This window comes from Enhydra lutris, unplaced genomic scaffold (assembly GCF_002288905.1).
Source record: "Enhydra lutris kenyoni isolate GAN:26980312 unplaced genomic scaffold, ASM228890v2 scaffoldscaffold13, whole genome shotgun sequence".
Taxonomy (NCBI): domain Eukaryota; kingdom Metazoa; phylum Chordata; class Mammalia; order Carnivora; family Mustelidae; genus Enhydra; species Enhydra lutris.
Window position 1 is genome coordinate 4,656,011 of NW_019154097.1, and position 72,089 is coordinate 4,728,099.

The following is a 72,089-nucleotide window of genomic DNA, read 5'->3' on the forward strand; positions in this document are numbered from 1 at the left end:
GGATGTCAGCTACTAGGACACCTGGGTCCCAGCCCTACCCTACCTCTCACTAACCCTCTGCTTGACTTTCCTTTCCCAGTGTGCCTCAGTTTCCCTGTTGGAAAGTTAACTACTGCTGCTCCTGAACACAGACCAGTCTGCAGTCCTGGTTGGATGTCCCCTCCCCACCAGGTGTGGGCAGTCTAAGAAACGGAGAGTTCTACTGGTGCCACAGGCCCTCCGCAGCAGGGGAGCTACAGTCCCACCCAATGAGTCGGGAGTTCTGTGTGGCCCGAATGGTGGCTTTCACTTGTTCTTTCATTCATGCATGCATTCATTTATTAAGTGCTGTCTGGACATTTTTCTGCTTCTAAGAATAAAACATGTTTATTGTAAAAATTTCAAACACAATGAAAATCTAAAATTGCTACAAGTATTTTCCTAGTACTGCCTCCTAAAGGAAACAATTGACTGTTCTGTTTATTATATGTACTTTTTTCCCTTCCTTCCTTCCTTCCTTCCTTCTTATTTCCTTCCCTCCTTTTTTTTTTTTTTGTAGCATGTAAACCTGTTTTATTTGAGCTATCTAGAAGTCCCTAGATTAAAACATCAGAGAGTTCCTTTCCACTACTTTCAACCCCGAATTCCACTCCCCTCTGCAGACAGTCACTGTTAATATTCTGGGTAGCTTGCTCTCCGAATGCTGTTCAGCACTGGCCGGTGGGAGGTCACTACTGCCTGTGCAGCCCGGCTCAGCCCCTCCTCACCCTGTGCCTCCCCGCTTCTCAGGGAGGTGGCGTGCCTTCTGTCCCCCAGAGTCCAGGGGCACAGGTGAGTCCTCCAGTCATCTCCTGAGTGATTCTCTCACACAGCTCCACCCACAGTGGGTGATGGAGGGTGGAGGAGATTTGGGCACTCCAAGAACTCCTGAGCCTGCTGGCCTTTTATAGGCGGGACAGAGGTGAGCAATAACACCCGCAAAGCTGGGTGCAGGACATCTTAGCATGTCCCATGTGTGTGGTCCAGACCTTCCCTCGGGTTGTAGGGGAACTAAGCATCTATTCTGTAGTCTCAGCCTTTGGGGGTCTCAGCTAAAACACTGACGGAGAGAATCCCACCTGAATGTCCAGTCACAGATGCCACCATTTATTTAACCAGTTTTCAGTGATGGACATTGGGCTGGTGTGTGTGTGTGTGTGTGCGTGTGTGTGTGTGTATGCACACACACAGTCTCAAGACCTACCTCAGGCAGGCTTTTAAATTAGCTGCTGAGGGGCACCTGGGTGACTCAGCTGGTTGAGCATCTGTTTTCAGCTCAGGCCATGATCCCAGGGTCATGGGATCAAGCCCTGCACTGGGCTCCTTGCTCAGCAGGGAGCCTGCTTCTCTCTCTGCCTGCCGCTCCCCCTCCTTGTGCTCTCTCTCCTTCTCTCTAACAAATAAATCTTTTAAAAAATTGTTCAGTAACAGAGAAACAATTAAATACATCTTGAAGCGCATACAGCGGACTATCACACCACTTCCAAAAATCACTTCTGCAAAGACTATTTCAGGAAGAGTAGGGGATACACGTGTTATATACAGTTTTGTCCCCTCCTTGTCACTTAGTTTGCTTGGTGGGTATGCAGCAAGATCCCAACTTTCTGTTAAAAAAAAATCCATCAGAAAAAGCAGTAAGTATGATCCAACAGACTAGTAATTGGGAGAGAAAGGAAGAAAGCCTAAACGAAGGTAATGAAGAAAAAAAAAAGAAACCAAGGGGCAGAACAGAGAGGTGGAAGTGTGACTTGGGGACTGATAGGAGAGAGGTGTGAGGAAGTGGCGGCATGGATGACAGCTGGCCTTGTTGGACTCCATCAGCAGCTCTGAGAGCACCAGAGGCTGAGAGGGGTTCGAGCAGGAAGATGAGGGCGGGTCTACACATGCTGAGTTCCGAGGTGCCAGAGAGTCTTAGGAGAGAGACAAATCTGGTAAATACTGGAGAACAGCTAAAACTAGATAATTGGCAGAGTCATCTTGGTGAGGTCCTTGGCTGAAAACTCCAGGGTTTGGGAAAAGATTTGAGTAATGGTCTATCATTCCAGATACTTGTACTGTTCCTATTGAAACACTGCACTGTTTTTATGGAGCTCTGAACCCCCGCAGACATTTGCCTGTTTCCATCTGTTATGATACTGTTTCACCAGTAATAGAAAAGCCAATTGAACAGGGGTTTTGCTAGCTCACATAGTCAGACAATAGATAAAAACAGTCCACTCATGGCATCAGGAGCCTGTTTCTTTCCAAATTCTCTTTTGCCTTCATGGGGTTGGCTTCAACCTGAGGCTAATTTCCCTCATGCCTATAGGATGACGGTCAGTAGCTAAGAGGGACATGTACCTCCTTCTTTACATCCAGAGGAACAGAGAGCATCTCTGAGCTAACATTTCAAGTAAGGGTCAGTTTCATGTGCACTGCTTGGACCAGGTGGCCTCTTGAAAACCCTGATTTGCCCAGGGACATGGAATATATTCACTGACTTTACCCAGCCAGGGCCTACTCTGAATCTAGGACCAAAGTCAGTTCCCTCCTCCAAGCATGGGCTGCATGGGGGAGGGATGGCTGGGAACTGTCAGAAAAGGAGTGAGAGAATGGACACCAGTAGGCGATGAGAAGTGTTCATCAGACAAAATGTCTAGACCTGCAAAGTCCGGAAGCGAATCCAAAGAAAGATGCTGTGTCTTGTTTTATTATTATTATTATTATTTTAAAGATTTTATTTATTTATTTGACAGAGAGAGATCACAAGTAGACGGAGAGGTAGGCAGAGAGAGAGAGAGAGAGAGAGAGAGGGAAGCAGGCTCCCCGCTGAGCAGAGAGCCCGATGCGGGGCTCGATCCCAAGACCCTGAGATCATGACCTGAGCCGAAGGCAGCGGCTTAACCCACTGAGCCACCCAGGTGCCCCTGTGTCTTGTTTTAGAAGCACTGAAAGCTCTAGTCCTCTTTTAGCGGGTGAAAGAACAGATTTTTCACATAGTAGCTGAATGACCCCAGAATCTTCCCTCCAAACCTTTAGGGGGCGCCTTTGGTTTCTTAGAGAAGAAGGAAACGGGAAAGGCCTGCCATGTGGGTGGCAATATCATTGGCACTTTCACTTGTGCTAAATTATTTAGTTCCGTTGATCCTGTGAAGAATCTTATGACCCTCAGTGGACAGATGAGGAAATGATGCCCAGAGAGGTTAAGCAACTGACCCGTGGCACACAGGGAATTAGTGGCACGTTCCCAGTAGGAGGATTCTCAGAGGACTGGAGTTGAGAAGGCGGACTCAGAACACAGGGAATTTGTTTAAGGGTCCAAGGTGTCTCCCAGAGGCAGAGCGTGGAGATGCAGGTGGGACGAGAATCAGGGATTGATTCCATCAGGATTCCCTTCTTTCATCTCTGCTCCTCTCTGGGTTTCTGCTTTGTTTCCTCTTCCTGCAGACAGACCTTTTCTGCTTCTACAAGATTTGAGGCAGAACAAGTGGCCACTGAAGACACTGTCCTTTTCTTTCTCCTTCAATTCCAAAATCCTGGAGACAGCACATCCATCGACACAGAGGGGGAGTGAGTTATAAAAATGGCTGTTCCGCTGGCCCCACTCCGGGTGGGTATCAAATAATAAGGTCACGACGAGTGGAGTGGATGACACTGAGGCAGTATGTTCTTTACAGATCAGCAACAGATAAGTGACCTCTGTGTGCTCAGTCAGGATCTCACAGCCACATGTAGGTCACCGGGAAACGCGTTGTGAGCCCACTTCCACTGGTTGCCCACTCTTCCTTCTCCCCAGGCGTGTTGTCCAACCCCCTGCAATTGTTTGTTGCACAATTCAGAGTGGCATTGAGAGCCCTTGACCTTCACGAAATTGTTCTTGGAACTTGGGCTTCCTGCCTCATTGCTATGCAATGAAATTCTGGTGCATTTCCTCCAGCAAATGCCTTTGGTTCTGGGTTGGGTTTGGGTAGTGGATTCCTAGGAAGAGTCACGACAAGCCATCCCACAGGGAACAAGCAAGGCCCTTTCTAGACAAATGTGGGACCCTGTGTAGGCAAGGAGCTGATGGCATTTGTGTTCTGTGCACAGGCTGGGGCTCATTCCTGATTGTGACCTCCTCGTCCATTTGGTGTGTGGGGTGCAGCTCTCACCCTCCCGGGTGACCTGAACCTGTCATTCAATACACAAATCCAGGAAGGGCAGTTCGCTATGGTTGGAAGAGTCACAGGCAGCCTCAGCGGCCTCTCTCTGGCACGTCTCAGCAAAGGAGTGTCTGTTTATTTTCCCCCATCCATAGTCATATGGAACCTGGCCCAGATCTGGAAGAAGGGGGAGTTGGCTCCCCAGCCAGCCCTGAGGAGACTTCCTTCTGAGGCCTCCTGAAGTCAGCCTTGTCTTAGCTGATAAAATTCAACGGGGCCCAATCTTCTCTCGGGAGCTCTAGACCTGGATATGTGTGTTCACCTCACAGGGTGTCTCATCTTTGACACACACTCTCCTCTCCTGTCCCCATTTTTGTCAAAACCTGCTCCTCCTGCAAGATTCATTTCTTGGGTAACTGTTTGCACCAGCTGCCTATTCACCATTCAAGCTGAGTCATTCTCCATTCCTCCACTCAAGAGATGTTTCTGGAACTACTATTCCATGCCTGACTTTGTGCTAGGCCCTAAAGGTAAAGATACCCAACAGTGCAGGCTCAAGATGCTCACAGGCCAGTGGGGAACCCACAAGAACAAGTGTCAGTAACACACCAGGTTGTGCCAGGAGGAGCGGGGGAGTGTCTCACCCAGCGCAATGGGATCAGGGAAGATTTCCTCGAAGACGTGATGCCTGCTTTGTCATGAGGAAAGAAGAGGGGAAGAAGCTGACTTCCAGGCAGAGGGTCTGCAGGAGAAAATATAAAGAAAGAGCACAGTGTGTCTGGGGAACCACGAGTTGGTTGGTGCCACCAGAGGTTGAAAGACAGTGGGAAAGGGGCCTTGAGCATTGAGAGTGGAACCACGATTAGGAGCAGACTTGGGAGCACTGTTGTTGGAGATAAGACTGGACTTTGTTCTGTAGGCGATGAAGAGCCACTGAAGGGTCTGGGACTTTGGGTGGGGGTAGGTGGTGAAGGGAGCCAGATTTTGAATGACTCACTTGGAGAGCTGTAGAGAGGTCTGAGTAAGAGGGTGGGTGGGAGAGAAGCAAGCCTGGAAGCAAGATCTTGAAAAGGCAGATGATGGAAACTGAACCACAGTTGTGGAGGAAGGGGAGACAAAGGGACAATTGATTAATTCCGAGAGGCCGGAGATGAGTGTCAAGACGACTTCCCTGATTCTGGCTGGGTATTTCACTGGCTGGTGGGGCAGCAACAGAAATAGAGAACACAGGAGGAGAAAAAAGCTTGGGGGAAATGTGAGGAGCTTGTATTTGGACACACTGAGATTGAGTGCCTGTGGGATACCCGGGAGGGGAGGCTCAGGAGGACATGTCCAGTAGGAAGCTGGGAAGGCAGGCAGAAGCTCCAGGGAGAAGCTGGGACTGCAGGGACGAAAAGTGCATCATGAGAACTGACAGACCCGTTGAATCAACAGGAGGACACCTCACTCCAATAAGAATATGCAGAATAGGAACACCAGAGGGTGAAGACACATCCTAGGGAGCTCTGACAGCAAAGGGGCAGGCCGAAGAAAAGAAACTCAGAGAGACAGAGGAGAAGAAATGCAGAGAAACAAGGAGGGCTGAGTGGGGAGACATCACAAAAGCCAAAGGCACAGAGCTCTGAGAAATGAGCAATGTCATACACCAGAGAGAAGTCCAGCAAGACTAAGACTGAAAGGTGTTCATTCAACTCGGCATTTAAGAAGCCACCGGTAAACCTGGGACTGGTGGGGGCAGACAGGTCTCGGCAGAGATAGTCACCCCCGTCCCATATGCTTACATGTGGAAGGAGCATGGGAGTTGAGTTCCTATCTATGAATTGATCTTGAACAATATAAAGGGAGCCTGATTTTAAATAAAATTGCATTTTAGAATATAACCCAAACCAACCAACCAACCATAGATTAAACAAAAAAAAAAAACAGTTAAAACTGTTAGAAATCCTACCTGGTACGAAACAAATGCAATGTTAAAGGAGCGAGTCTCTCAGCTGTCTTGATCCTGTACTATTCTGAGAAAACAGATTTTTTATGTATGCTTTCTGTAAATAAAAGCAACATTAAGGCACATTTTGGATATTTATAACCGCATCAATCTTGACCTGCACATTTAATCCAGCATTTATTAGGAACTTGGTTGTGTACAATAGTGCCCTCTGGTGTGGATGTCATGCATAAAAACTTATCTTTTATTAGCATGAAGGTAATATTCTCAAATTACTCCTGCTCTCACACATGGAGGGGTGGAGCTGTCTGACTTAGGTTTTAGCTTGTTTAGGTTTTATGGGATGCAATATGTGACACTGGAGTATCAATGTACCCGGTATGGCTCCTTCAAGATGGTTAAAAATTCATTTGCCCCTATGTGTTGGAGAGCTATACTTCTCTCAAAAGGGTCAGAGTGGGACCTACCGCTTATTGTTTAAAATAAAGTTTATAAAATTATACATATAGAGAACTCAACAAATCATAAAGCACAACAAATTTCTCAAAGTGAAGTACTTATGTCATTAAGCACAGATCAACAAACAGAATTACTGATAGCCTGGATGTACCCCCATATCATGGCCTCTCCATCTTCTGGTCTAACTGTAACCTCTAACGCCAAGGATAACCACTATCACGCTTTTTCATATAGCATAGGTCCACTTCGCTTGTTTTTGAACTTTCTGTAATTGGAATGTATATCTATATAGTTATGTATGTAATATATGCATATAGATATAATTGGAATAATTGGTATATATCCTTTTACATCTTATTCAATATATTTGATGAGATACATCATGTTGCTGTGCATAGTTTTCATTTTCTTTGCTGTATTAAAATACCATTATATCGGGGCACCTGGGTGGCTCAGTGGGTTAAAGCCTCTGCCTTCAGCTCAGGTCATAATCTCAGGGTCCTGGGATAGAGCCCCATATCGGGCTCTCTGCTCAAGCAGGGAGCCTGCTTCCCCCTTTCTCTCTGCCTGCCTCTCTGCCTACTTGTGATCTCTGTCAAATAAATAAAATCTGTAAAAAAAAAAAAAACATTATAAAACTCAACCATAATTCATCAATAATTGACAAAAATTTGGGTTGTTTCCAGTTTGGAGTGATGAAAGTTTGCTATGAATATTCTCATGCATGGATTTTCGTGCATGTGTTTATTTTAATATATTCAGACAATGATGCATCCATCACAATTTCGTAATATTTTCATTACTCCAAAAAAGAAACCCCACATTCTTTAGCTGTCACTCAGCTTCCCAACCCCTCAGCCCTAGTCAACCACTAATCCTATCATTATAGATTTGCCTTTGACATTTCACAAAAATGAATCGCACAATATGCGGCCTTTTGTCTGGCTTCTTTTAGTTACGATAGTATTCTCAAGATTTATTAGATTTTGATTCAGCAAAAAAACATCATGGATCAAACTGTACATATCGGACGAGACACAGGTTAGAGACCTGTTCCTATTTATTGATTCCCCTTTAAAAAAACACTGCTAATTTCTCACTTACCCAACGATACATATATAGTTAACTTTCACCGTTAACATATTTTCATGGATATGCTAGGGAGCCTCACTACTCTGAATCAATTTGTGAGAGCAACTGAGGTTTACTTCTGACTGTTGAAGATAAAATAATAGATCCCTCTAACATTTTCCGGGTCCAAAATATTTTAGTCATTGTTTTATGATAAATTCTGGAGTTTTGTGTTCATTTGTTGGAACAGATTCAAATAATTTCCCGAGATGGAACAAATCTGGTTTTTTCTAGGGTACCCATACAGCTGACCTCTATGCAGAGATGTGGGCCCTTCCATTCAGATGAACACAGAGAGACACCCAGGGGAGGAGATGTGAAGACCCACATGCAGACAGAAGCAGACACTGTGGAGTTACATACCTACAAGCCAAAGAACTCCAAGGAGAGACACAGATTGCCCCTTAGAACCTCCAGAGAAAACCAACCCTGCACTTGATGTTTGACTTCTGGCCTCCAGAACAGTGAGAGAATTTGTTCTAAGCCACCAAATTTGTTAACCTGTTTCAGCAGCCCTCGGAAACGGACACACTAGCTACCTGACTCCTGATTCTGACGCTGCCTGGCAGAAACTGCTGCTCCACAGAGGCTTGTGGGGCGCAGCCTTGGGGGCTGTGAACGCCCCTTAGGAAAGACCTCAATCTCTCATTTCGTGGGGAAGAGAAATTGAACTTTTTTTTTTTAAAGTAAGCTCTACACCCAATGAGGGGCTTGAACCCACTACCCTGAGATCAAGACTCACATGCTCTACCCACTGAGCCAAGCAGGTATCCCATCACTTTTTCCTTTCTGACCTGTCTCCCAAACTGAAGTCTAGTAGCTTGGATTAGAAAGATCGTTCAAATTTCTTTTTAGAATTTCTGGAATTAAGAGTTAATGCAATCTATTTTCCTCCTTACTAGTATCAAAACAAGGGCAGTCTATGCCTGAATCGCCAGATAGCATTACATTTTTTCTTGGGAACGCTGGCCTTATTTTGGTACAATGGTCAAGGTTATTTCCCTCTGATTTAGCTTAAGCCCAGTATTAACATTGTCCAAAAGCAGAAGGGGAGAAAAAGAACCACGTAGAACACATGGATACCACATGCCTGCTCCATCAATACAAACATCAGTCTTTACTAGGGTAAATTTATATAGTCAGAAGCTTTATCTTACCTTGTTTGTGGAACCCTTATTATAAGTGGTAACTACCAATAAGGTTGGATAATATAAAAATTATTCTTATCCAAACATGAAAGAACTGAGGTAATGGGAAGGGAGAGGCCATCATACTGCTAATCTCTTAAGCTTACTATTAAGGATGGACTGTGCGGGGGGGGGGGAAAGCAGCTTGTGAACATGTTTACTGGACACATTGATGGGTACTGGCAGATGCTGGGTATTGACTACAGGTCTTATTAAAACTCGCCACTACGGTTTCCATGTGTAGAGCAAGAATCAGATGTTTGAAGGGAAAGTGGTTTCCTTTTTACTTAACAATTCACTTCCCTTCATCTATAATGGGAAAACATCCATACTGATTCTACAGCACATTTTTGGACTTCAGACCATAAGGTGACCTTCAATTTCCCTGGCTCTCACTATGTTTATTTTTTTTTCTTCAGTTTTTCTTATTCCTGTATTTCCCACCTGTCATTTTGGGAGGCAGAGAGGGCCACATGAAAGACGTTCAGAGCATATGCACTGTAAGACAACATCAGTAGGAATCTACCCCATCATCTCAATGTGGGTTGGAAGTTTCCTACTCCCAGTTGTTCAGAATGCCCAATTCTCTGATCGGCAAATAATCTTTCAAATTGCCGTGAATCCTGAAAGTGCTAAGCAAATGTCCGATTAGTACTGAGAAGAAACTATTCGTGAATGTTATCAAGGCCCGCTATACATGATGGTTCACCACAACTAAGTCAGCTTCTTATAAACTTACTATTTAAGTACTGAATATAGCTAAAGTTACATTCAACTATACAGAGTCAAATACTGCTAACCACACTATAGTTTATAAAGGTATGCAATGGTAGAATGTTAAGTCTTGAAGGTATCAGGAGTAATGTTTCATTCTTTGGAAACCAGATAACCTGGCATTATCCCAGTCTAGACCTGTCCTGTTCAACGTAAAGGCCACCATCCACCGGTAACTACTTGAGCATTTCAGATGTGGATAGTCCAGACAGAGATGTGCTGTAAATCTGCACAATGGATTTCAAAGACTTGGTATGAGAAAACGTAAAACATCTCATTAATTTTTATACTAATCACATACTGAAATACTTTGGGTAGGTTTGGTAGAATATATAAAAAATATTTCAACTGTTTCCTTTTACTTTTTAATGTGGTAACTAAAAAAATCTTTAATTACAACTGTGGCTCATTATATTTCTGACAGCAGTCTGTAGTAGTTCAGTAATCTGTAACATATAAGAGACCTGAAACACTTAAGAGCAATGATCACAAACATTCACAAGAATTTTTTTCCTTTGGTACAAATCAGGTTTTGTGATCTATTAAGAAATAATGGTAGCCAGTGAGCTTTAACTGACACAACTGATAAATCCAAGGTTCAGTAGGTGACTTAAGAATTTAAGAAGAAAAAGATTTGTCAAAGGGGGGAATAAATGGGCAAAGATGAAGTCCTGGTAGGAGTCTACACTGCACATCTTATTTAAGGGTCTCTGCTGCTCACGGGAAATCTGATTCCAGAGGCTTTCTAGGACAGCTCTTTTCCACCTAGTGACTCAGAATCCAGGGCTGCCATGGCTTTTAAGTACTGCCACAGGGCCTGTGCTTCCTTAGAGGCCTTTCAAAGGTCTTTGGATTAGTGTAAAAAGTACTGACATATTTTGTTTCCTCAAACCAGGTCTTTGAAACCCAATGTATAAATGTACATCTCAATTTGGGCTGTCCACATTTCAAACGCTCACATAGCTGTGCAGGCCTCCACCTTACTGCGGTAGGGAGGCATGAGCGCCTGCATGGGTGTACACTGAGGGTAGCAAAGGCCTCTGCCATAAGACAGCACAAGCTTTGGGTTTCTGGAAGCATTCAAAGTCCAAAACAAGCATTCTTTCCAGTATGCTGGGAAAATGAGAGAAACAATCAGGACTTGGTCATTTCACTGGATACTTCTAATAGTTATGGTCTGGAGCGTCAGAGGGCAGCCTCTTCTCTCAGGCCCTGAGAGAGGGAAGAGGAGTGAAATCTATTCTTCAGCCTCCACTTTGTTTTGTTTCTAACTTTCCTTCTCAAGTAACATGGCTGGCATAGATATATTAAGTACATGTGTTTTATTCCTTTTTGGTCAAAGAAAAGGGATTACACACACATGTATGGAAAATAACAGAGGCTCTTCTTCCCCATTATGTTGACAGTAAGTTGGACCTAAGCTGTAGCTAATGGTGACCAATTTGCCCAGTTATCTATTGTTATCTTATTTCCTGCATCTTATGGTTAACACATATAGAAAGAAATCTTGTTACCTACTATGTGGCCCTACTGTCCAATAAGCCTATGCCACATGTGTAGCTATATTCAGCTATGTTGGCTTTTTTTTTTTAAGATTTTATTTATTTATTTGACAGACAGAGATCACAAGTAGGCAGAGAGGCAGACAGAGAGAGAGGAGGAAGCAGGCTCCCCGCTGAGCAGAGACCGATGTGGGGTTCCATCCCAGGACCCTGGGATCATGACTCGAGCCAAAGGCAGAGGCTTTAACCCACTGAGCCACCCAGGCGCCCCTATTTTGGCTTTTTTTTTTTTTAAAGATTTTATTTATTTATTTGACAGAGAGAGAGATCACAAGTAGACGGAGAGGCAGGCAGAGAGAGAGAGAGAGAGAGAGAGAGAGAGAGAGAGAGAGAGAGGGGGAAGCAGGCTCCCTGCTGAGCAGACAGCCCGATGTGGGACTCGATCCCAGGACCCTGAGATCATGACCTGAGCCGAAGGCAGCGGCTTAACCCACTGAGCCACCCAGGCGCCCCTATTTTGGCTTTTTAAAGAATAGAATTCTGTTCTGTATATTATAATGCTAATTGTTTTTGTGTTTCTAGGATGATTAAAAATACAGTAAAAATCTGTATTATAGCCTAAAAATTGAATATAGGTGCAAATAGCTCAACAGGTCCATCTTCCTGCAGGAATTCCCCTACAACCCTCCCTTCAAGCACATACAACCCTACCCCTTCCTTAACACAGTAACATGAAACGCAACAAAATGTTTTAGGTGTACATCATACATTTATTACCAACAACCCTCTCAACTCCAAAATTGGGCACAGGGATTAAAAATAAAAATTCATTGCACTACTTAGTAAAGCATTACTAGTAACTTTCATAAAAAATGTACAAACTTTGTTAAAAATTTATCAAGCCTTCAAATGATTTGGTTACAGATATTTATAATACATACATTTAAAACTATATGTTAACTGATACAATGGGATATGATTTGAGGAAATGACTCAGCAAATGATTCCAAAAACACCCCTGTAAGCTTTCATAATCTGAAACAAACAGCAAAATGAGGTAACCAAATGTACCACAGGGGGGAAACTAGCTTTCTAATGAAGGCCTAAAGATATCTGTGAAAAATATTCTCTTTGAGTTGGTAGATCTCATTCAAAATACTATAAGAGGCCCAATTTAAGAATCTTAATAAATCCCATTTCAGAGAGTGTATAAAATCTAAATATGCTTTGACATTTTCCAGATTTTGCTCAAAAAAATTCAGGACAGAAAATCCTAATGAGATCTGGATACCTGGAGGCCTTGACTTGTTTTTTGTTTTGTTCTATGGGGGTGGGGGGTGGGGGGGGCTGAAAAAATTCGAAGATGATAATTCATGCAAAACAACACAAAATGAAAACCCCACAGCAGAGTTAAGGTGGTAAAGCCAATACTGTTTTAGGATAAAAGAGGAAGAAGGCAACAAACCAACACCTGCCTGCTATCTGGTGCATCGCTCAAGGTGACAACAGCTGGGCACGAAGCAACTATTCTTTCTTTTGTTAGCCATGAAGCTGCTCACTGTGGCTAGTCTGAGCTGGTTCAGAACACATGCATATATGCTCCTAATACACACTAACCACTTAATAAGCAAATCTGTACACATCTCCAAGGGCCCCATGCAAAGAAAGACATTCCCAAAGAGAGATTGGTCACAAAAGTGCAACATTACTTCAGGATTTTACCAAAATAGACCCTGCTGCCTCCTAAATTGCCAACTGCCTCTCAAAAATTTGCTGGAAAAGGGATATTATGACAAGAATTCATCGTCAGAGGGAGGGACAAAAGAGCTACTACTTTTCCTAGTCATTAGTACAATGTGCCTTGTTAATTAGGTATCTATATAAATTAGAAAAAGTGCTTTACTTGCATGCTTCAATAAAATGAATACTGAGTGTAGTAGTGTTATGTTAGATCTGTACAGATATAAATTTTTTGCAGCTATATAAAAGAGTCTATGTATAAGATGGGCTTTTGCCATTTTAAACATGATTTTTTATACTTAAAAAAAATAAAGATCAAACTATACGTGATTTGTAATGTAGCTGATTATTACGCCAATAATTTTGGTCTTCAACACACTTTTTATTCATCAGGAACAGGTGGGGAATATCCTAATGATTGAAAAGTAACATGTGCACTTTAGCACTGTTGAGATGTATTTCTGATGCACTGACAAATACTGGGGCAAACAGAAAGTATGCAAAATCCTACTTGTCTGACTAGATAGAGGCAACAGTGTCTTGAAAAGGGCAAAATTGTGCTTCTGTGAGAACTGACTTTACTGAACTCTAAGCTGGGATGAGCTTATAGAGACTTCAGGGAAGGCAAGTAGCATGGCAGTAACAAGTAGTTAACACTGTCTGAGTAGAAAACGGACACAGAGCCAACTGAAAGCTGAGTGAGGCTGGCAGCAAGTCATCACAGTTCCGACTGGGATTAGGCAGCTTGCACTACTGCAAACAAAGCAATGACCTCAACTGCAGGAAGAGGCAGACAAGGCTGAAGACAATGAAAGAAGGAGGGAGGAACCAAAACACTGCTGGAAAAATGACTTTAAACAATCTAGATGATGTTCAATGGACCTATAAAAAAAAAAACCCCACACAGCTATGTATTATTTCAGATCAACTAAATGAAGGTCAATTCCTGTTTTACAGCATTATTTTTTATACAAAAATCAAATCTTCATTTATACTGCAAGTATTCTGGACCTGTTATATTAAATTTTTCTCATTCAAACAAAATTTTTAAAAAGCAATGAAACATCAAAGCACATCAGGTCTAAGAATTCGAGCTGTCACAGCACTTGATCCATCCTGGAAATGAGGGTTTCCATGAGAAGCACATTTACTGAGGGAAGAACCAGACAACTTTCAGAATTGGAGGTTGGCAGGTGAATCAGTACAAACAGAAACAGAATTTCTTAAAAGAATGTAGTTGCCTATGCGCGCTTAACAAAGAACATATCAAAAGTCAAGCTGAATTAGCTAACAGATTTTGTTCTGGTGGAAGTAAAGGAGGTGAGACAATGGGACCAGCGATATTCTTAGAAATATATTACTCAAAAATCTTCAGAATAGACTACAAACCTAAACATTTAAAAAAAAAAAAAAATCACAGGTACTTCCCGTAAGAAACTTACTGGAAATGTAAAGGAAAAAACAAGAAAGTATCAACATTCAAATCACTGATTGAAATGCTAATATTGCTAACTGATGATGTATGATATTGCACCTTCTTTTTGGAAACAGTAAGTTGGAGATTAAAAAAAAAATTTTTTTTTTCACAACAGAATCAAAAAATCAGGTTCATGGAGTGAGAAATCTGTTACACTTTTTTTCTTAAGTGACCCACTTGGGACCACCAACAAAGAGAAGGTGACAGCTGCCTGAAGCAAAGGAAGAAGGCTTTTCTCATTCCATTCACTGGGAGGGAAGGGATGGAGTATTCAATGCTTATCATTGATGCACCCTTAGCAATCAGTGTGCAACAGCAAACACAAGGGAAAAAACCAGTGTACAGTACTAGTGCTGTTTAAATAACACACCAGATTATACATTGCAGCATAATTAAAACTACACACACATTCTTGGTACATGCTGGTATATAGGATCTCATACACACGTTAGCTACCATGCCCTCACACAAGTAGTTGCGCACACTCTCTCACACACAGATACATTTATCAACAGTCATACGCTGCATTCATTTCCACTCACAGTTTCTGAAGGCTCTATATAAGGTAGATTGCTATATCATCTGGAGCTACCACTTTTTATAAAAGCACATGCTAAAAGATCACGTCCACTGTAATCTTGCAGCAACACTCGGAATGATCACACAAAAACCAGGGAATGTTAGTGCACACACAAAATTAAGCTAAAGAAAAAGTCTTTGGAGTTCCAATCACACGGTTAGTATAACAATCCCATAATTGTGAAGACTAATTGTAAGCTTTTATAGTTGATTAAGTCACACAGTGCAAAGAAGGGTCCATTGACCCTTTTGGTAAAGGGAGGGCTGGAAGCCACACAGATTAAGTTCAATGGATAGTCCGTATATACATGTGATGAGGAACACCCAAACTAAAATTGTGCTCTTAGGTTGGTCATTCTGAATCCCGATGCACTTCTGAAGCATCAGCTCGGCAGATTGGACAAGTACGATTTGCCTAAAACACAAAAGAGAAAATATGTCTGAACTGTGATTTTACAATGTAACATGTTAAACACAATGAGCTATTTTTATTTCCCATAGTTTTTACATTATTTATTCCTTTAAAAAGATACAAAGCAATCATTTCATCTCTTTAAAAAAAAATACACTACAGGGGCACCTGGGTGGCTCAGTGGGTTAAAGCCTCTGCCTTCGGCTCAGGTCATGATCTCAGGGTCCTGGGATCGAGCCCCGCATCGGGCTCTCTGCTCAGCAGGGAGCCTGCCTCTCTGCCTACTTGTGATCTCTGCCAAATAAATAAATAAAATCTTAAAAAAAAAAAAAAACACTACAGGGGTGCCTGGGTGGCTCAGCTGTTAAGCATCTGCCTTCAGCTCAGGTCATGATCCCAGAGTCCTGGGATCGAGCCCCACAGCAGGCTCCCTGCTCAGCAGGAAGCCTGCTTCTCCTTCTTCCACTCCCCCTGCTTGTGTTCCCTCTCTCGCTGTGTCTCTCTCTGTCAAATAAATAAATAAAATCTTAAAAAAAAAAAAACTACAAACTCAAAGACTTAGTAGTCGATGAATTATTGTTTTTAATTATGTCTGTTTCAACATATAGACAAAATTACCTATCACCAGTTCAGACAGACTTAGTAACTAGCTTAAAATGCCCTCTCAACACATGGCACCACTGTTCTTTGAGTTGCCAAAGCCACAAAACTAAATATCACCTGCTCTCTTTCTAAAACACTTTATTCATCCAATACTCCCGTCTGTACATTATAATAGCTCTCGAATCAGTTCTCTTCTTTTCATCCAATTGCCAGTATTCCTTCTCTGTCTAGCTCAGAACATCACCATTCCTTCTCAAAGTCTCTCAGAAATATCTCTCCTTTTCCATTCTCCAAATGGTGGTCAGTCATCTTCCTAAAATACAATCTCAGTCATAGGCTTCCACATCATTTCCAGGATCAAGTCCACACTCCTTCACACACATTGTGACTTCACAATAAGCCGGTCACTGGCCCTATCTTTGAATTATCTCTTCTCTCGCCACTCTTGAAATCAGCCATATACGATCTGCTATTTTCCTATCAATCTCCGTTCTACACCGCAGGGCCATGCACATATAATACTTTTTTTAAAAGTTAAGACTCTTTGCCTTCTGGATTCGGCTTGAGCTAAACTGGGCACCCTTACTCTGTGCTCATACAGAAGACTAATTCTGTTTTAATGCATCTGTCTTCCTCACCAAACTGTGACCTTATCTAAATCACTGGTCTTATCTCCTAATCAGAATACTCTTAAAAAAATAATAAAGTTGACCCTTTTAAAATTATTTTACTGCATCATATTTTTATTCTACCAGTACAAAATGCGGAATTTGTGTCCTTTGTGTCTGTAGGTTTTTCATACCTACAGAACAGAAAAATGATCAGGATTAAATATAAGCACTAGTGGGTGCGCCTGGGTGACTCAGTGGGTTGAGCCTCTGCCTTCGGCTCAGGTCATGATCTCAGGGTCCTGGGATCGAGCCCCCCATCAGGCTCTCTGCCTAGCAGGGAGCCTGCTTTCCCCCACCCCTGCCTGCCTCTCTGCCTACTTGTGATCTCTGTAAAATAATTAAATAAATTCTTTAAAAAATAGATAAATAAAATAAAATAAAAGCACTAGTGGTTCATTTCCCATGTAAATTTCTAACAAAGGAAGTCCCTTCTAAACTCTTAGAGGAAACTGGCCCAACAAGTTCAGAATTCATCCCTATATATACCACTAGAAAGGATATACTGATGATTAAAGACAAATAACCTATTTTTAAGGTTTGCACAATTACTCCCACATTGATGACTCTAGTTAATTTTTACTGGCCTTTTCTATTTGCAGACATCACTGAAAATTTTGTCTCCTTATCCATCCTCCACCAGAACAAGGGACTTACTTTACCTAAAATGTGGTCAACAAAAAAGAAAATTCAGTGTTATTCTCTTCACAGATGCCATCACTTTACCTTAAGCCATTTGTCGACACACTTGGCATGGAACTCGTGGTTACAGGGTAAAACTCTAAGTAGCTGCCTTGACTCAAAATCACACATGCATACTACACACCTAAAAAAAGCAAAAAAGATCACTTAACCATAAATCCAAGTGGTTTTCTATTTTGTTATGACTAATGAAACCTAGAAAAACCATTTATCATCTCACTTTTCAAACTGTCATTTAAATTTCAAGACAAAATAATTTATCAATATCCTGAAAAAATCATGTTATTAAGACATTTAGAATGTTTCACTTTATGGAGAGATCATCAAGAAAACTGGTTAAACATCCAAGCTTGTCTTAATACTGAAGACACTAATAATATTCAACAAATGGTATTGAAACAATCAGACATCCATATACAAAAGAATGAAGTTGGACCCCTACCTCACATGATATACAAAAATTAACTGAAAAGTAAACAAAGGCCTAAATTAAGAGCTGAAAATTATTAAACTGCTAGAAGAAAACATAGGGGTAAATCTTCATGACCTTGGAATAAGCAATGGTTTAGCAGAAACAACACCAAAGCATAAGAAACAAAAAAAGTAGATAAACCGAACATTTAAAAAAATTGTGCTTCAAAAGATAACCATCAAGAAAGTGCAAAGACAACTTACAAAATGGGAGGTATTTTTGAAAATCGTATCTTATAAGGGAACAACTTGTATGTATAACATATAAATAACCTCTACAACTCAATAATAAAAATACAACAATTTAAAAATGGACAAAGGATGTTAACAGACATTTCTCCAAAGAAAATACACAGGTGGCCAATAAGCATACTAAAATAGTCCAACATCGTTAGCCATATAGGAAATGGAGATAAACTTAATAAGATAAACCACCTCACTCCCACTAGGACAGCTAGAATCAAAACAGAATAGTAACAAGCACTGGAGAGGATATGGAGAAACTTTACATATTGCCGGTGGGAATGTAAAATTGTGTATCCACTTTGGAAAAAATTCTAAGTTCTCAAAAGGTTAAACAAAGACATCTGTCTCGCTCAGTCAGAAGAGCACGTGACTCTTGATCTCAGGGTTGTAAGTTTGAGTCCCATGTTCGGTGTAGAGACTATTTAAATAAATGAATAAATAAAAACTTTTTTAAAAAGGTTAAACAAAGCTACCATATGATCTATTAGATACCCAAGAGGAATGAAAACATATCCACAGAAAAATTCTGTACACAAATGTTCACAGCAGTATTATTAATACTAGTCAAAACATGAAAACAACCCAAAAGTCCCATCAACTGAGGAAGAGGATAAGCAATATTTGGTGTTATCCTTACGACAGACTATTATTTGGCCATAAAAAGGCATGAAGTACTGATACAAGCAAAATAATGGACCTTGAACACATTATGCTAAGTTAAAGAAGCCATACATAGAAGAGCATGTATTGTATGATCTCATTAATGTGAAATGTCCAGGACAGGCAGAGCTACAGAGATAAAAAAGTAAATTAGTGGGAAGCTATGCTGGAATAGATAGGATTGGGGAAAAATGGAAAGTGGCTGCTAGTAGGTAAGGGGTTTCTTTTTGGCGTGAAGAAATGGTGTACATTTGAATTTGAAGACTGCAAATTTGAAGGTCACAAAACTCTATGAATATATTAAAAACCACTGATTGCATATTTTGCATGTGAATTGTATCTCCATAAAGTTGTCCTTAAAGATACTATAATAAGGAGAATATTTATGTAAAAACCTCAACCTTTACATGTATAAGCTCTTCAATCTCATATAAAATATTTTGAAGTTAGAAACAGAAACCATAAAATTTCTAGGCAACCTAAAAATCTAGAACAGGACTGTCGAACACTGTTAGAAGATGTAGAACATTTCTGTCTCTAACAACAGACTCATTAGTGAGTGCAATAAAGAAACTTAACTTTTTATTTAATTTAAACAGCCTCACATGACTACTGGCTACCTTACAGAACAGGACAGGCCTGGAGTATGTAATAGAGACTATTTATCAAGTTATCTTTGACTCTCAAGCTTTTATTTTATAAAGGTAGAAAAGGAAATTTCCGAGTGATGTCAGAAATATGTACTTACAAAGTCTGTTCTGACTGGTGATTGTTAGGATTGAACCGGTAAGAAGGAAGCTGTTCAATATCTGCTTTAGTCAGTCCTCGAGGCTTAGCCTCTCCCAGTCGCTCTGCCAGGTTTAGTAGGGCCTAGAAAGGGAAATAGGAGCCAATTTTCATCTCTCTTTGAGCCACCCAGGCATCCCAAAATATTTTTCTTATGTTGGGATGGTATCACTGTTTTTTCCACTGATGGGTACATGATCTATTCAACAAGGAGCTGTCCCCTTCAGCAACATGACTTATGACTTAATTTTAGTATACAATACCTAAAGGATAACCAACTCCTTTGCACGAAACTGACATCATCAGTGTAGAAACAAAACCAGGAAATTATTACACAGCCCCTTTCTCTCTCTAGAAATCTGGAACTGGAGTCCAAAGGACAGTGCAGTGTGATTATATAAGATAGAAGGAAAATGACATAAGAGCATTTTGAAAACTACAGAAGAATATAGTATTTGGCCTGATCTCTTCCACGTGTGTTTAAAAACAAAAACAAAACAACAACAACAACAACACACCAAAGGTGCTTTAAGATTGTATGTGTATGTTTGTCTCTTCCCTGTCCCTAGGTTCTATTCACATTGTATAGAGACCAAGTAAAGCTGGGGTGAGAAAGGTTTAACTAGTATTAAAAAAAAAAAAAAAAAAAAAGTCACATTGTCACTTACAATCAACAATACAAAGTTGCCTTCCAACCCCTAAACTGCACCTCCCATTCGTAACCTCAAGTAATATTATTTTATATATTACATATAAAATTATATAAGTATGTAAAATATAAGCTACTTGACCTGCTATCTTCTTTTATTCTGCCTTCTTCATGAACTACTGCAATCTTTTTTGCAGAGCATCTTCTTTTGCAAGCCCCCTGTGCACACCCAACACTACCATAAACCATTTGGCGATCAAGTCCTGCTGATTCTAGTGTTAAGTCTCTCAAATTAAACCACATTTAAAAACTTTAAGAATAAAGAAAAAAGTCTCTCAAGATCTACTCTTTTATATTTGCAGTTCCCAAAGTTCAGAATTGCATGGTTCTGTAATTTGCCCAACCTATTTAGTTAGTTTTCCTCCCACTAATGTCTAACCATTCCCATCTATTCCTTTATGCTACTAGCAGTTTTGACTCTTAAAGGTAGAATCTGATGCCATCAGAACCAAAACATTTAGCAGCTCCTTCCTCCCAACAGTGAAAATTATGTCTCTAGCAGGGCACACATACTCAACAGCCAGCTGAGATTTTCAATCAAATCTCTATTTTCTCCTTTTCACTTAAGCCACCAACTGTATGTCATGCCTCAAGAATATCCAGCACTTCCCTACCTCAATCTCATGCAATGAAGCGGCTTTTTTTCCATTCTTTAGGAACCAGCTCAAACACTTGTGCTTCCAAAAAATCTTTTCACACCAAATCACAATTCACTGTTTCTCACTTACATTTTCTCAAAGGCATTTTATGTAACTCTAATATAGCACCAAGCCTATCTTATTATCATAGGTGTGTGGTACGTGTAGAAATATCCCAAGGATGCCGACCACTTTTTTGATATATTCATGTTGTGAAACATACAAAGGACTTATCAAATGCATGTTTAATTAGGTGAATGAGTAGAATACTTCTTATGCTAATAACTCTACCCAAACAAACTCAGTTTACCTACTAACCTCGTAATTTTCTACTTCTCCATCTTCCACGTCCAATTCAAAGCTGAAAGTTGGGCCCACTGCAGGTGGCACTGGAAGCATTGATCTGCAGTGAAAACAACCAACACTAATATTGATACACTGGTACACTACTTCAATGAATAGGATGGGAAGAACAAGGTTAATGCTAAAAGAATAAAGAATGGTCAGTGTTAATCAGTGGCAGCCCTTTAAAGAAAAGGACTTTACTAGCAATAAAACTGACATTAAAAAAATACAACTCACAATAGCATAAAAAACATGAAATATTAGGGATTATAATTTAATAAAACATGTGCAAGACCTATATAATTAAAACTAAAAATACTACAACCAGGAAGATTTTTTTTAATTAACAAACAGAGAAATATACTGTTAAGCAGACTAGACGATACCAATTCTCTTCCAAAATTGATCTATAAATTTAATGCAACCCCTACCAAAATCCCAGCAAACTATATTTTAGTAGAAACCGATTTGCTGATTTTAAACTTTACATGGATCACTTAAGACTTCAAATAATTTTAAGAGCCAAGTTCTGATACTATCTGATTTTTAAGACTTCTAATACAGCTACAATTATCAAAAAAGTGTGGTATAGGAGCATTGCCCTCTGCATAAAAACATTTCCTAGTCTTCTTAGAAGGTAATTATAGACTTGAGACTGAATTCTGGCCAGTGGAAACTAGGCAGGAAGGCAGAGAGATCCATTTTCATTTTTGCTAGTTGGAGTGTAGATATAATGGCTAGAACCCGAGGAGCCATCTTCAATCATGTAGAGAAAGCCATAAAATTTTGAACATGGTAGAACCATTCCTTAATTATTGGGCTAACAATCCCTGAACCGCCCACTTCTGAACTTCACTCAGTGAAAGACAAATTAAAAACTATCATGTGTAACACTTGGGCATCTGTTACAAACTTAATCCTAACAGTATTTCTAAGGCACAGAAATAACTTCTCTGACCTCTTTCCTTGGGAAAGCAGCAACATCAAAACGTATGCGGGGCCCCTAGATGGCTCAGTTGGTGAAGCATCAGAGTCCTGGGATCAAGCCCCACAATGAGCTCCCTACTTGGTGTGGAGTCTGCTTCTCCCTATTCCTCTGCCCCTCCCTGCTACATGCACATGCACACGCGGGCGCGCACGTTCTCTCTCAAATAAATAATAAAATCTTAATTTAAAAAGCTGGAAATTCAAAGATGGCTAGTGATGACAGCTGTTTAAGAGAGGCAAAATTGTAAACTTTTCTACTTTTTGATTTATTTTTAAATCTTCTGACCTATTTTCTGGCTCACAAATTTCTTCCTCTCCCACTTCTCCCTTGTTCTTGGCTCTTCTCTTTATTCTACCCTTACACAGTCTCCCAGTCCAATCCCTTAACATTAAATAAAAACAAATCTCTAACACACCCTAAAATCGTATTATCACACAGAAGATATTCATAAAAGGAGGAGAATGTCAAGGCTATCAAAATCCAGAATTCACTAAAATGAGAAAAACAGAACTTACAACACATATGGTAGTAAGCTGGGATGATAGGGGGGAGGTGGTATTGGCTGCTGGGATCGATATCTACTACGTCCTGTGAGCCTCCGAGGCATAAATGGAGGATAAGGCTGTAGGGGGAAAAGAGTTAAAACAATTTAAGATCACTCTACCTTTTTAACTATTTATTTTGCCTAATAGTCTCTCTTCTTAAAAAACCTACAAAATTTCTTACTATTTAATAAGTAACATTTGGCATTTATTAAATGTTAGCATAAATACAACTAGTTTAAAACATACACTTAAGGGGCGCCTGGGTGGCTCAGTGGGTTAAAGCCTCTGCCTTCGGCTCAGGTCATGATCTCAAGGTCCTGGGATTAAGCCCCGCATGGGGGGGGGGGGTCTCTGCTCAGCAGGGAGCCTGCTTCTCCCCCCCTCTCTCTATGCCTACTTGTAATCTCTGTGCCAAATAAATAAATAAAATCTTTAAAAAAAAAACAACAAAAAACCATACACTTAAGTATATTCCTTAGTGACTGGGGCACCTGGGTGGCTCAGTCAGTTGGGCATCTGACTTGATTTTGGCTCAGGTCATGATTTCAGGGTGATGGGATCGAGTCCTGCACCAGGCTCTGAGCTTAGCATGGAGTCTGCTTGCCCCTCTCCCTATGCTCCCTCTCCCTCACCACCTGCTTTCTCTTTCTCTTTAGATATAAATAAAATCTTAAAAAAAAAAAAAATACACTTAGGTGTAGTTTTAAATACAATTTTCCAACTAAATGCTTTCAAGAATACATTTAAAGTTCTAAACAGGCAGAGTTATATAGAAACAGAACTCAAAACAAGTTATCAGAGCAAGTAATAGATTAATAACATGACTGAAAACTTACTACTCCAAAGGACACCTCCTGATGCAAAGGATCATGGGTTAGGAACTGCAAAGGAGCTGATGGAGGTAATGTTGGGGGATGGGCCGATGGAGGATAAGTAAAACCTCCTACTGGAAGATGTTCACCTAAGAGTTCCACTTCATTTTCTATCCTTTGCAGAGGCTGAGGGAGGAAAAGAGCAAACTAATATATTAATATACTACCAGTGTTTAGACATATTATGTTTCATAATAATAAAAATTAACCTCCCCCAAACACCTTTAAGGTCATTTATTTCTTGATGTTTATACCAATCTAAATTTATACATGTGGACATACAGACTACAGTAAAATCTCTGAAACATGTTGTTAAAACATTTCCAATAAACATTTTACTATTTGAAATGTCTCATAAAAAGGAGATGGAAAGTAATTATATGGAAGTTAAAATTCCTTTTTAGTCATAATACACTGACCTCACAAAATCTTCAGACACTTCAGACATCTTTAACATATGAAACTGAGCATGTGTATATTTACAAATCAGAACCAGGGCTAAATGGGTGGGATCAGATAGAGCAGACATGCTCCTATATTAGAAGACTTATGGGCTTCAGTATTAGACTCTTGCTGTTGTCACTAATGAGCCATGTGACTTTTATATAAATAACTTCATATGAACCTCATATTATCTAGAGGACTAAAAGGTTCACTGCCTACTTCAAAAGCATACTATGAACACTGAGACAATGTAGGAAAGCAAAGCACATAGTATGTTTCTTCCTGATAATAGCTTTACTGAGATATAATTCACATACTATAAAAAAATCACCCTGCTAAGGGGTACAATTCAATAGATTTAAGTAGATTCACCGGAGTTGTATGACCTTCATCACTATCTAATTCCATAGCACTTTCATCCCTCCACCCCCCAACCTGTGCTCATTAGGAATCCACTACCCCATTTTCCCAGTCCTCCCCAAGCCTTGGACAATTGCCAATCTACCTTCCATTTCTACAGCTTTGCCTATCCTGGAACATTTCATATGTTTGTGTCATTTGTGTCTGGCTTCTTTCACTTAGCATAATGTTTTCAAGGCTCATCCATTTTGTAGTTTATGTATCAGTACTTCACTCCTTTTTATAGTTGAAAAAGATTCACTGTATCAGTTGATGGACATTTGAACTCTTTCCACCTTTTGATGTCAGGAGTAATGCTACTATGAACACTTATGTACATATTTTTGTGTATCTGATTCCTTTAGGAACACGTATTCGTCAATGTTAGTCTAACTTCCTCCTGCAGTTAGACAATTATCAACACATTATTCACTATTCAAACAGAATTCCACTTTAGTTTGGGAGCTTATTAAATATGCTGGAGAGAAATCCCAACCGCTGACGCTATGACAACACAAGTGAACCTGAGCTGCTGTGATCTGGCGATGTGACTGCACCTTTTAAAGGATACCAAACTCAAACCTAAGTGATGGCAAAATTTTGTTTTAACCTTGAACTCTCAGGTACTGGAAGCTGAGAACATCCTGCCATCAATCCTGCCATGATTCTAATAAAGACTTTCTTGTAGAAGTAGTTATACCTTTCTGGATAAGCCAAACTTTTGTCCTAATTGGCTTCTATAGCTGTCAGAGGAGCATCCAGGTTAAGTTCTCCTCTACCTGAGACCCTCTACCTATTACGGTGCATAAATCCTGGGTAAAGGATGGTTAAGGGTTCCTCTAGGATACATGGTCAAATTCCTTTCACAGGACTTAAAATCTTTTCCTCTAATCATTCCATATGTTCTCTTTCCCATTCACCCTGAATGCCTGATAGTTCAGATGGTTAACTTAGCCTGTCCAAAAAACATCTGGGCCTCCTTCCTGTGCCCTCCCTTCCACTGCTGCAGTGTTTAGACCTCCTCCAACCCCTCAAAAGAATATGCCTCTCAACTAAATTCCAGTCCCAAGACAAAATTAACTGTATTTTAACAGATGACCTCATCTTTTCATCAGAATATAGAAGAAAAATGGGACTTCAAAAAAACCCAGAAAACAAAGAAATTTACTTTACTTGCCTAAATGAAAGTAATTATTATAGCAAGTACAAATAAACTATTTTATAATACTTTCATTTTCCACCATTTCAGAAATACATAAAAGGAAAAAACAGAACTGAATTTTTCTTCAGATTTACTTCCAGAAGGATTGCAAACATGAAGGAACAATTTTAAATTATAAAAGAGACATATAAAAGAACTAGAAAAACTTAAGCAACCAAGATAATTTTAGGTAAACATGTTTATATTAATTTATGTATCTGTGAATTCCCTAATTCTTTTAAGAATCAGAAGAATGCCTAAATTATAGTTTTTAAGTGGTAACAAATAACATCTATCAAATTAATCTGCCTCTTAGGTCTATACATTCTCTGAAAATTAAAGACATAAGAGTAGATACCTACCGATCGTGACTGCTGTGTTTGGAAAGGGACAAACTGGCCAGGTGGTGGCAAATGAGGAGGATGATGGGGAGAAAGGTGGGGAGGATGTAAAAGAAATGGGTCACTAGAAATAAGGGGTGGGAACGCGGCATATGGTACTGGTAAGTGCTGAACTGAACATGCTTGAAGCATCTGTAAAAGAAACCATTATTTGTTGTTTATTAATATAAAACTAGTAATAATATATTCTTAAAAACTTATACATTGAGATTGAAATGTCATTGCCATATCCCGCTCAAAATCATACCAAAATGTCTTAATGACCTACACTGACAATGAAACTATAGCATATTTTTGCATTTATCAGTAAAATACTAGTAATTATTCTGTATTTTATATAGTTCTGGCACAGAAGTCAAAACACCTAACTTCCTCTCTAGCTTTTTGATACCTATGAAATGAAGTGAAAAGTGTTGCACAGAAGAGGAAGCTCCTTTCTACTTGACTGAATAACCAGGTATTACTGCTTTCCTGTCCAAGAACCTATCCTTTTCAATGTTACAGAAATTTTCTTATTTATGGAATTTTGATATTTACTAAGAGCCCAACCCATAGCTAAGTCCCTTATGTTATGTCTCTCAATATTTTAGTCTGCTAATTTAGCACACTGATCCCATAATCCATTATTGAGAAATCAAGGTTGGGATAAATTAATAAATTAAAACTAGAGTTGGTATTTCTGTGTTCCTTTTAATCTCACATTCAAATAAAGATATTAGGATTATATTTAGTTTCAGGAAAGTGCTTTACTTTGAAAACCTTAGTCAGACAAGTCATTTAAATTCTCTGGATTTCAGTGACCTCATTTGTGAAATAAGGAGGTTAGACTGGGGGTTAGTGGATTAAAGGATAAAACATGAGCTTAAGAGGCAGAAGGAAGTGGGGTGTGAATCACTGCTCTCTCATACTAATTGTCTCTGTGACATTAAGTCATTTTCAATTTCATCATCTAGAAAATGGGGATACCATTGTTACCACAGGCTTCCTACAGTGAGAAATAAGACCAAGCACTCAAAGTGCTTGTAAAATCTAGTAAGTGCTGAGGCTATTACTGTTGATCACTAAAGTCTCTGAGACTAACTTCCTAAGTAGTTCAATATCCCATGTTAGTACCCTAAATCCAACCTTTATCAAGGTTTAATTATAAACAGTGCTGATACATGCTTTCTCTTCAGGATATTCAAATATGTATAATTTAATTTGAAAATACACCAAGTTTTAAAGCTAACTTTACTAAATTGTTATTTTAAGTATGCTTTGAGACTCCTGTTGCAATAGAATTGCATTTTTTACTTGAAAATGAAAAGCTTTTTCCAAAGAGCAGTCTCTTTAATTCTGTTTGCTTACAGAACACACTTAGCCATTCTAAGGGGATTGCAGACTTACTGGAGGAGGCACACTACAGACAGGGAGGTGCTGTCCACTGAAAACCACAGAGCATCCTGGGACCTGTTGTGTACTGCAAGCAGGGATGTGCTGGCCTGTGCAGAGTGGGATCCCATGTGGTGCCACTGTTGTTACTGTGTAAGAAACAGGGACAGTGCCCTGATGGAGCTAGTAGGAAAGAAAAATGCAACCTTAGAACTTCAGGTGTTTGAATAAGAAATCAACTATTAAAAATTAAAATCTAGGCCTTTATGGATTCCTCTCTTAGCTACACAGAGTTTCACAATGTACTTCTCCAAAGGCTTCAACCAGAATATTCTTTATCATTGTACAGGACAGCTGACTGTTTCAAGAATAATATATAAAACCCACAGAACTAAGACACAACTTGACCCTCAAAAAGACTTGAAAAGTCCAGGAGAATAATGAACTGCTGTATTAACTCTTCTCGTCTGCTTTATAGAGAAAACTTTTCTGAGGAAACTTTGAAACATGAAAGCTGTATCTTCTAATACCTAGCCACATCCAACAGGAAATTTTTTTAAAAATTTAAATCCAACTAGTACAACAACGTGAAGGAGAATTTAAAAAGTTAAATAATTTCCTGCTCTCTTGGCCAGTATGATTCCTATCCTACCTGAGGCAAACAATGTTAATAATATATAACCCTTCAACATCTTTTTTCCATGGGCATATGAATATATACAGATTATCCACAAATTGTTGTCATGTTAATTTTTTCCCCTTAACATAAATGAGATATAGCTTGCAAATTACTTTCTTCAATTAATACTGTAGATATGTCTTGAAGGGAGTTAAAGTCAATTCATTCTTTTTGATACTAGCCAGACATTTCAAGTATACCCACTTAACACAGTCTTCTATCACTAATACACTAGTGGGATATTCAAGTTGTTTTCACTCTTTCACCACTGCAAACACAACTGTAAAAAAAGATCACTGAATACATATCCATACATACTAGTAGTTTCATTTATTTCAGAGGGATTCTGGGTAAAAGGGTGGATTTTACAGTATCGTAAATGGCTGGGTAAGCCACAATCCTAACAGTAACAATAGGAACCATTTCCCAGCATCTCCACTCAAAGTAGATGTACTTGTGTCACAATTGTGCTTACCCACCTGAAGAATGGGGGGGGGGGGGAAACAACACAACAAAAAATAGTATTAACATGCTTGTTTTAAATTTGCATTTCTCTGATTAGAGAAGGTGAGTATAACAGGTTTATTTTTTTATTTTTTAAAGATTTTATTTATTTATTTGACAGAGAGATCACAAGTAGGCAGAAACTGCAGGCAGAAAGAGGTGGGGGAAGCAGGCTCCCTGCTGAGCAGAGAGCCGATGCCGGTTTTGGGATTAAGCTCAATCCCAAAACCGTGAGATCATGACCTGAGCTGAAGGCAGAGGTTTAACCCACTGAGCCACCCAGGTGCCCCTTATGACAGGTTTATTAACCATTCAGAGTTCCTTTTCTGTAAACTATCCTTTGTTCCCTGACCATTTTCTATCAGGTTTTCTTTTTTTTTTTTTTTTTTTTTTTTTTAGATTTTATTTATTTATCTGTCAGAGAGAGAGAGGGAGAGAGAGTGAGCACAGGCAGACAGAATGGCAGGCAGAGGCAGAGGGAGAAGCAGGCTCCCTGATGAGCAAGGAGCCCGATGTGGGACTCGATCCCAGGACGCTGGGATCATGACCTGAGCCGAAGGCAGCCGCTTAACCAACTGAGCCACCCAGGCGTCCCTCTATCAGGTTTTCTGTCACATTCATTTAGAGCTTAATTAGAGATAAAAATCTATTGCTTGTCATTCTAACAAAACTATTTTCCCAGTCTTGTATCCTTTCATTACCTTTTAATGATACTGAATACAAATTTATAGTTCTTGATGAGGTTATACATATATATATATTCCTAAACTTTCTAATATTTTTATTTTTTACATTTATCTCTAACTAAAATCTATTTTTATTTACAGTGTGAAGTAGGGTTCTAATTTTTTCTTGCAACACTTGTTCCACTTATTAAGATACCCTTTTCTCCTCTAAATGGAAATAAACAGCATATTTCTCCACTCAGTAAGTTCCCACTTATATTTTGAGCCAAATCCATGCTGCTTATCTTTTTTTTAAAGACTTTATTCATTTATTCGACAGAGAGAGAAATCACAAGTAGACAGAGAGGCAGAGAGAGGAAGCAGGCTCCCCACTGAGCAGAGAGCCCGATGCGGGGCTCAATCCCAGGACCCTGGGATCATGACCTGAGCCGAAAGCAGAGGCTTAACCAACTGGGCCACCACCCAGGCACCCCTGCTTTACTTATCTTATTAGAAATTAGTATCTAGGGGGGGCGACTGGGTGGCTCAGTGGGTTAAGCCTCTGCTTTCGGCTCAGGTCATGATCCCAGGGTCCTGGGCTTGAGCCCCGCATCGGGCTCTCTGCTCAGCGGGGAGCCTGCTTCCTCTCTCTCTGCCTGCCTCTCTGCCTACTTGTGATCTCTGTCAAATAAATGAAAAGTTAAAAAAAAAATCTTTAAATAAAAAAAAAAAAGAAATTAATATCTAGGAAGACAAATTGGGTACCCAATTGTCCCAGCACTATTAATTAAAAATTGTGTCTTCTTCCAACTCATCTGAAGCCATATATCATTTAAGTATCCATAAATGTGTGGGTTTATTTCTGGGCTTTATGTTCTATTTCATTAGCCCATTTAATTATTCTGGCATTAGAATCACTTGGGTTACAACAGGTTGCTGGGTCCCATACCCAGAGTTTCTGATTTAGTAAGTCTAGTGTATAGTCTGAGAACCTGCATTCCTAACAAATGTGTAGGTGATGCTGCTGTTGCTGGCCAGATGATCTAGCACATACTCTGAGAACTACTTGGTCTTAGCAACTAGACCCGAGCACTCGTCAGCCAACTATTTCTTAAAGAGCCAGAAAGTATTTTAGGCTTGTGGGCATCTTGATCTCTGCAAAAGGTATCCATAGATGATAAATAAGAAAGCATAGTTGCATTCCAGTAAAACTCTACAGAAACAGTCGGCAGTAGCCTGCTTTCCCCTACCCTAAGATAATTCCAGGCCCTTAATAAAATGCCACAGAAATGACAGGATCAGCTTTTCAAGTTACACCTAAACTTCCTGGAAATTTACTTGAGATTATGCTATTTCTACATATTCCAAATGTCAGTTTTGACAACAGGCAGTTTTTACAAAAAGGTTTACAAGACAAACCTTCAGTATTTAGATAGGTTTACTGCCTTAACAAAGTGTTATAATCTTCTACATAAATCTTGGGCATCTTTTATTAAGATTGCTTCATAATTTCCTCCATATTATTTTGATTTTTCAATGATAATTTTTCATTTGAACATTACAGAAAATTTCAAACACACTCAACAGTAGTATAATGAGCCCCCATATTCATTATGTAGCCTCCAAAACCATTAAACCACAGCCAATCCATTTCCATCAACTTCTCCTTTTCCTGTATTTTGTTGAAGCAAATCCCAGGAACCCATCCTTTAATAAATATTTTAGTATGTATTTCTGGAAGACACAAACACTTAACCACAAGAGCATTATCAAACTCCCTTAAGAGAAAGGTCCTTGGGGCACCTCGGTGGCTCAGTGGGTTAAGCCTCTGCCTTCGGCTCAGGTCACAATCTCAGGGTCCTGGGATCTAGTCCCGCATCGGGGTCTCTGCTTAGCAGGGAGCTTGCTTCCCCCTCTCTGCCTGCCTTTCTGTCTACTTATGATCTCTCTGTCAAATAAATAAAAATCTTTTAAAAAGAAAAAAAAAGAGAGAAAAAGATCCTTAGAAATAATATTCTGTTCAAAATTCCAATGCATCAGTATCAAATTTTTAATCAGAATCCAAAATAGTTTACATATTACAATTAACTGGAATATCTCTAAGTTTGTTAACTGCCACTTGCATCTCCCCTCATCACCACGGCTTATCTGTTGAAAAAAATCTTGGTTGTTTAGTGTAAATATATCTTTGAAAAGTATTTTTTATTATGTTTGATTCTGATATAGAAAAATACAACTGATTGTTTATAGGTGTTTTGGTAACCAATCAATCTGTTCAATTCTTAATTCTACTAGCTTATCTAAGATGCTTTGGGCTTTTCTATGCATATGATCATTTCATCTGCAAATACTGATGGGTGTTATTTGTTCTTTTCTTGTTCTCAAACTCTTTTTCTTTCCTTTGTCCTGGCTTATCCTCCATAACAATATTGGAAACAATTCATTTCCATTTCTATGGATTTAACCTATTCTAGACATTTCATATAAATGTGGCCTTCTATGACTGACTTTCTTTACTTAGCATGTTTTCAAGGTTAATCCATGTAGTGCAGCATGAATTAGTTAGTACTTCACTCCACCTTTTAGTGAATTATTATTCCACTGTATGGATATACCATATCTATTCATGAAGTGATTGATATAAGTTAGACACATCTATACATTTAATCTGCATATGGGCCCCATATTAAATTCTTTAAAACTAGAGTTTCTTGTGTTTTCTTCTACAATTACATAGTGAGGAGAAAAATACAATTATTTCTTTCACTGTTTTATACCTGTAACTACATTATCTTATTCCATTTGGTATAACTTTTAATGTAACATTAAATAAAAATGGACAGCAAACATCTCTAGTTCCTGATTCATCTCTGGCCAATTAGGATACTTGCTGTTAATTTTACTTATTACATTTAAGTAATTTCCTTTTGGTTCTTTCTTATTAGTTTTTATTAAATTTTAACTGACTTCATCTTCTGATAAAAATCATTATTTTCTCCTATTATTTGTTGATGTACTATGAATATTTTCGTACTACGCTATCCTCTTATTTGGAATAAACCTTTATTGTTATTATTCTTGATATGCTGCTAGGTATTTCTAAACATCTATTTAGAAAGTCCTCCTTTGTATTTGAGAGTTTTCTATTGTTCTTTGGGGATTACTATCTTTACTTTTGATATTAAAATTACATGGGTTTCATAAAATAATTTAAAAAAATTGGTTTTTTGGTTTTAAGAAAAGCCTGAAATCATTTGTATATTATTACATGAGAGTTCCTTACACTAGAAAAATCATCTGTGAAGCCATCTTATCACTGTGCCCCTTCAATGGTAAAATTCTAAGTAGCTTTTACACTTATGTGGTAATTCAAATTTTTCTATTATTGTTGGGTCAATTTTTGGACCTTCATATTTTTTTTTGCATTTTTAAAAAATTTTTAATTTTTTATTAACATACAATGTATTATTAGCCCCAGGGGTACAGGTCTGTGAATCGCCAGGTTTACACACTTCACAGCACTCACCATAGCACATACCTTCCCCAATGTCCATAACCCCACCACCCTCTCCCTATCCCACCCCCCCAACCCTCAGTTTGTTTTGTGAGATTAAGAGTCTCTTATGGTTTGTCTCCCTCCTGATCCCATCTTGTTTCATTTATTCTTTTCCTACCCCAACCCCGCCATGTTGCATCTCAACTTCCTCATATCAGGGAGATCATATGATAATTGTCTTTCTCTGAATTATTTCGCTAAGCATAAAACCCTCTAGGAACTTCGTATTTTCTTTCTGTCCTCCCAGTTATACACAGAATTTCATTATAATAGCTAACAGCAAAATAATAATTGAGTGCTTACCATTTGTACTAGTTTAAGTGCTCAGAATAGATTAACTCTTAATTCTCCCAACAACCCTTATGAAATAGGTGTTTTCATTTTACAATTGAAGAAAATTCTTTGAATATTTCTTATGTGTATGGATATAGGTCTTTTTTTTTTTTTCAAATCATTCCTACTTCCTTTATATATTTGGTTCTTTTCACCTTAACCAAGCTCACAAGGCGCTAGTTATTCTTACCAATTTTTCAAAGCACCAGGATTGGGATTTGTGCTGCTTCTTTTTTAATAAATTTCTATATTGTTAATTTTAATTATATTTCCTGGTAATTTGTTCTTTTCATTCCTTTTGGTAATTTTTTCCCTAATTACTCAAGCAATTAGTTCATTTATTTTCTATTTTTAAAACAAATAATGAAGGTTTATAAAATTTTCTCAGACAACAGCTTTAGGCATATCTGACTTTGATGGTATTTCCTTTAATTTTCCTCAATTATAATCTTGCCTCAAACATTTCAGTGTCATTTTAAAAATTACTTTTAAAGTTATGATTTATAATTTTATCAGATTATGACCACAAAGAATGTGGTCTAGAGAATTTTTTCTTTTTAGAACTTCTTACTGCATGATCAATTTTTTGAAGTGTTTCTTTAACATAGGATAGAACATGTCTGACAGAAGTGGTGCCTGGTAGAGATCATACTTTCTTTCAATTGTCAATATACAGTGTTTTCATTGTTTCCTATCATCTACTGCAGATGAAAAAAATGAATGTCAGTTCGAGTTTCCTTCCTTTTCTAATTTCTATCTACAAACTTGAAAGACGAATTTTTCCTTATCCTTAAAATTCAGCAACTTTATTGCTGACTTCAGAAACTCCATAAGAAATCCAAACAATTCTGGTCTTGACTCTCAGGCTCTGACAAGCCCTCTTCTCAAATAGTCCCTCAGCTCCTGGCAGGAACAAAGGGAATAAGCCATCTACCTGTCATCCCTTTGGAGACCCATGGATACCTACCAACAAAGATGTACTCAACTGTCGTGCCTACTGAATTATCCAGAAGAACAGGAAGGGAGAGGGAAACAGAAATGTGTATTCAAACCACCAGCTTTCTGTTATCTCCTATTAATCTTGTTATCAGTGATTTCCAACCAATACATGAAACCATTCTGAGCTTTCATGACCTTGCTCCTAATTTTCTAAAGTTCAACTTTCTTTCAAGCTATGTAGAATTTAAAAAGAATGAACTTACCTAAAACAGCTTCAGTTTAGGAAAAATTGCTTCCTTTTAGGTAAAATTAAAAGAAATTTACAATGAAAAACCACCTCAACAAACTGCCACCAATCTTTAGCATCTGTATTTTCTGGACATTCTATTACTATACCTGATCGTGTATGTCAACCATTACTGCATTTTGCTGGGGTGGATGAGCAGCAGGGTGTAACAGACGGGGAGATACATTAGGAGGGTGGAAGGCTCGAGGTTCCTCTATTGCTTGCTGCTGTGCATAAGGGAGATGGTGATAGTTTTCATCTTGACTAATGGAATTATGTCGAGACAGACGATCCCTTCTTCCTCTCTGGCGCCTGACAGGAGGACTGTAATATAGCAAATGTCAAGAAAGTCATTATAATATTTACTGTTGTGATCCATAAAGATTCTGTGTTGTCTCTCTTTGCAATACATCAGTTTATGCTAAGGCAAAAGCCTGAGTATTAAATAATTGCTCTGGTTCCCCATCAGCTCTAAAACCAAATTTAAACAACTTTTTTTTTTTTTTGTTTTGTTTTGTTTTAATTTATTTGACAGATCACAAGTAGGCAGAGAGGCAGGCAGAGAGAGACAGGAGGAGGCAGGCTCCCTGCTGAGTAGAGAGCCCGATGCGGGACTCGATCCCAGGACCCTGAGATCACGACCTGAGCCGAAGGCAGAGGCTTTAACCACTGAGCCACCCAGGCGCCCCTAAACAATGTTTTTTAAAAAAAAATTACAAAATTAGTATTCAGCTCTGCAAATATTAGAAATCAATAGCCCACTACTGGTCCTTTTTTTGGTTTAATTATATGAAACTGCCTTTTGTAAAGGCAAAAGTAGTCGAATATCAGCAATTTCACATGGCTTAACCCACTATTTTGCTCTCTTTATGTTATAAACATATAAATTTTAAGTGTATATCTTGCCAATATTCCATGTATGTCTAATGGCCACTTCATGTTTAGTCTATCTAGCTAAGATATATAAGATATACAGAAATACATAGTTCCTCAAATTGGTAGTTGCCAGAGGGAAGCGAGACAGGGAGAGCAAAATGAGTGAAGGGGGCATGAGAGGTATAGGCTTCTAGTTATAGAATGAATAAGTCATGGGATGAAAGGTATAGCATAGGGAATATAGTCAATGGCAGTGTAATAATATTATATGGTGATAGATGGTAGCTACACTTATGATGAGCATAGTGTAACATATCTGTCAAATCATTATGCTGTACATCTGAAACACTGTGTCAATTATACTTTAGTTTAAAAAAAAATCGAGGTAAAAAAAAAAGAGTTCCTACATACTCAAAATGAGAATTTTTCAAATATCAAGTAGAAAAGACGTAACTGAAGAACATTTGTTTACAACTGCAAATATAATAGTAACTCAGTAAATGCTAGAAATGGAAATCATTGAGATAGTGTCAGCATAAATATTCCTATAATACACAGAATTTAAAAGACTGGTTATGAAGGAAATCACTTTTACTCCCCCTACACCTTAGTCATCTATGTAGTTTAACACAAATTTTGTCAAGTTGTTATTGTGAGTAGATTTCCATTCTCTACAATTCCACAGTTCATCTGCTTTCTATAATGGCTCAGCACTAGTGCAATTCAAAAAAGCAGCCTCATTCAAATGTACTCTACAGGGGCACCTGGATGGCTCAGTGGGTTAGGTGGCTGCCTTTGGCTCTGGTCATGACCCCCGAGCATCAGGTCCTGCGAGATGGGCAGGCTGTTTCTCCCTCTCCACTGCTTGTGCCCTCTCAAGCTCTTTCTCTCAAATAAAATCTTTAAAATAAACAAAGGGGCACCTGGGACACCAGGATCACGACCTAAGCCAAAGGCAGCTGCTTAACCAACCGCCTTCAGCTCAGGTCATGATCCTGGCATAAGGCTCCCTCCCTGCTCAGCAGGGAGTCTGCTTCTCCCTCTGCCCCCTGCCCCTCTCATGCACATGCTCTCTCTCATTCTCTCTCAAATAAATAAAAACTTTTAAATAAACAAACAAACAAAATGTACTCTACACTGGGCAAAAGAGGCCAAACAGTCCCATTCCAGACACAGCTGCACACATCAGGTCACCTCTCTACCTCTAAATCTGCTTCTTCTCACTCCCAACTCCCCAGTCTTTTTTTTTTTTTTTGACAGATCACAAGTGGGCAGAGAGGCTGGCAGAGAGAGACAGGAGGAGGAGGCAGGCTCCCTGCTGAGCAGAGAGCCCGATGTGGGACTCGATCCCAGGACCCTGAGATCATGACCTGAGCCGAAGGCAGAGGCTTTAACCACTGAGACACCCAGGCGCCCCCAACTCCGCAGTCTTAAAGAGAACAACATTCCTCTTTGACATTAACTCTTCAATAGTGCTCCTGATATACACCCCAGGTTCTTGTTTCATTAACTGCCTCCACTAACTTTAATATTTCTCTTTTTGCAAAATGTACTTATCTTTACTTCAAAATCTACATACTGTATTTCACTGAATTTAAGATGTCATCCACCCTAGTACTCACTTTTTTAAATGTTTTGAGATAATTTTAGTATAGTTTTTTGCATACCCTTTGCCCAGCTTTCCTTTATCCTAGTATCTTCCATAACCATGGAAAAATTACTAAAATTAATAAACCTTGGTATTGTACTATTAATTAAACAGAGCATATTTCAGTTTCACTAGTTTTTCCAACTATGCCCCCTCACTGCTGAAAATCCAATACAGGATCTCATTATTGCATATAGCTGTCATATCTCCTCTTGAATTTTTTTAGGGGAGGTGGGGAGGAGCAAAGGGAGAGGGAGATAATCTTAAGCAGGCTCCATGCCTGACACAGAGTTTGATGCAGGGCTCTATCTCACAACCCTGAGGTTCATGACCTGAGCCCGAAACCAGGAGTCAGATGCTTAACCGACCCAGCCCCCCAGGCACCCCTGTATCTGTACAAATATTTTAAAGGACTGTTGTACGGGGGTGCCTGGCTAGCTCAGTCAGTGGAGCATGCAACTCTTGATCTCAGGTTATGAGTATGAGCTGGCTGTAGAGGTTACTTAAAATTAAATCTTAAAAATAAATATATAAGATAAAAGACTTGGGGCGCCTGGGTGGTTCAGTGGGTTAGGCCTCTGCCTTCAGCTCAGGTCATGATCTCAGCGTCCTGGGATCGAGTCCTGCATTGGGCTCTCGGCTCAGTGGGGAGCCTGCTTCTCCCTCTCTCTCTGCCTGCCTCTCTGCCTACTTGTGGTCTCTCTCTCTGTCAAGTAAATAAATAAAATCTTTAAAAAAAGAAAAGAAGATAAAAGACTTTTACATTTTTTTAAAAGTTGCCAATTAAACAATGATATACCATCAATTCTAAGTCCTTAATAGATGTTAAGATGTGGGAAAACACATACCTTAAAATCAAAATAGAGTACATGTGCTTAAATCATTCATCTAAAAATCTACTCAACCTATAAACTTTAAGGGCCCCTTTATTACTGTATTATTCCATTGTTGACACTTGTTCTCATCTTCCTACTCAAAAATCATTTCAGCAGCACTCCAACAAAACACAATTAAGATCCAAGTCCTCATGCTGACATTCAGGTCTATTATTTGATCCCCTTTATCTTTACTATACGGCCTCTCACTAAATGTTATGTGTGCCTTTGCGATATTTAGAAAGCGGAATAATTTTTAAAATCTATAAATAAGAAGTAATAATAAAATATGGACAAATATTTCAGTTGACTTTATATTTTGTTCATTTTATTTTTGGTGTATCATTTGCAACAAAACTGTTCTGTCCTTTTACCTGCCTTTTGTTAGACTTAGTTTCCTATATGTGTTGTTAATCTGTTTTTTTACAGAAGCTATACATTCCTTATTTCTATTCTCCTAGTGATGACCCTTAATTTTTAAATATATACTTTCACTTTTCAAAAAACAACACCTAGATCTATTCAGCATTCCTGATAGGCAGAAATTAAACTCTTCTCTCCGCTCTATTCCCAACTCACGTGCAGATCTTTTCTAAACAACAGGCCTTTACTCAGACTTTATAGTATGTCTTTTTCATTTCCTTTGCTAACCAATGGTCTTGAATCCTAGTTCTTGCACTCACTCTTCTACTTCTGGGAGAGAGTACGATTTTTAACAATTCTTTCAGGGAGGATTTCTTGCAGTCAATTCGGTTTCTTAATATTTGAAATGCAATTATATTTTGGCTTTATACTTAAGTGATAAATCAGCTGGCAGAACTCAAAAGTTTGTGTCTTGGAATATTTGTGAATTTTTATTATTCTTGGTGTATGTTCTGCAAGTTCACCAAAATCTTGTTCAACACTCAGTGTTTCTTAAATTCTGAGAAATGGTTTTGCATTATTTCTTTAAAAAGGTCCCTTCAGACCTAGATGTCCATCAACAGATGAATGGCTAAGGAAGATGTCTCTCTCTCTCTCTCTCACACACACACACACAAACACACACACACACACACACACACAGGAATACTATCTAGCCATCAAAAGAAATGAAATCTTGCCATTTGCAATGACATGGATGGAACTAGAGGGTATTACACAGAGCAAAATAAGTCAATCAGAGAAAAACAATTATCATATGATCTCTCTGATATGAGGAATTTAAGAGGCAGGGTGAGGCGTTGTGGGGGGTAGGGAAGGAAAAGGCGAAACAAGATGGGATTGGGAGGGAGACAAACCGTATGAGACTATTAATCTCACAAAACAAACTGAAGGCTGCTGAGGGGTCGGGGGGGTTGAGATAGGGTGGCTGGGTTACGGACATTGGGGAGGGTATGTGCTGCATCAGTGCTGTGAAATGTGTAAGCCTGATGATTCACAGGCCTGTACTCCTAGGGCAAATAATAAATTATATGTTAATAAAAATAATAAATGAATGAATGAAAAAATGAAGGAATGTTTTCTGGGATGTAAAGAAAAAAAAAGGTCCCTTCAAGGTGCCTGCTTAAGCAACTGTCTTTAGCTCAGGTCATGATCCCAGGGTCCTGGGATTGAGTCCCACATCGGACTTTCCCTGCTCTGTGGGGAACCTGTTTCTCCCTTTCCCTCTGCTTGCCACTCCCCTTGCTTGTGCTGTCAAATAAATAAAATCTTAAAAGGAAAAAAAAAAAAAAAAAAGGTCCTTTCAACTGTCTCCATGTGAAAATACTAGACATACTTAAAACCGATGGCTCTGTCTCTATATTTAAACATTTTTATCCACACTTTTCATTTTGCCTTTTACACTGTATCTGGGAAAATTTCTCCACTTGATTTTCCAGAAACTAGGACACCTTTTCTGCACATTTCCTGAGTTCTAAATTTTTCTTTAGTCAGGTTTCTAGTTGACTTTTATGAATATCCTCTTGCATCTCTCTCATGTTATACTTACTCAAAAATTGTCTGTTCTAGGGCGCCTGGGTGGCTCAGTGGGTTAAGCCTCTGCCTTCGGCTCAGGTCATGATCTCAGGGTCCTGGGATCGAGGCCCGCATCGGGCTCTCTGCTCAGCGGGGAGCCTGCTTTCTCCTCTCTCTCTATGCCTGCCTCTCTGCCTACTTGTGATCTCTCTCTCTCTGTTTCAAATAAATAAATAAAATCTTTAAAAAAAAAAAATTGTTCTATTAACTGTTAAAGTTGTTTTACTGAGTTTAGTGTCCTTCTTTCACTTTGTGTGCTCATCTTTGTATCTTAAATTCTATTAGACTGCTGCTGAATATTGTATCTGCTTGCACAGCCTTCTTCTGGGAGGCAATCTGGCAGCTAAGCCTATAGCCAGCCTATAATAATGTACCTAATGGAGAATGAGGTTAAGGAATAACACACACTGCTGAGCAGAATAAGCCTGTAAGTCAGTTTTCTAGGTAAGTGCTTCCTCCTATCCTCCCCACTCTGTGTTTCCATGAGCTTAGAGCATGATGCTTCTCTTCAATTTAACAACCCATAACTAGTTAATACTACCATCTGGAAATAGACACTTCTGACATTCCCCTTCTGATCCAAAGCTTATCTATGACCCAGCAATTGTGTTCCTAAGCTTACGCGCTAGTGAAATGTTTCCACATGTATACCAGAACTGTTCTTAATAACAGAATACAATAGAACCTTAATAAAGTTTCTTAATAATACTCTATATAATACTAAGAAACTGAGCATACCCATTATTCAATAGATGGATAAATAATGGGGTATCAATATAATGTAAGATTATACCAAGTAAAAATAAATGAACTACTGCTATCCACATTAAAAACAGAATGTTTGAGAGGTGCCTGGGTAGCTCAGTTGGTTAAGCCTCTGCCTTCAGCTCAGGTCATGATCTCAGGGTCCTGCAATCGAGCCCCGCCATCAGGCTCTCTGCTCAATGGAGAACCTGCTTCTCTCTCTCTCTCTGCCTGCTGCTCTGCCTACTTATGATCTCTGTCAAATTAATAAATGAAATCTTAAAATAGAATGCTTGATAAAGTCAAAGAAGAATACATTTAAATGAAAGTAAAGCCAGCAAAACCTAAAATCATGTTGTTTTAAAATACATTCCTAGGTATTAAAAAATATTAAAAATGGAATGATGTCAATCACAGAACAGGGTTTATCCTCTAGGAAGGATGAACAGGGGCTTTTGAATTATTAACAATGTTCTATTTTAATCTGGGTGTTGGTACACTCGTGTGTTATCCTTTTAAGTGTATGCTTGGTTTACATATTCTTCTGACTGTATGACACATTTCATCATAAAACAATAGAAAAGAGTACAGTAGGTGCTCAGACTGTAAGCTTGAAAAAAACAACCATATTGTCTCATACTATTGTGTTTAACAGCAATAAAATATTTTACCTGGCTTGACATACATTATTTTAACTTAAATAAAATTGGGGGGAAATACACCAAGTAATGAAAAAGCTTTAGTGTGTCAATAGAATATAACTCAGAAACAGGTTTATTTTGTCTCATCTGGAAGAGAATGGTATTTTCCTTGTTTTATTTTGTTTTTAACGTTTTGTTTGTAAGAGAGAGAAAATGCACACAGAGGAAGAGGGAGAAGCAGGCTCCCTGATGAGCAAGAAGCCAAATTCCAGACTTGATCCCAGGAAGCTGGATGGGGACCTGAGCTGAAGGCAAATGCTTACCCAACTGAGCTACCCAGTCATCCCAAGAATGGTGGTTTTAAGATCCTTCAGTATTAGTTTCCCAGGGCCACCATAACAAAACACCACACACCAGGTGACTTAAACAACAAAAATTAATTTTCTTACAGCTCTGGAGAGTAAAAATCCAAGATCAAGGTGTCAGCATGATGGGTTTCTGGTGAGAGCTCTCTTTCTGGTTTGCAGATGAACACCTTTTCACTGTGTCCTTGCATGCCAGAGTGAGTGAGCTCTCTGGTGTCTCTTCTTATAAGGACACCAATCCTATGGGATTGGGGGTCCTACCCTTATGATTTCATTCAACCTTAATTACTTCCTTAGAGACTCCATCTGCAAATATAGCCACACTGGGAATTAGGGCTTCAACATATGAATTTTGAAGAGACACAAACTTTCAGTCCTTAACACCTTCCTAACTCAAGAGTTTCAATGTTTCTTAGATTATTGACATCCTGGACATGCAAACACCTGTCTCACTCCAAGGATACACAATTCTCTGAAGAAGGAATATTATGAGCTCAGGCCACAACTGAAGAGGAAGAAGTTCAGAAGAAATACACTGCTCTGAGAAGGAAAGCCAGGGGCCAAGTACTATGACAGAGAGGACTGAGCACTGTAGTAAAACCTCAGTCAGTCTTTCATACCACAGGCTCTACAGTTTTATAAGAAACCTAATTAAGCTCCCAATTGCCTTAAAGATAAAGAAATAGGTATGAAGTGAAAAAGAGGTAGCTCATTTCTAGAGTCTCCATATTTCCTTATAGTTTGGAACTATAAAATGCATTTTTCTGTAATCAGAATTACAGGCTAACTCACACAAAGCCTTAAACCATAAAGTAGATGAATTCATATATAATAGTATGGATTCATTTTAGATAAATCACCTTAGCCTCTTTCAATTTCTTCACCTATCAACCACAAGCTAAATGAACTCTGATGCTCTAGTGTGGGAGTCTAAACAATGTGTCATGTTTTTCATGTGTGAGTGTAGGAGTACATATGTGTTGATGTGTTTATAAAATGGCCGTAGAAAAAAAATGCTTTCTGACCCTAAAAAAAAAAAAAATCTCATAAATCTACCAATGGAAGAAAATTTAAGAAATACATTGTCATCAACTAACCTTCTTCTGTTGCGTGCAGGTGTGTTGCATCGTTCCCCTGAGAAGTGATGTTGGCTTGATCGAACTGAAGGGGGCTGCCTATTTGATGTCATCTCCCATGGTCGCATTGGTGGTGAGGGAGCTGGTGATGATGATGTATAATCAAAGACTGAATGAGAGAGGCGCTGTCTCTTGGGACTCGGACTATCTTCACTCTGCCAATGCAACAAAATCAACTTAATGAAACCTTTTAAATATTTTGCATTACTATACATGCATAGGTGTTTAAATATATTTACCTCAGAGAGTAACGGAGAGGGAAAATATGTTGTCAACCCAAATTAAGTATCTTTAAAGAACAAAGATTCTAGGCAAGGGAAGGGAGATACAAAGTAACTATCAAATGAAAAGTAAAATCTGTTTCTTAAAAATCATCATAAAACTCATCAACATTTAAGATATACAATAAGGTGATAAGCAACTGTATGGAACTTGACCATTTTTTTTTAAACATTTATTTATTCATTCTAGAGAGAGCATTGGTACTGGGGTGTAGGGGGCAGTGAAGAGGGAGAGAGAGAACCTCAGGCAGACTCCCCACCAGTGTGAGCCCAACACCAGCTTGATTCCACAACCTGAGCCAAAATCAAGAGTCAGAAGCTTAACCAAATGAGCCACCCAGGCACTCCTTGACCATTTCTTTAAAACCCCAACGCAACTGAGCAATTCCACCATGCTCCCCATCCGTTAAGCTACTCTTTTAAGGGTCAATTCTCATCTAAGAGATCAATGAGTAGGGGGTATAATTCAAGTAGGCCCTTGATTTGATTCTAAATAACACTCTTCTGCTTCTTTATTCCTATTGTTAAGGCCATTAATTTTCTTTAACAAGGGTTATAGGGATAAAACAACATTTACATAAAACAAAGAAACCAGGGGTGCCTGGGTGGCTCAGTTGGTTAAGCCTCTGCCTTTGGCTCAGGTCATGATCTCAGGGTCCTGGGATGGAGCCCCACAATGGGCTCCCTGCTCAGTGGAAAGCCTGCTTCTCCCTCTCTCTCTCTGCCTGCCTCTCTGCCCACTTGTGATCTGTCAAATAAATGAGTAAAATCTTAAAAAAAAAAAAGAAAGAAAGAAACCGTTAACTAATCTAGAGCATCAGTTTTGTTTTGTTTTTTTAAAAGATCTTATTTATTTATCTGAGAGAGAAATGAGCAGGAGAGAAAGGAAAAGAGAATCTGAAGTAGTGTCTGAACTGATCCACAGCGCGACATGGAGCTCGATCTTGTGACTACAAGGCATGACCTGAACTGAAACCGAGTTGGAAGCTTAACCCACTGAACCACCCAGTCGTCCCTTTATCTAAATCATCAGTTCTTAACTAGAACATTACAACATTTGGGGAAGACATGGAGTTCCAGGTAAACATGGGAGTGGTAGATAATTCAAAACCTGTACTTGTTTCATGTTGAGTTTTCAAGGGTCACAGCATTGTTTATTAGCTATAAAACTGGTATGGATCTTAGTTGAATTACAACTCTCTAGGATTCCCCACACAAGTCAATTTTCCAATCCAGTCTCATAAAAACTGTCAAAACTACAAATTAACCAAATGTCTGGTGAGGGCTATGTGTTTCCTAAGAGAACCTCTCTTATCTCAAATCTACTCATTCAAGTTCTAATTACTTGGGCATTAAAGCTTTTGGTTGCAAAATAATTGGCACCTGTTGCCAGCACAAAAAAATCAAAACATTAACAAAAGAGTATATAGGGTTCTAATACTACAACATTAAATTTTTAAGAGATAAGCATATAAAACAGAACTGGTTAAACTGATAGGAATAGGGCGCCTGGGTGGCTCAGTGGGTTAAGCCGCTGCCTTCGGCTCAGGTCATGATCTCAGGGTCCTAGGATCGAGTCCGGCATTGGGCTCTCTGCTCAGCAGGAAGCCTGCTTCCCTCTCTCTCTCTCTCTCAATCTCTCTGCCTGCCTCTCCGTCTACTTGTGATCTTTCTCTGTCAAATAAATAAATAAAATCTTTAAAAAAAATAAAAAATAAAATAAAATAATAAACTGATAGGAATAAAGCAAACTGCTAAATGGTTACTTCTGATCTTTCCAAGTTATTTAGCAGAGGTATTCCAAAAATGTCATCTTCCCTCTGTATTTAAGATTATATTTCAAATTTGTCATTTTAATTAAAACAAAAAAAAATAGTTTTCAGAACCACAAAGATATACCTTATTTTCTCCATAGATTTAATGGTGCTATTAAAAATATGCCTGTTTTTAGGGGCACCTGGGTGGCTGAGTCAGTTAAGTGGCTGCCTGCGGCTCAGGTCATGATCCCAGGATCCTGGAATCGAGCCCCGGGATCCCTGCTCAGTGGAAAACCTGGTTCTCCCTCTCCCTGCTGCTCTGCCTACTTATGCTCTATCTCTCTATCAAATAAGTGAATTTAAAAAAAAAATTTTTTAAATATGCTTGTTTTGGGGCACCTGGGTGGCTCAGTGGGTTAAGCCTCTGCCTTAGGCTCAGATCATGATCCCAGGGTCCTGGGATTAAGTCCCTCATTGGGCTCTCTGCTCAGCAGGGAGCCTGCTTCCCCCTCTGTCTCTGCCTGCCTCTCTGCCTACTTGTGATCTCTCTCTGTGTGTCAAATAAATAAATAAAATCTTTTAAAAAAATAAAATGCCCTTTGATTTTAGGGGAAAAAAATCAGTTATGCTCTAATAATCCTAAAACTTAAAAAATAAGCAATGAAACATAGGTATTTTGATTTTAAAAAGCCGACTGATCAAGACCTGGCAAACTCATACATACACACAAGCACTAGAAATAAGTGATCTCCAGTTGGTAAAACAAATCTGACTTTTTAAACTACTAAATGCTAGCAACCAATCTGATCATTAGCCTTCATATATATCCTCTACTCCAAAGCTTAAAGCAAGCTAAGATATGGAACTCTAAATTTTAAAAATTAACTGCCCCAAAAGGAGGGAAGTGGTATAGACCCACAAAAATGACCTGAAGAAGCACTTAGGCTATCAATCTTTACATATTTTCAGTGATGTTAATTAACCTCTTCTTATTTTACAACAAATGCATTGTTTTTAAGGAGATAAGCAAAGGTGACTAGGAAAGTTTCCCATCTCTTCTTTTTGTGCTGTGATAGGTTCACATTAGGGAGTAAGGAGAGACAAAGAGTGGGAAATGAGCTATTCCTTAGTACTAGGGTAGTAAGTCTTCCTTTTTTACTCAAAGTAACAGAAAACCAAAATGGGTATTTAAAGACAGGGGGAAAAAAAAAAGACAGGGAAATAATAGTTAAGTTTACTATATACAACATGATTTCATCACATTCCTCCTCAATTTTAGTACTCTATGGAACTCCAAAAATATCCTGTTTCCAGAAAAGAGGGAATAACCTACAAAGAAACAAGAATTACATTAGTATGGGACTTCACTCAGCAAAAAAAAGATGCTAAAAATGCTTGAGGAAAGGGATGCCTGGGGTGGCTCAGTTGTTTAAGCATCTTCATTCGACTCAGGTCATGATCCCAGAGTCCTGGGATGGAGCTCCGCATTGGGCTGCCTGCTTGGCAGGAAACCTGCTTCTCCCTCATCCACCTCCACTGCTTGTGTTCCTACTCATGCCGTCTGTCTCTCTCTGTCAATTAAATAGATAAAGTCTTTAAGAAATGAAAAATATATTGTATTTATTTATTTGAGAGAGAGCACGAGAACTGGGTGAGGGGCAGAGGGAGCAGCACACACCTCACCAAACAGACCAAACAGGGAGCCTTATGGGGGCGGGGGGGGGGGGGGCTTCCTTCTGGGATTCCAGAAACATGACCTGAACAGGAAGCAGCAGCTTAATTCAGGCGCCCCAAGAACTTAAGCACATGGCTTTTCTGTTGCAGGAAGTATAAAAGGTAATCAGAGTCTAGAAAAAACAAAGATGAGAACAAATCTGTATCATTCTGTCATCTAATGCATTCTTTGAGTAGAACAGGTATAAGATGTAATTACGTCTCCTCCACAGGCCAACATGCTACTAGGTTCTGCAAGGACTACAGAGTTACTCCTAACACTATGAAGAATGTTTACTGGTTTTCAATTTTATAATCAACCTAGACAAGGCATGCAAGATCACCATTGTAGTTATGGAGGGGGTGGGGGGGGATTAAGTATTCTAAACTTTAGTAAAGACTTCTGTTTTGACAAAATCATGGACCAAATATGAAAATCATAACAGAATAACATCCAGAAATAATGGCTTAAATACAACAAAAGTAGGTTTTAAAGATTTTATTTATTTATTTGAGAGAGAGAGACACACAGCAAGAGAGGGAACACAAGCAGGGAGACTAGCAGAGGGAAAGCAGACTTCCCGCCGAGCAGGAAGCCCAATGCGGGGCTAGATCCCAGCACGCTGGGATCATGACCTGAGCCAAAGTCAGATGCTTAATGACTGAACCACCCAGCGCCCCCCCCAAAAAAAGGTTTTAAATGCAATGATGAACTCAGAAAAAAAGGAAAAATTACCAAGGACCAAAAACAAAGAGGAAAACTGAAAGCCAGGATTGTTTTGTTTTCTTTATCTTGGGGCAGGACACAGAAGATATGTCTTTATCACTCACTCAGAGCCTTGCATAGGGCCAAAATTTCCAAAGTACTATATTTGCAATAAAAGGGAAGACTAGATAGGCCCGTGGCTGACTCAGTCGGTAGAACATGGGACTCAATCTCAAGGTTGTGAGTTTGAGCTCCATGATAAACATGGAGTCTACTTAAAATTAAAAATAAATAAATAAAAAGGGAAGACTAGAAAAAGCTCACTGGTATGGAGAATAAGAAAACATATCTACTCTGTTTGGACTGGGAGCTGGAGAAGAGATTTCTCCCCTGAGAATTCAAACTACAGGTTAGCTGTTCACACCAAGTTTATAGTGTTCAATTTTTTCATTACCCATATTGCCTATGAACTTCTAAGCGGTGGCTCAGTGAGTTGGGCTTCTGCCTTCGACTCAGGTAGTGATCTCGGGGTCCTGGGATCGAGCCCCACATCGGGCTCTCTGCTCAGCGGGGAGCCTGCTTCCCCACCCCCCCTGCCTGCCTCTCTGCCTACTTGTGATCTCTCTCTCTGTCAAATAAATAAATAAAATATTTAAAAAAATATATAGAAACTGGTTCAGAATTATACTACCATAAGGACTCCTGACAGAGGTAAATGCACAGCAGAATCTGGAGCGCTACTTCCTTTAACCCTGCCAGTGGTTTTTACACTTCTGCATGTGTCAGAACCACCAGGTTCTTGGGCCCACAAATCTTCATTTCTAAATGGATCTTGGGTGATGCTTGCTACGCCTGGCCTGGGACTATGCTTTGAGAACCACGAAGACAAGTTAAGGGACTCTCTTAGGAAAAGTCCCTAAGGATAAACCCTCCATAAGAAAAATTTGCTTTTTCAGGATGCCTGGTGGCTCAGTCAGTTACGTGTCCGGTTCTTTTTTTTTTCCCCCCTCCCTTAAGAGAGGGAGACAAAGAAGGAAGTGAGCAGAGGGAAAAGAAAGAATCTTAAGCAAGCCGGATGCTTTAACCAACTGAGTTGCCCAGGCACCCCCAATGTCTGACTCTTGATTTCAGCTCTGGTCATGATCTCAGAGTCTTGAGATCAAGTCTCACATTGGGCTCTACACTGGGCAAGGAGCCTGCTTAAGATTCTCTCCCTCTCCCTGTGTCCCTCCCACCAACTCATTTTTTCTCTCAAAAGAAAAAAATTTTAAAAAATAATAAACACCCAGACCTTCTCCACTTGCCTTAACTATCTCAGGCAAACAATAAAATTTCTCATTTCACAATTAAGAAACAAATGTTAAATTTAAATGACCCAGAGAGAGAAAACACTGAATTCCATTCAAAACTAAAACACTCCATATAAAGCAAGTTGGTAACAAAGAATAACCATCAAGACAAACTTGGTTTTTTTGTTTGTTTTGCAAAGGAAGGATATAAGCAGGGGGAAAGCAGGAAATTAACAGTTTCGTATTTGAATCACACAATATGACTTACAAAATGCTCTCTATACATTCTCTCATTTAGTTCTCCACAACCTGAAGTCTTTGTTTAAACTGTATCTACATTGATGTGTTTCTATTAGTTAAAACTAACCGAAGACAGCTGAATGATTACACTGCCCTTGAATGACACAATGCATAGTCCTGTTTCACATTTCACACTGGACTTCAATTTTCTAACGCACAGCTCTGATATTCCTCAGCTCAAAAGATTACAGAATAAAATCTAAACTCATGACCAGACTAAAAGCACATTTTCCTGGGATGTTATCTTACACATAGAGAGGGGGGAAAAGGGGCACCTGGGTGGCTCAGTGGGTTAAAGCCTCTGCCTTCGGCTCAGGTCATGATCCCAGAGTCCTGGGATTAAGCCCCACATCGGGCTCTCTGCTCAACAGGGAGGCTGCTTCTCTTCCTCTCTCTCTGCCTGCCTCTCTGTCTACTTGTAATCTCTGTCAAACAAATAAAATCTTTTTAAAAAGCGGAGGGAAGGGAAAGGCTTCGAATCTTGTGTTTTCAAAAGCATGCATTAAAAAAAAAAAAAACAGAAGTTTGCTTTTTTATATGATCCCAGTTTGTGCTATTTTTTCTTTTCTTTTTTTTTTTTTTTAAGATTTTATTTATTTATTTGACACAAAGAGAGAAATCACAAGTAGGCAGAGAGGCAGGCTCTCCGCTAAGCAGAGAAAGCCTGATGCGGGGCTTGATCCCAGGACCCTGAGACCATGACCCAAACTGAAGGCAAAGGCTTCTAAGCCACCCAGGTGCCCCCCCAGTTTTTCTATTTTCATGGAAGGCCAAAAAATAGTTTTTTATGTGCACTGAGTGCTTAGAAAGGTACTCTAGTGGTATAGCACTGCAGTCTCATCATGAACAGAATCTAACATTGTGTGAAAATACGATGTTACTATCATTGGCCATAACTGGCAGTCCACCTTCTAGGCCTCCCTAAGGGAGTTTAGGGAGGCCTACATGGCTAAAGTTTGAATGACATATGAATATCCTATTAATTAAGGAAACTCCATGCCCAGTGTGGAGCCCAGTGCGGGCCCTGAACTCACAACCCTGAGATCAAGACCTGAGCAGAGATCAAGAGTTGGGACACTTAACTGACTGAAGGACCCAGGCATCCCTTTCTTAATTTTTAATTACACAAAATACTACTGGTTCACAAAAACTTATTTACCTTGATGTTGTAATTCGTTTCTAAATGGTATATTAATTTCATGAAAGCACTAGATTTTATGCATCATGAATCTGTAACTATAATAATTTTAAGCTGTAAAGACAAATCAGTGGTTAAAATAAAAAACCTGAAGCAGGGGTGCCTGGGTGGCTCAGTGGATTAAAGCCTCTGCCTTTGGCTCGGGTCATGATCCCAGGGTCCCGGGATCGAGCCCCGAATCGGACTCTTTGCTCCGCAGGGAGCCTGCTTCCTCCTCTCTCTGCCTGCTTGTGATCTCCGTCTCTCTAGTAAATAAATAAAATCTTAAAAAAACAAACAAACAAAAACCTGAAGCATAAACATGAAAACGGAGAAGATATTAAGAACAACCTGAAATCAAGAGATCCCCTCTGAGATACCCTGAGATACCTCTGAGATGGAGCTGTTCTGCAGACAGCTGAAGCTCAGAGACCAGAAATTTTAGTTTTTGGTATACAGATAGATGGTAGGTTAATGAAGTTACAGGCATGGACAGAATTTCCCCCAAATAATTTATACAGAGAAAGGGAAGCCCAATATTCAACTCTTAATACTTTACGCTGAGCAGCTAATGAGAGGAAAGTGGAGTGTCATGAGAAAAGCTAGTAGAATGGAGTTTCACAAGGACTCAACTGAGAGGTCCCATAAGAGAGGGACTGAAAAACATCCATCATGTTTAAAAACAAACAGCCCACTGACATGGAGCTATTTCTTTATAATAAGATTTAGTATCTATTATGGCATATTGTCCCTTACAACAATTTTCAATAAAGTTTTCCCCCCATCATTTCTTTGAAAATCTGTCTTATGAATTTAGGATAACTCTGTATGGTTTCTAAAATCATAAAATTCTGCTATTTTGGCTGAAATTTTTATTAAGTCTCTAACTTTGCTGGAGAAATTTTTTTTACAACAGTCTTCTCTTTCAGAAACCTATTTCTGTGTATAAATTATGAAAATTCCAATCACCTACTTAACTTTCATAAATTTACAAAATGAAGTATCACACAGCTATCATTAGGACACACACACATACACACACATACACATACACCCCGAAATCAAGAGTTGTGCTTGACATGAAATCGAAATTCTCCACAATGTACCTGTTCTATGAAAGCACCCTATCTTCGATCACAATCAATGAATTGGTTGATGGCACAGAAACTACTAATTTCAAAACTATAAGGGGTAGATAGCAGAGACAAGAGGGAATTTTTCTGGGAGACAAATTTGTTCTAATATCTTGATTGTGGCAGTAGTTCCACATCTGTATGCGTTTGTCGAAAGTCACAAACTTATACTCTACGAGGGTGAATTTTACTAAATGTTAATTATACTTTAAATTTCTAGAACAATTATAGGAGGTATTTTGATTCTAATGTTAAATATAGACTTATTTTAAGAGATGCAAATGTGCTTATATCTATACCTCTTCTGTGCAAAAATCCAGAATAATAAATACACAAAGCCATCACTTTTACAGAAATTAAAGTATCAACTGAGGGGCACCTGGGTGGCTCAGTCAGTTGAGCATCTGCCTTGGCTCTGGTCATGATCCCAGAGTCTGGGATCGAGCCCCCTCACTGGGCTCCTTGTTCAGTGGGGAGTCTGCTTCTCCCTCCCCCTCTTCGGCCCCTGCCCCCCATTGGTGTTCCCTCGCTCTCAAATGAAATCTTTAAAAAAAAAAAAAAAAAATCAAATGATATCAACCAAGAAACACATATAAGAATATTCATGGCGACAATGCTTGTAATAATAGTAAAAAACTGTGAACTACTAGATATGTCAATCAAAAAGAGCATGCAAATTTTGATAACATTAATGTCAGCATATCCGTATTAAATGAAATACTGAAAGGAAAATGAGTCAATTACACGGCAGCATGCACCAACAATGCTGAATCTCAAAATGACAAAAATACAATGTATGATACTATTTATATTAAGGCGCCTTCAAAATTCAGTTTTACCCAAGGCACAGGTATGGGACAGCAAGAAGACGTAATACGGAAGGTCATCTGAATATTTCTAAAGTATTGGTAATGGTTGACTTAGGATAGATGGTGTTTTTAAAATTATACATGTATCTGTTGGGCACCTGGGTGGCTCAGTGGGTTAAGCCTCTGCCTTCGGCTCAGATCATGATCTCAGGGTCCTGGGACAGAGTCCCGCATCGGGCTCTCTGCTTGGCATGGAGCCTGCTTCCTCCTCTCTCTCTGCCCGCCTCTCTGCCTATTTGAAATCTCTCTCTCTCTGTCAAATAAATAAATCTATAAATTATACATGTGTCTGCTTTATACTTTATAACTTTCATATATGAAATATTTTATAATTTTGAAAATTAAAAAAGCATGCAAATTTTGAAAGATTTTGAGTAATATAAAATTTAAAAGTAATATGAAAACAAGCAAAGTACAAAGATCTTTAATAAACAAGAATATAACTATATTTGAGCTATAACAAATATAGCTCAAAAACAGATGAGATTTTTGTTCAAAGATGACTGTTGGTTGGAAACAGGGATCCAGGAGAGTATCAAACACCTTCCTTCTCCTCAATGACCATCCCACTTACTGGATGCATACTTAATTCCCATGCTTGGGGGGAAGGGATCAATTTTTTTTTTTACTCCTACACAAGATTGCAGGGAAAATAATACTTCTGAGGAGAGACTGGTTTCAGCTAAAATAAGGGAATAAAAAGGATGCTTTAAGGGGAAAAAAAATGCAAGAGGTAGATGAATCTGTTTAAAATGAAGTTTTCCAAGGGGAAGGAAAAGCAGAAAAGGCTGGGAGGGAAAGAACTTGGGGGAGAGCCAAGAAAGGAAAACCTAACACATAAAAAGAATAACTCCCAGGATAAGAAATGTATACATTTCTCCCTCTCATGTGGCAACTAAGTTTTCTAAGAATGAGAGAAGTATAACAAGAAATCATACCCGATCGTACTATCAGAATTAGCTGAAGGTATGTGACAGTATCTCAAAGGGGATGTGAGAAGGATTTACTTTGCTTCATGTGCAACAGTGTGGTAGGTGAGGAAGTGGGCAGAGAAAAATCTCCAGTCTTCCCTGGGAGCCAAGTACACTGAGGGCCTTGTTTTAAAGTTAGAAAAAAGTAAGATTTAAGTTTAACTAGGGCTATAAATAAAAATTTGACAATAATACCTTTCACCTTTCTGCAACACTCAAATGAAACTGGCTCTTTTCAAAACATATGTTTAAATCTATTGCATTTGCCAACAACTCCTTGAGTTTAAAGTTAATATTGAGTTAATGTCTCAGACTCAAAGAAGTATGGAAAACAAAGAAAACATCAAATAACTGTTTACTGGTGGCAGCAGTGAAAGCAGTAAGTCAATTATCTTCCTTAGCTTCACTGGTTTACTACTAAATATCAATTATTACAGACCAATCCTGTATCAAAAATGGTAGTCAATATTCCATTTAATTCAATACAGATAACTACATCTCTTAACATATACTGTACTATTTACAGAAATATCTATTATCTAAAGGTGGTATGTTATAGTAGACAAGAAATAGCAAAAGGTGAATTTGAGTCTCTGCCACTAACTAGCTCTGTAACTGGGCAGCTCAGAGAGTTTTCTGAGCCTATTTCTTAATCTAGAAAACCATCCATGACTGGGTTATTATTAGGAGGATTAAAAACAAAGGAGACAATACATGCAAAGGGGAAAACCTGGCACAAATTGCAACAAGGAATATCACATTCAAGAGCCGTGGATCACCTACAAAGCTATTCTCAGAAATTTCACATCTCTAATTTAATGTATCACAAACAAGCATTTCTTTCAGAACTAGTCCTAAGCCCCAACCTACCACTCCCACACAAACAGAAAATGAGCTGGTTCTATCAAAAAGTCCAAGCTTTGGTTAGGGGCTCTCACTACTTCAGATTTGTATACACATATACAAATCTATGCCTTGGTCCACAACCCTAATATCCAGAAGCAACGGTTTAACTACTTTCCTTTTGGTAATACTAATACTGACTTCCATTACTAAAACATGCTTCTCTAGGAACAATGGGCTGGAAATTGAGTTGCCAGTAATTTATGTGAGCACATCCTAGCAATCTTGTGAATAAACTAATGATAGTCCCTGCCTTATTTTCATTTTATATATAATAACAAAAACTTTAATCACATTTTACCTACAGGTATCAAAAGTGATAGAAGACAAGCTACCATGTTCTCTTTTTGAAATATACATCACTATCAAACCCTGGGCACTAAGCAAGTAAACAGTGATGGCTTTAAAAAATATCTTGCATGCTTCCATTTTTCCATTCCCACACAACTTCATGTGTGTGTAATATCTTCTACTTTCCTATGGAACTTGGGCTATTAAGACAAGTGATTAAGACCACAAGATAAAAAAACAAGAATATTAAGTGGTCAAATAATAAACAGCAGCTCAAGAGAAGACAAACATTCTTCAGAAAAGCTGGCTGAAAAGTTATGTTGAAGAAGTCCTCTAAGAAGAATACTTATTCCCATATACAACAGAAAAGAAGATATTGAGAAATCTGTTTTAAGCCTTCCTAGAGACAACCTAAAATGTATCTGTGACTTTCAGCCCTACGTATGGAAAGGGTAAATATATAAGAACCTGGAAGAAAGCTTTGAAGTGAGCATCCTCTTGAACGGTAGTATTCTGATCACTTGGGAGGAGAGGGAACAGGCTCTGAAGTCTCACCCTTTCACAAATCACCTTGTTAGGATGGCCAGGTAGAGGTGCTGAATTGGCCCCGGGAGATATCTGGGAAAAAGAGGGAGAAGAAAAGGATAGTTCATGGCTAGCTGCACCAATGTGGAGTATCATGTCTACGAAGGACAGTCTGGATTTTCTAGGTATTTGTGTTAGCAGAGACTGGAAAGAAATTAAAAATTAATCTTAAACATGAAAACAAATATAAGGATGGCAAAGGTTGCCTCTGGCAACAGATCTCTCTTACAGAAACTTTTTAAAAAGACAAAACAGCACTGCTCAAAAATGCAAAGTCCTTCCTATGTTTCCCATAATAATATCTATTAATATCTTTTCTGTTGGTATTAATTCTAAAGTTCTAAAGGACAGATGAGACTTCATGTTAAGAAAACCTGAGGTAAAATCATGTATTAAGTACAGAAAGATTACTGTCCATTTTCACTAAGATTAATAATTTTTCATTCTGTTTTTTAATTAACCTTCTGTATGATCTTGCAAAGAAGAGATTTCAGAACATTTGTAGCAAACCTTCTAAAAGGACCATAGGTACAAAAAAGAAGAGTTTGTGGACATCTCAGCTCTATTCAACACAAACCTAGTGACCTTAAGAATAAAGAATAAGATCATAAGACCCAAAGCAAATGACTGCATGTTTTATATGCTTGACTTGACTACAGGTCAATTCACTTAAACTTGTGTGTAATATAAACTTAAATCTGCAGCATTTTTAATCATGGACATCAGGAGCATCACTTGTACCACTGTGCTGTGTACTGAACTACCCTTGGGAGTTAAGGTTTGTGAACTTGCTTACCCCTACATTGAAGACCATGTGCTTTAAACCATGTGTTTGGTTTTCAGTTTCACTGTCTCATTCATTCCCTTACATATAAATGTCTATTCTGTGACAAGCACTGAATTAAGAAGATAGGCATGGTTTCCCACCTTCAAGAAGTGTATGCTATGAAAAAGAAACAAAAGCAAATCACTGTACAATATACAGAGTATCACCTTTCTATGATAATGCTAGGCACTGGATGCTACAGAGAGGTAACTGGCAAAAGACAGTAGTGTAGTCAAGAAACTGCAAAATGTTCAGTTTGGCTATCCAGTACAGAAGTAACCAGAGAGGAAGGCAGAGACAGATCATGAAGTGGCATGCTAATTATATTAATAATACTTCTATAATAACCTTCCTTAGCCCCTTTATAAATTGTTTCTGGTTTGCCATGAGCCTGGTAAATAGATAACCAGGACTGCTGGTTAATATATTAAGCTATATTCATTAATAGGTAAGACTATTATTTTCAAACACCTTCCTAGGAGTAAAAACAAATCACCTGAGAGCCGTTAACTTTAGAATTCATTACTAATGCTACATAAAGTATCTTCAACATGAGCTAAAGCTTATCTCTGCACTACAAGTATGAAAGTGCTAATATTCTTTACCACGATGAAGTATGAAGTGCAGAATCAAGGAATATTTACCAATTGCCTCCTCCAAGTCAAGAGTCATTAGGAAAGAACAAAAAATATGGATCCTGCCCTCAGGGAGCTTATTCTACTTAAGGGGAGGGGGTAGCAAAGCAGCCAAATAGGATGATGTTTTAAATGCCCGGATACAGGCAAAAAATAGAACAGAGGTAGGACCTTTGAGTTTATCTGAAGACATGCAGAAAGATTTCATAGGAAGAAGTGTATTTCACATTCCTGACTCCTCACTCAATCTAAGGAGTTCTTTTACCACTTTAAAGCAATTCTCTTCTCTTAAAACAGTCTGTTCCTTTATATAAGTTTCATACTCTTTTTGTAATCTTAAGCTTATAATTTGCAAGGTACCTTTGAAAGTGTTTTAGAAAGCTCACCTGTCTTCAACAATCATACCTGAAGCAGTCTGCCTGAGCAGCGCACACTGTAACTGCTAGTGTAGTGGCTACCTTGGCCAACAGAGATCAGGGAGTCAGGTTTCCTCTCCTTAATTCTTTGTTCCTTTGAAAACTTAAGATTTCAATCATATATATGAAAGAAAACAAAAACAAAACTCTGGCAAACCCTGGCCCTTGTGCTCATAAATTAGTATTTTCAAGCATATTCCCCTCCTACCCACAACAATTTATTTTGGTCAAAAGCTCCATTTGACTATAAAAAGGGATGACAAAAAATACAATGGAAAAAAGCCATATTCGAATGCTGTAGTTAATAAAGAACCAGGACAAAATGATAGATGGACTTGAAACCAGGTGCGCCCACTGGGTAAAATCAAATATAGTAATTTTGTGTGTCCATGTAAGGCAGAATTCTAAGAAGGCTTCCAAGATTCCCACCTCTGGTACACATCTCCTGTATAATCCCTCCCTCCATGGTGTGTAGGCAGGGCTATAGAGGGAGTGGACTTCATTTTCATGGTAAGGTTAAATTATATAACCGATTATATGAACCCATTCACTGAAGTGAAGGGATTTAAGTGTAATTAAAATCCCAAGTCAGGGAGCCTGGGTGGCTCAGTGGGTTAAGCCGCTGCCTTCAGCTCAGGTCATGATCTCAGGGTCCTGGGATCGAGTCCCGCATCGGGCTCTCTGCTCAGCAGGGAGCCTGCTTCCCTCTCTCTCTCTCTCTCTCTGACTGCCTCTCCGTCTACTTGTGATCTCTCTCTGTCAAATAAATAAATAAAATCTTTAAAAAAAAAAAAAGAAAAAAAAATCCCAAGTCAGTTGATTTTCAAATTAATCAGGGTAAGCCTGACTTAGAGAAAACTCTTAAAAGACATACTGACCCTTCCTTAAGAGATTCTTCTGTTGGCCCTGCAGGTCACCACTATGGTGTCAGAAGGCATACGAACAGGGCCATGTGGCAGAGACATGAGGACACTCTCTAGGAGCTGAGAGAGTCACCAGCTGACAGCTAGCTAGAAAATGGGGGGAATTCAGTCTTAAAATTACAAGAACCATATTGAACCAACAACCAGTGAGCTTGGAAGAGGACATCAAACCTCTCACGACACTGCAGCATCAGACAGGTAAAATCCCTAACATAGGGCCCTGCAGCTTAACCCCATGTAAACTGTGACATAATAGATTCATGTTTTAAGGTACTAAATGTGTAGTAATTTGTTACACACAAGAGAAAGCAAGTATGGCCTGTATTTATCAAAAAAAATGGAGGGGCGCCTGGGTGGCTCAGGAGCTTAAGCCTCTGCCTTCGTCTCAGGTCATGATCCCGGGGTGCTGGGATTGAGCCCCACATGGGGCTCTCTGCTCAGCAGGGAGCCTGCTTCCTCCTCTCTCTCTCTCTCTGCCTACTTGTGATCTCTGTCAAATAAATAAATAAAAATCTTAAAAAAAAAAAAAAAAAAAAAAAGAATGGAAATTGCCGTACCACACCTGAAGAAAGTTTCTTCTCCAGAATTTTAGCTGTATTAATTTGATGAAGAGCTTGTGTCATCAAAATAGAAATTAAGACATTTTTATCTAAGCAATACAGCTGTTTTTAAAATCTGGTAATAGCTAACTTCATGCTAGGAAGTGAACTGGCTCTTTCATCTTTACACACTGCAAGTCTTGCTTAAAGCCACATATCTTGGGCGCCTGGCTCAGAGGGTTAAGGCTCTGCCTTTGGCTCAGGTCATGATCTCAGGGTCCTGGGATCAAGCCCCACATCGAGCTCTCTGCTCAGCAGGGAGCCTGCTTCCCTCTCTCTCTGCCTACTTGTGATCTCTGTCAAATAAATAAAATCTTTAAAAAGGAAAAAAAAAAAAGCCACATTATCTCATGCATACCAGAGCCATAATTTGAAGCTAAGTCTATCTGGCTCTAAAATTCATGCTCAACCCACTAAAACACCTTTAAGAATTTTAAAAGTAACATTCTTAGGGCACTTGGCTGGCTCACTTAGAAGAATGTGCGACTCGTGATCTTGGGGTTTTGAGTTCAAGTCCCATGTTGGGTGCACAGATTACTTTAAAAAAAAAAAAATCACAAAAAAGGAACATTCTTTTTTGTAATCTAACTGGATTATAAAAAACTATTCCACAAAGTCTATTTAAAGCTATTTTAAGTACTCAAAAAGTACTTCCTTGTAAATTATTTCTGATCTAACTCTCTACTTTCCTCAATCTTCCTCATTTAAAATTACTTAAGGTATACCATATCTGGAAACTGATAAAACTGTATTCTTCTCTAACCTGACAACTGTTGAACATTATGAAGACAACAGTTAACTTCAGTCTCTGTTCAGAATGCAACCTATGTTTAAAAAGTCGTGCCAAGAAAACATCCCTGAAAGTTGATTAATCTGCAACTCCCCACACTCCATTTTTAATATCTATTTACATATAACTGTATGATTAATTCACCCAGCATAACTGAGAAAAGCACCTGTTTTACAAGACTAAAGTTAGAGAAAAGTTAAACCTTTTAAGCACTAATGAGATACTATTTTAGGCCATCTTTTATGTAATGTGGCCTTTCCCTGTGTGGTAAGCCATAATATAACCAACAATTTAACCTCTGTCTTGAAGAGTCTAATTATTATCAGTCATGGTGCTAAAAATAACATAGGACTTGGGTCCAGATATTGTCCCAGAACTCGCTTCCTCCAAAATCACTTCTGATGGCAGCTTCCTTCTTCATTCATTTACATTTTTCTCATAAAGGTGAGGTAGAGAATATGTAGGTACATGACCTCTAGGACAGCATTTCTTCAAAATAAACTGCTATAAGGCCAAACAGTCTTCTCCAAAACAACCACATTACTTGGGGGGAGAAAAAAAAAAAGTTGTTCATTGTTACTAGCAGCATACCAACTGGTCAAAAGCACTCAAGTCACAGCCTATTAGAAGAGAGAAAAAAACAAAACCACCAAAATAAAAGATGAAGGGTCAGATGCTTAGTGTTGACTCCTCCGAGTCTTCCTCATTTTCCTAAAAAACGAAAAGGTCAAATCCAAATTATCTAAAAATCCACATATTCTCACTGCTTCCACGATGGCAATGTTAATCTCCTGAAAAGTAATTAAGTAGATTTTATTATTTGAACAGTCTGAATCAGTAATCTTTCATCTGATAAATCCTCAGGTTATATACCAATATGTGAATACCCCAAAATAAGGGAGAAGCTCCATGCACAAACATGTTCATCACAGTACCAACAATTTAAAAAGGAAACTAGAGAGGTGCCTGGGTGGCTCAGCCATTAAGCAGCTGCCTTCGGCTCAGGTCATGATCTCGGGAGTCATGGATGGGCTCGAGCCCCACATAGGGATCCTTGCTCAGCAGGAAGCCTGCTTCTCCCTCTCTCACTCCCCCTGCTTGTGTTCCCTCTCTCGCTGTCCCTCTCTGTGTCACATAAATAAAATCTTTAAAAATAAAATAAAATGGGAACTAGAAGTAACCTAAATGTTTAACAAATAAATATTTGCTAAGTAAAATAATGGTAACATGCTTGATAGATCATCATGCAGCCTTAAACCATATAAGAACTGGTACTATCTACTGAAGGAGGATCACTGCTGTTCAGCACTGGGACAATCACTTTTTAAAACAAACTCATTTCCATTTCTGAGTTAAGGCAAACAAGGTTTGCCTTTCATGTCTTTCTGGGAGCAAAAGTGAACAAGGTTTGGTGATAAATAGTTGAAAGGTTCCACCATCCTTTCCCTAATCCCACAGTCCTATAAATTAATCAGAAGGGGGCAGGGGTGTGTATGCAACTAAGGAGGTCTCCAACCACAACATCAACTGAGAAGGTGGACATAAAGGCTTGAAAAAATAAGACGTACAAATTAATATTTTTTTTCTTTCCCTTCCACATCTAGATATGCCTGCACACGGATTCTCCCAGCAAAGAAGTACATCTAAAATAATTTTATTTAGGCTGGTAACTTCTTAGCACAATTAAGATTATCTATTATCTATTATCACAATTAAAATTACCTCTTCAAGATTTCAAGATTTATCTCTAAAAATTACACAGATTTGCAAAGTATCTAGACTATAACCAGGCCAAATCAGTATGAAAGATGTATATACATAAATGTATTTGAAAAGATACAAAGTGACCAAGCTCTTTGCAATTCTTATTAAATAAAATTCATAATTAATTCAAATTTATTTATTTTTGCATGTCTACTATGTACTAGATGCTATGAATACATGGGGAAAAAGAAATTATTCTTGCCCTCAAAGAGGATCAGTCTTATAAGGGGCAATTCAACAAGATCTAAACGAGGAATAGTGCCCTCTAATAGAGAGCAGAGAAGGAAAGGTGCTGAAGTCCTTAAAAAAGGAACATGAAATGAAATAATAAGAGCTGGGGGGGAAAAAATCAGACTGCAAATGGTCCCTCTTCCTTTATTTGCTCAAATTTCTCACTTTTTAATTTACTATACAGAATTAAAGCATTTGCTTCATCTCCTCCACAAAGGCAGTCACTTCAAGAATTTAACATTTGCTGAATGAATGAACTAGACCAAAACTACACTTAAATGTGTTTACAATCTGTATACTCTCTCCAGAGAAAAATAAAGCTATGAGTTAACCAAAGCAGAAAAGTGAAAACACATGCCTGATGTATGTGGTTAATAGGAAAATAACCTAAAAACTAGTAAATAGACCCAGACACAACACAAACACTAGTGAAGTGAATTACAAAATGAAGGTGGACTAAACAAAACCAGGACAGCAGAGAGAGAAATAGATGGAACAGACTAGAAGACAAAGATAATCTTGACCAAAAATCTTTCCATACAAACCATCTGAGATTTTTATTCAAGGATTTCTCATCCATACTTCCCACCCACAACCTTGAAAAAAAGTAAAAATGAGCACAGATTAAGTCAGGCAATCTAATTAAAAGTTCATCCAAAGCTGTTGGCAGAGAGACAAGAGATCTACACTCCACATTATGATGCTAACAGATTCAGTTACGTCTAACTATATGTCTAACTATGCCATCTTATGTCTACCCTCCCTCAAAAGTCAGGTTCTCAACATTTACTCAGATTAATACTTGCAAACTTAGTTCAGCTATAAAAACAGGATGGGTACATAAACCTCAACAAATACAGAGACAAACTACCTTCCAGTATCAGAGAAGATATCACAGGTGGAAGGACCACAGACATCATTTACATAACCTTTCATATTTTGCAGATGAAGCCCTGTGGCCCACAAGGCCAGTTTGTGGCAAAATTTACTTAACTATTGATTTAAAGTCTACCAAATCTCTTAGAGTTAAGTCTCACAGAAAATTATAGAACTGAACTTAAAAATGAACTCCTGGGGGCGCCTGGGTGGCTCAGTTGGTTAAGCAGCTGCCTTCGGCTCAGGTCATGATTCCAGGAGTCCTGGGATCGAGTCCCACATCGGGCTCCTTGCTCATCAGGGAGCCTGCTTCTCCCTCTGCCTCTGCTGCCATTCTGTCTGCCTGTGCTCGCTCTCTCTCCCTCTCTCTCTCTGACAAATAAATAAATAAAAAAATCTTTAAAAAAAAAAATGAACTCCTGTAGTGTGCAGATTTAAGATTTAGTAAAAGAAACATTCTCCAATAAGTTTACAAGCTAACAAGAAATGGAGAAAGGAGTATGTGAAGAGATACAATTCTCATTTAAAAATGAAATTAGTAATTTCATCTTTTAACTGCAACTATGTCCCAACTGCACTGTTAACTCATCTAACACCTGTATTTGGTCTTGTAGTGTTATTTCTATAGAAGTCCTAGTTCTTCCTTTCCAGTATGTTGTCTGAAGACAGGAAAAATTTTACTTTGCTCCCAACTGTCCTTGGATTTTTTATAAAGTTTTTATTTCACAAAACCTGTGCGAATGTATTTTTATTTTGAGCCTAGTTACCAGGGCTGCTTGCTATTGAAAGGAACTGAAATAAATGTATTAACAATAGCACCTGTATTCAAGGTCAAACACGATCCCAAAAAGGTCTGCAATTCTAAAGTAACAACCCGATTGAGTATGAGTTGCATACACTTAAATTTTCAAAGTTAAGTGAGCCACGTAAGAGAAGGCAATCACATGATGCCAGCAATGACATATGTTAAGTATTCATTGCTATTTATGGTGGAAGAATTAGCATACCCAACTTCTGTAGCACAAAGAAGAAACTATGTCTCTTACAGGTCCTAGACACGGAAACAAAAACTTTATTTTCTTTAGCTCTCAATAATTTGAAAAATTCCTGGCTCAAAACCAACCTCTCTCATTCTTCAGCCCTGCAAAGAAGAACTTCCATCCCCTGAGAACAAAACGCAGCCTGTCCAGAAACCCGCAGAACAGAAGGACGCGAAAGGACCCTTCCGAACGGGTTCCGCGTTCTCCTGGGTGACATCATTTCACCTGCGCCTCGGCAAAACAGGAGAGCGTGCGCGAGAGAGACCATCTGCCAGGCAACGGCGGACCGGCGATCCCGCCGGCTGCACTCACACCTCCACGCCACCGCCCCGGGAACAAAGAACGCCGGGCTGCCGGGCCGCGCCCCGCCAAGCACCGGGCAACCACACCTCCTCCTTGTTGCCGGGAGCTGCCCCCGCAGGCTCCCAACGGCCTGCGACTCGGTCCGTCCCGCTCTCACGCGAGAACCAACGACCGCAGCGGCCAGTACCTGCGAGGAGAGGCTCCGCCCTGCGGGGCTGCTCCCGCGGCTCCTTGCCCGGCCGCCGCCTCCTATTGTGACCGCTCGCCCAGCCAGCGGCCAGCTCGCCAGCTCCTCCGTCCCCGGGCCTCCCCACCCCCGGAACCCGGGCTCCGACCGAGGCGCTGTCACGGCGCTTCCTTCCTCCCGGCACCATCACACGGGCCGCGCCAGGAAACAGCTGGACACTCAGAGCTGACAGAGTCCGCTAACGCCTCGGGGGCTGCATCCTCTCCGCCCCCGGGCCCTAACAGCCGGGGCCGCGGCACCGTCCCGCCCCACCGCACCCCACCTCTGTGCTCGCGAACACGGCGTGCCGCGCCGGCGCACTACCCTCCGCTGCGCGCGCAGGCGACGCCCCTCGCCGCTAGGCCGCAAGATGCGCGAGCACGCGGCACTCCCACTTCTCCGTTCGAGGTCGCTGCCCGCCTCCCCACCTCGTCCCCCGACAGGAACAAACCTAGCGAGCACAAAGCGCGAGACCACCAGACGCTCCGCCCCTTTCCCCCAGGCACGGCTCCGCGCGCCGAGCCCCCTTTGTTTCCACCCCGCGGGGGAGGGGGCGGGGCGGCGCCGCGCGCGTCCGGGCGCGCGACTGCGACTACTTCCGGCAACAGAGCAGGTCGCACAGCGCCCCTGCGCAGCCCCGCTCCGGCCCGCCTCTCAACCCAGGCGCCCAGCAAGGCCACAAGCTGCTGAACCGGATCCTGGGATCCCAGTTTCGTACACATCTTCTCTCCCTTAAGTATGGCTTCTGGGCCGTGCCTCCCTCCCTCCAAAACTAGGCAGTCTAACAGTAACTGACCTCACTCAGTTCAAAATGTAATATGTAAAATGGGTTCATGTGGACCCAGAAGCGGAATTTTTATTGATATAGAAGAAGGTAATTAGTCGAAGGTGTCTCACAAAAAAGCAGGTCGGAACCCAACGTGTCCAACTCTAAGGCTTAATTAAACCTGACAGTTACTCAGACCATGCTAAGGACTGGAAATGAGATGGGTACAAAGACCACAGAGGCAAGCTGCCTGTCCTGATCACATTCGAGATCTAAAAGGGAAGACAGACATACCATAAAAGCATAATAAATGCAAGGAAAAGACAGCTAAGTGGTATCTGAGGAAAGGTGGGCCATCAAGGGGGCATTACGCAAGAAGCAGGCTTTATGCAGATAGGAAACTGATTGATGCCATCAAGGATGGTGATCATATTTTAGGGTAGTCCAATCGGCAAAACACCCAGGTTCTACTTCTGGCACTACTTAAACCAGTCTCCTTCCTTCTCTGGGCCTTAGCTGCCTGCAGTAGAAAATTAAGGAATCAGACTAAACTGATGTTCAAAGATCTTCTAAATACGCATGAATAACACTATATGGTAATTATTTGTGTACATTTGTCTCCTGTATCGATATAAGACGGAGCACTGGCTCTCTTTGTTTTGGCTTTGGAAGCCCAAGGTCCAAACCTACAGCCTGAAACACAACAGCAGGTGCTTAGCAACTCTGAATCAAAGTTCCAGCAATAAATCCCAAGCTTTTACAATTCCTGGACATAGAGAAGTTAGAATGTTGTAACAGGTACCGATAAACACATCCCCTCCCCCAACCCTACACTCCCATTACGCAGTCCTTTTATCTAGCAGACCCTTCCTCCCAAAGCACCCTGTCTTCCAAAGCAACCAATTTGTAGATGATTAAAACCAAATTGTAAAGGTTTTTCTTTTTCCATGACACAGTCATAAATCCCAATCATACTTTTAGATGCATCCAACGCAATCGGTTCCTAACTTGAGTCCCTTGTAATTTCCCAACTACTGCTGCAGATTCACTTAGCTTCCAGAAGAACCTCAGCTGCCCAAGTTTTCTTATATAATGCAGACCACTATGAAACCACTTTTCTTGTACACTTGGGTATTAGCTATGTGATGAAAGGAGGAAAGGAAGAAAAAAATTGGGAAAGGGAAGGGAAATTATCATCTGAGAGCCCTCCAATCAAAAGAGCCAGATTCATCAAGTGCTGAGTCTCAGCATCAAGAATCTATTACAGTCTTTCAGGGTTTCCATCCTTAAGTTTAATGTGAATCCCCTTGGGCCTCAGCCAATCCTTTGTGAGGCAAACTCCATGAGAAAACTTCTCAAATGACTAAGATCTTAGCTACCTGGGCTCTTAGGGCTTAACCCAAGATGTCCCCCTAGATGCAAACAATAATCCCACAAGTCAAGGTTGGACAGTTTGAAATCTATGCTGCCATTTCTTCTCAATTGATGTTCTTATATCTGATGATCTGATGAGCTAGCATCTTGCTAATAAACACCCAAGCAGTGAAATAGGCTTTAAGCTGGGCCACTTTGACAACCCAATGTGGCAGGTGGTAAATTGTAACAGAATACTTGCTCAACCCCAGTCCACCTAAATTTTATTTGGTGACTCTTCAAAAAAGTGCAAAGTCTTGTTGGAGTGGTGTCCGATAAAACTTTCTGTGATAGAAATGGTCAGTATCGGGGCGCCTGAGTGGCTCAGTGGGTTAAGCCTCTGCCTTCGGCTCACGTCATGATCTCAGGGTCCTGGTATCGAGTCCCGCATCGGGCTCTCTGCTCAGCAGCGAACCTGCTTTCCTCTCTCTCTCTCTGCCCGCCTCTCTGCCTACTTGTGATCTCTCTGTCAAATAAACAAATAAAATCTTAAAAAAAAAATAAAGAAAGAAAGAGATGGTCAGTATCTGCACCATCTAAAAGGAGGGCACATGTGGCTACTGAGCACTCAAAATGAGGCTAGGGCATCTAATGAATTGACCAGGATTAATTTAAATAGCTACATATGGGGGCGCCTGGGTGGCTCAGTGGGTTAAATAGCTATATATGGTTAGGGACAGCACAATACTTGCAGGCAAAGTAACTGACTGTCGCAAGAGCTTTTTGAGACTTCTGACTCTAAGACTGCTCTTTATTTATTTTTTTTTTAAAGATTTTATTTATTTGACAGAGATAGATCACAAGTAGGCAGAGAGGCAGGCAGAGAGAGAGAGAGAGGGAAGCAGGCTCCCTGCTGAGCAGAGAGCCCGATGCGGGACTCGATCCCAGGAAACCTGAGATCACGACCTGAGCCGAAGGCAGCGGCTTAACCCACTGAGCCACCCAGGCGCCCCTAAGACTGCTCTTTAAAATCAATTTTCACAACAGAAAAACTGAATGACTACTAAAAGCTTCCTCCTGAGGTACCCTAGTAATTTAAGCCACCTTAGTTCTAAAATAAAAATACACTAAACACTGCTTACCAAATAGGAAAATATTAAAATTCCTTCAAATACGTCTGGTCGGGCGCCTGAGTGCTCAGTGAGTTAAAGCCTCTGGCTTCGGTTCAGGTCATGAGCTCGGGGTCCTGGGATCGAGTCCCGATTCTGGCTCTCTGCTCAGCAGGGAGCCTGCTTCCCTTCCTCTCTCTCTGCCTGCCTCTCTGCCTACTTGTGATCTCTGTCTGTCAAATAAATAAATTAAAAAAAAAAAAAAAAACAAGTATGTCTGGTCATTGGGATACCTACTTGGTGACCTACCATTCTAATACACGGGAATAACACCTGAGGTTTTGACTGGGTTGGGCTGGATCTTCGAGATGAATCTTTACATATTGATCTTCAATCTATGAGCAAGATGCATCTCTTATCTGCATCATCAACTTTTTTTTTCAGTACTGCTGTACATTTTCTATACAAGTCTTACTTTTTTTTTGTTCTTTGGTTATTCAAGGTTTTATATATAATTACCAATTCTAGAAATTATTTAATTATATACATGTATATTGTGTAATTATATAGCCACAATATAATTATATGTAATTATTCTAACAGTTTATCTTAATCTTTTTGAATTTTCTGTACATAAAATCCTGCTGGCAGATAATAATGACTGCTCAATTTCTTTCTTTCCAACACATTTTTCCTTTTCTTTGTCTTGTCTTACTGCATTGGCTAGGACTTCTAGCACAATTCTAAATAGAAACAATGAGACATGCGCTTTTGTCTTATTCCCAAACCAGAAAACTTCCAACATTTCACCATTAAGTATAATGTTTGCAATAGTTTTTTTTTTTTTGCAGATTCCTTTACAGAGTTCTCTTTTATTTCTAAATTATCAAAAGCTTATCATAAAGGAATATTTAATTTTATCAAATTTTCCTGCATCTATGAGATAATCATATAATTTTTCTGTTAATATGTGAATTACATTGACTGGTTTTGGATGGTAAGCCAATTTTGCATTCCTAATAAAGTCCTGTTTTCTTTTATTATCCTTATTATATATTGTTGGATTTGGTTTGCTAACATGTTGGTTAGGATTTTTACATCTGTGTTCTTGAATGAGAATAGCTGTTATTTTCCATTTTTATAATGTCTTTGTCAAGTTTTGTTACAAAGATTATGCCAGCCTTAGAAATGAATCAGGGAGTGTTCTTTTTCTCTCTAGAATAGTTTCTGCAAGAATGGTGTTATGCCTTCTTTAAAAATTTGGCAAAATTTGCTGGTTAGCCAACTGAACTTAGAATTAAGTGTCTTTCCCTTACTTTTTAAAGATTTTATTTTATTTAAGATTTTTATTTATTTATTTGGCGGGGGGGGGGGCAGGCTCCCTGCTGAGCAGAGAGCCCGATATGGGGCTCCATCCCAGGACCCCAAGATCATGACCTGAGCCGAAGGCAAGAGGCTTAACACACTGAGCCACCCAGGTGCCCCTAAAGATTTTAAGTAATCGCTATACCCGCTCTGGGGCTCAAACTCACAACTCTGAGATCAAGAGTCTCATGCTCCACCAACTGAGCCAGCCAGGTGCCTGACTTTTCCTTATTTTTAACAAAGGAAAAACAACTATAACATTAGGATAGACTTAAGAAAGATTTCATACTGAAAGTCACAATCTGCTTCTAGAAAACTAACTTCCAATCTTGTGAATTTGAAGAGTTCTACTGATGGAAATCCATTTTTGAGGACATTGCATAAACAATAAGCACAAATAAATTTTAGTTTAGTTTAGTTAAATAGTCTACCAAATAGGAAACACAAAATTTGGTTTGGTGCTCAATTTTGCATTTCTAAGACATCACAAACTATCTAAACATAATGATTATCTGAAGGACCTTTATACAAGAGAAGTGACTCAGGCTATAGGTTTTCTTGTTCCTTTACATACATACTTCTATCACAACTCCTTACAGTATTTACTTAATGTCTGTTTTCCCCATTAAACTGTAAGCCCCTCAAGAGCAGGTCCCATCTTTCTTTTGTTTGTTATCACTGATGTCTGCAGTGGAAGAATACTGGCTGGTAGAGGATACACAAAAAAGAAAGGAAACGCATCTCTTATTTTAAAATGCTGTAACACACGAATGAAGAGCTGCAGATAAAGAATCACTTGTCCAGATGCTGAAGAACCACACACACACACAGGGGGGAAAAAATGCTATACACTTTTGGGACCTGCCAAAAAAGGTGCTGGGTAGAGAATGGCCTTCCTGCTGGGAGTCCATGACCTTTATAATGAAGAGGCAGTTTCCCACTGTTAACACTGTCAGGAATAGGGCTGTGCTGTCATCATATCCAATGCCAAGTCTCCTGACTGTAATGTCACTCCAACCCCAACCACCACTGCTGAGTTAGTGGCCTGTATTCTGTGTTCTAACATAACATTAATCACCCTGCCATGTAAATATGTATTTACTTGAGTCTTTTGCCCTTTAGAGAGTGAACTCCCTGGAGCCACGGACTAAGTCTCACTGATTCTGGCAAGGGTTCTAGTACCTGGCAAGCACTCAATAGTTCAATTAATGATACGTGACATTTCATAGCAGTGGTATATCCTATGTTTTTCTCAACGGACAAATTCCCAGGAAGAAATGAGACACACAAGTAGAACTGGTAGTAAAGAGAGGAATGAGGAGACAAAGAAATTTCAAAATTTCCTAAAGCTAGCTCTGCTCACCCTCCTCCCTCACAGTTTCCATCTTTCCACTAAAACCAGCTAAAAGGATCTAATAAGATGAAGCTACATAGTGGAAAGGTGTAGTGGCCTAGCACTCTTCAGGCTACACATTATCTATATTCACAAACAGATGTGATCTAATGCAAAACATCAGCATAAGCACTTTTTACCCATAAGTGTTACCACATGTCAGACTGAAAAGGTTAATAATCAGCAGCTGTCAAAGACCAGAGATAGCGCGCCTGGGTGGATCAGTGGGTTAAGCCTCTGCCTTCGGCTCGGGTCATAATCCCAGGGTCCTGGGATCGAGCCCCCCATTGGGCTCTCTGCTCAGCAAGGCGCCTGCTTCCCTTCCTCTCTCTCTCTGCCTGCCTCTCTGCCTACTTGTGATCTCTCTCTGTCAAATAAATAAAATCTTAAAAAAAAAAAAAAAAGAGAGGACAAGAGGCACACCCAAACCCACATCTACTGAAAGCCTCCCCCAATATAGCCAGTTTTGGGATGGAGGAGTGGGCAGACTACTGTTTCCACAGTATACGTAAGATACACCAGGGACTGAACAGTTCTTAGTGCAGTGAAGGTGCAGCTCTTAGTGACAGTTCTTTAGGCAGTGAAGGTGAGAAGGGGCTAAAAAGCAGAATGAGGTGAAAGGCCATCAGTGAGGAAAGAGTTCACGACAGATGAGTAAATAAACCTGAGTGCCCAAGATAAGCCGAGTCAGAAATAAGACAAATAGAGACCGAGATCAAGCCAGAAATGGAGAGGCAAGGGTGCAGACAAAGCAGGCACCGCACATCATAGCATATTCAATCTCTGGAGCAGTATAAACGAGAAAGAGCGGACTCGGAGCATGACCTGCCTTAATGTACACCCTCTGAAACAGAGAGCTTAAAGGCGCCTTGCTCATTCTGTTCTGGCAGATAGGGCGCATCTTGGGAACAACTGGAATTGCTGTGACTCTCATTCGAAATTGATCCCGCAGCTCAATCTCAGGGCATATCACAGCCTAATTACTATAGTTTTTAAAAATCCACTGGACAGACCCAGGCAATGAAAAGAGTTAACCACACACAGATCTAACAAAAGCCTGTTATTTCATTGTTAGGGGTCAACCATTTATTATTTTGACATGAAGTATTATATTTAAGGGGTTTTTTCAGTGTTCTGGTATTATGAAGATCCAATGACTATTCTCATACATATATACAGTTTGGCCTGCATTTGAAAAAACATCCACAAGGGCGCCTGGGAGACTCAGCATCTGCCTTTGGCTCAGGTCACGATCCCAGGGCCCTGGGATCCAGTCCCGCCATCAGGCTCCCTGCTCAGAGGGGAGTCTGCTTCTCCCTCACTCTCTCCCTCTCAAATAAAGAAATAAATCTTTAAAAAAGAAAGTGTGTTCATAAAGGTAAATTTCTTTTTTTTTTTTTTAAAGGATTTTCTTACTTATATATTTGACAGAGAGAGACAGCGAGAGAGGGAACACATGCAGGGGGACTGAGAGAGAGAGGAGCTGGCTTCCTGCTGAGGCGGGGGTCAATTCCAGGGTCTTGGGATCATGACCCGAGCTCAAGGCAGACTGAGCCACCCAGGCATCCCAATAAAGGTAAATTTCTAACAGTGCAATTGCTGTTTCAAAGGGCCTTTGTTTTTTAATTTCAAGAAATGTTACTAAATTGCCTCCTAAAAAGCTGGGCCAAGTTTTACTCCACCCAACAGTAAATGATAGGAGTCAACTCTGAAGAGGAAACAGCAGTGTTTACGGGCATCCCCTGAGGAAATATAGGCTCATTCTCTGCAGTAGGCCAAGGACTAGGGAAAGCAGCCCTGAAAACAAAACTTGGGCCAGGATACTCAGAGAACAATCATATTTCATAACCAGCTTTAAATTCTCTTTGTTTTAATTCCCTATTAAAACCCTGACCCTTTACTATGGTCTTATTAAATGCAAAAGCCTAGAAAGTGAGCCCAAACTGGAGACAAAGTGACACTAGTGAGAGTAGCAGCACTTAGAAAAGCTGGTGACCACCAGGTCCTGAGTCAAAGGGCTAGCTAGGAGGGCAAGCAGCCACCAGAAAAGATATCTACGGCGACCCAGGAACACCTGGAGAGGCAGGTCTGCTAAAGCTGGTCACCTGCAGCTGAAAGTAACAAGGACTCAAATCATTAAGAATTAGACACTGAAGGGGGCACCTGGGTGGCTCAGTGGGTTAAGCCGCTGCCTTCAGCTCAGGTCATGATCTCAGGGTCCTGGGATCGAGCCCCGCATGGGGCTCTCTGCTCAGCGGGGAGCCTGCTTCCTCCTCTCTCTCTGCCTGCCTCTCTGCCTGCCTCTCTGCCTGCTTGTGATCTCTGTCTGTCAAATAAATAAATAAAATCTTTAAAAAAAAAAAAAAAGAATTAGACACTGAAGTAAAATATGACCCCAAAAGCCAGTAAACATGGACCATACTTATGTAAGTGCTTCAAGAAAATAAATAAATAAATAATATAAGCACTGGCTGAGAAACAGAAAAGCACAGACAGACAACTAGTACCTTCACTTTGGTCAAGATGAAAGGAACATGAGAATGTTCTCTAAGCAGATCAAAACAAGATTATCTTGTACCTTTCACCATGTTTAATGGAAAACAGAATTTCCCGCAGGGAATGCTGGTGGAGCTCATGTGACTGCATAGTTGATACCCTGCACAGATGATGCTCCCGGCTACTGATTTCTACCCTGCATTCATGAAATGTGACCAGCTCACTGAAAATGCTAGTGTCCTCCTGGTAGCATCCACTGATGACATACATTGAAGACACGAACTAACCAGGGTGGTTTTGCACAGGCATTGCGATACATGGCACATCTCTGCAAACCCTGCCCTCCGGCCCAAGCCACATTTAA

The 72,089-nt window shown here is 39.7% G+C and overlaps 1 protein-coding gene across 1 annotated transcript; it reads right to left on the reverse strand.

Annotated features, from left to right (window-relative positions):
* Positions 1–11,886: 11,886 nt before the first annotated feature.
* On the reverse strand, positions 11,887–55,682 carry LOC111145700 (ring finger protein 38). Its single transcript, XM_022500822.1, has 11 exons — positions 54,498–55,682; positions 42,601–42,794; positions 34,467–34,680; positions 27,410–27,577; positions 25,985–26,155; positions 23,543–23,704; positions 22,677–22,783; positions 21,147–21,231; positions 19,444–19,565; positions 17,343–17,442; positions 11,887–15,348 (listed from the first exon to the last, which is right to left on the reverse strand). The coding sequence occupies exons 1-11, from the start codon at positions 54,708–54,710 to the stop codon at positions 15,286–15,288; spliced, it is 1,599 nt and encodes a 532-aa protein (XP_022356530.1). The 5' UTR covers positions 54,711–55,682; the 3' UTR covers positions 11,887–15,285.
* Positions 55,683–72,089: the final 16,407 nt, after the last annotated feature.

Coding starts and splice junctions, on each gene's coding strand:
- LOC111145700 (XM_022500822.1), bottom strand. CDS start 54,710: ATGATACTCCACATTGGTGCAGCTAGCCATGAACTATCCTTTTCTTCT. Junction 27,578..34,466: donor TGGTTGACATACACGATCAG/GTATAGTAATAG, acceptor CTTTCCTACTAG/CTCCATCAGGGCACTGTCCC. Junction 17,443..19,443: donor CACCAGTCAGAACAGACTTT/GTAAGTACATAT, acceptor TGCTTTTTTTAG/GTGTGTAGTATGCATGTGTG.